The sequence below is a fragment of the Lactuca serriola genome, chromosome 7, assembly GCF_051521515.1.
Source record: "Lactuca serriola cultivar US96UC23 chromosome 7, Lser_US96UC23_V15, whole genome shotgun sequence".
Classification (NCBI taxonomy): Eukaryota; Viridiplantae; Streptophyta; class Magnoliopsida; order Asterales; family Asteraceae; genus Lactuca; species Lactuca serriola.
In genome coordinates, this window is record NC_136414.1 from 66,276,372 (window position 1) to 66,348,460 (window position 72,089).

The 72,089-nt window shown below is 36.0% G+C and overlaps 1 protein-coding gene and 1 long non-coding RNA gene across 3 annotated transcripts; both read right to left on the reverse strand.

The window, feature by feature from the left end:
- Nucleotides 1-29,021: 29,021 nt before the first annotated feature.
- Nucleotides 29,022-32,439, reverse strand: LOC145062464 (uncharacterized). 2 transcript variants are annotated; one of them, XR_013687572.1, is made up of 4 exons: nucleotides 32,109-32,439; nucleotides 30,932-31,389; nucleotides 29,544-30,853; nucleotides 29,022-29,311 (listed from the first exon to the last, which is right to left on the reverse strand). It is a non-coding gene; the product is annotated as an uncharacterized LOC145062464 (long non-coding RNA). The 2 variants fall into 2 exon arrangements; XR_013687571.1 differs by having other exon boundaries at nucleotides 29,544-31,389.
- A 5,879-nt stretch (nucleotides 32,440-38,318) lies between these two features.
- Nucleotides 38,319-39,249, reverse strand: LOC145062217 (uncharacterized). Its single transcript, XM_079009850.1, has one exon. It carries the CDS (start codon nucleotides 39,134-39,136, stop codon nucleotides 38,552-38,554), a length of 585 nt encoding a protein of 194 aa, XP_078865976.1. The 5' UTR covers nucleotides 39,137-39,249; the 3' UTR covers nucleotides 38,319-38,551.
- Nucleotides 39,250-72,089: the final 32,840 nt, after the last annotated feature.

Genomic DNA, 72,089 nt, shown 5'->3' on the forward strand with positions numbered 1-72,089 from the left:
GAACGCGATATCATACAATGAGTCAGTTCATTCATGAGTCAATACTTTCTAGAACATTACAGTACATTACTATACTTGCTAGATAGAGAGGGCATACATTACAGCTAGAACATTACAGTACATTACTATACTTGCTAGATAGAGAGAGCATACATTACAGCTAGAACATTACAGTACATTACTATACTATTACATAGATATGTTTACATTATCACACTTACATGAGTACGCTTACATATACATAGAACATACGTGACTAGGTGCTATAGCATGGAATCAGTTCAGGATCTAACTATACCGATGAATCACAACGCAATTGTGATAGTTATATCGAGTATACATGATCATAGTAATATGGATGCTGACGGCTTGCACACATGCAGGGGTCGTGGGTAGGTCCCAAAATCCCTTTGACAGGGGAGCGTATAGCCTGGGATCTAGCCATCACATTATACCTTATCCCTCAAATAAGGCAATTGAGTACCGATGTAGTTATTTATAACAAATGCTACAGTACTTAGAAGAATTACCCTAGACTTTAGGTAATTGGTACGGTTGTAGTTCTGCACTACACCATAGTACTATTTCATTTTCCCATTACATTCACTTCATGAACATTCACACGACGCACGGTAATGTAGAAACTATATTTTTGGTTAATGATAGTCAGACTTGGGAAAATACACACTCTTACAAGAGACACACACAGACACTAGATGCCTTGGTAGAAGGCTACATATAGATCAATTAAGTCTTGGTAGAAGACTCCCTGTTATAATAGTAGGAATCATAGGGATTTCTAGGGTTTTTTCAAACATTTATAGTTGTTTTATAAACATTTTCATACTTACAATTTATATACATTTTAATACTTACAATCCATACTCATACAAATTCTTACATACAAATTAAGACACTAAAATACTTATGATCTCACCAGCTTTAAAGCTAATACTCTCTTTCAAAATAACTTGTATCCTCAGGTCAAACATAGACAGGTACCGATGCAAGGTTTGGAGAAGATGGAGCTCGTTCAAGACTCATCTTTCATTTTGATTTATGCTTTAGTGTTTATCAAAATTTGACAGAACACACTTGTATAATAATTATATTATTAATGCAATGAATGATGTTGTTTCTTGTTTACTACTTTTGATTTTTGTGATGTTGTACATGACATCCTCCGCCCCAGAATGTTTCCGCCGTTCTTGGTTTTGGGGTGTGACAGATTGGTATCAGAGCATTGTTTATAGTGAATTAAGTATATCAACCCATAAAAGATATACAGACTATAAATACAATGGGATTAAAAATACTCTGACCAAGAGTTTATACTTTAAATAATAAAATATTTAATTAAGTATACGTGCTGCATTCATACTAAAATCAGTGTCACTAGGACAGTACAAAAGAATTACGATTGTTGGGCAACACAGGTGGACTTAGAGACATATAGTCAAAACTGGGAAGATATAGCTTGATCAACTATATTATCCGAGGGTTGACTAGCATGTGCCTAAGTGTAGTTGTGTGGTTACAACAAGTCTAAAATCTTACCAACCCTACCACAATGAGAACAGTAGAACATAACATTAAACTTAAAATACTATAGGAGTATTTGGTGTTACTATAAGTACTTTATACTTGAGAACTAAAACAGGATCTTCATTACGAAGTTGATAGTTGCTAAGTGGATACACTAAGGCTATATGTAATTAGGATGTTATAGACTTAGAATCTGTGAAAATTTTACTTCACCCCTATTCTGTGTGAATATGGAGTTAAGGTCACTTATTCGAAGGCCTATCTTGTTTCGATTACATATAACTGGTATGCACTTCACAAATAGCGATGTAACTAATGAAGATTTTCTAAATAATTATCTAGATAGTTCATCTAATAATTATTTTCCTACCCCAATTCTCGCATAGATAACATGGCTGGACGCCATCCCCACGGCAACCAGTATCTTCCGAACGAAGTCATTGCTGGTTGGTTTGGAGAAGAACCAGGGAATGATCATCCTATCCCTTTGAATGATCACCATGATGAAAACCTTTCGGACGATTCTAACTCCGAACCCGAGGTTGAAAACCTACCCCGAGCAGCTCCCTTTCCAATTCCTAACCCTCGTCCGGCTTTTCATGGCCCGACGCCTCCATGGGTAGAATGTTTGGAAACATGGAGCCAAGGACAAGATCAGCCCATGCCATTTAGTGGTGACTGAAGCTTTTATGACCTGAGAAATGGGGGCTCAGCAGATAGAATCTTGCTAATCTTGGTCCGCAGAGTGGCCCGAAATGAGATTCAAGGCAGGACAGCCCTACATCAGATCACCGAAGTTGTCGCCGATGCGAGAATGCATACCCTCCGAACCATTCGTCTAGAAGATGCTCGTGAGAGATCTGAGAGAAACCATGAAACCTTGCTTCAAGCACTGGCTGAATCACGAGCCGAATTCATAGAGCCCCGAGTACGCCAGAGGGTGTACAAAAGACACCTTCTTGATGTGGAACGCTAGTTGGCTGAAATGAGAGTTCACCAGAGGGATGACCGTCGCCAGTAGTAGATACTTTACTTCCTCTTCCTTGTTTGAAGGAATCATTTTTCTATCTATGCCCGATGTGACAATTTCTATGAAACTATCTTGTACTGTAAGTACTTTTGGTTAGGTCCTTATGCTGTCAAGAACTATCTTCTCTGGATATGATGTAAGACCTTTTGCAAGGTCATTTTCCTAAATTTTACGTCATGAATATCAAAGATATTGACAGTCGACTAACTTCTGCGTCATTCTTTATTCAAGTACTCCTATCATACTTTCATTGGAGTCTATCCGAAACATGCTTTAGTCAAGTCATTGGACTATAGTAATTTAACTCCGGAGACATTTCCAAGGCTCTTTTAGTGGTTGGATCCTGTTATTCACCAACCATCAACACCTCGGCTTGAACGACAAACATCTTGAGACCATTCTACGAACTCACTTCCATTCCTTACTAGGACTGCATCATAGGGATGTAGGTCAAACCTTCGCGATCATACCTCCAATCCGTACTAGGACTGCATCATAGAGATGTAGGTCAAGCTGTCAAAAGCATACTCTTACTCTTTACTTGAACAATCGAAGTACACCCAGGGTCAACCAGAATCGCTCACAAAATCCTTATCTTACGTGTTACAGAATCATGTCTTCATCCGGAAGCAATCAGTCAAACAACGAAACCTCCGCTTTCCCTATGGACACCACTACCTTCCAAACCGCAGTTACAACTGCCGTGATGGCTGACGTGACAGTTGTCCTTGCACACCGTAGCGCTATCAGCACAATCAATACTGATGATGGGATTAAAGATTCTGATCGTAGTATCAATCCAGGAAGTCATCAAACAGTAACAGTCGCAGGCTCACAAAGCCGAAAATCAGAGAACAAGAAACGAAAGCGCCAAGCCCGGAAAGAATGCAAGAAATCCCAAAAATTTGCCATGCAACAACAACAAGTGGAAACCCCTGCCATCCCCGTACCGAGCAGGCCATACGAGGGAAAACTCCCGAAGTGTGATAAGTGTAGTTTCCATCATCATGGGGCTTTCCATGAGATGGAATGTTGCAATTGCCTAAAAATAGGGCACCATGCTCGTAACTGTGGGGCACCGTCACGACCCATCACTCAAGTCCCTATCATCGGGACCAACCCTACACACAAAAGTAGTGATAAAGCCGAACGCTTTAGGAAGCAATTTCCAAGGTGGAGTAATGAGGAAGGCACTCGTGTCTACATAATACTGGCTAAACACCTCACTTCCACCACCAATGTTGGTGCTGTCCAGATATGTCACCAATGCGGTGAAATTGGACACCTCAAGAAGGATTGCCCGATAGCGAAGAACTCGGGTGCTGATGGGAAGGTTCTCAGGATCACAGCTGCAGGAGAAACTATGTCGTACCCTCGTTAATGTAATTTAGGTGTTTTGTTGTAACAGACTTATAACCCATCCAAAACTAGTGCAACTAGAGTCTTACCTTTTTCGAGATCCTATCTATATAGGGATGCTCGTGCTGCGTATACTTGTCTTTTGTAGTATACCTTATTCGCAGCAATAGTCTTGTAGTAAATCTAAAGTACTGTAACTCTGTTCATGGTTGCACGGTTGTGTTTTTTCTGTAAACGTCTTATGTTCAAATCTAATGTCTTTAAGTTTCCGTATGATTCCGACATTATCATACAGCTAGATTCAATTTGATCCACACCATACCAGCTTCATACGTACATCTCTTTCTTCGAAATCGCCCTTCCAGCAAAGTCATCATTTCAGAACACCGAAGTACTCAGGCATGGAGTACCTCATATTTCTTTCCTTTCCATAGGAATCCCCGAAGTACCACTCATGCAGTACGTCTAGTTTAATCCAAGGATTCATGCGGTTGATCTATCACTGAGGAATGTATACATAAGAGTGATATATAATCTAGGTTCTATAGGTTTAGAATTGATGATTCCACTTCAACTTCTTTTTCCTCGATGGGATGTGAGCTTAAAGAAGAATCAGTTATTCGACTACCTTTTCAATCTTAATTATATACGACTCGTATACACGAGATTGTAATTGTGAAACCATATATGAATTCTAACATGAACTTCAGGATGGAGAACTGCTCAAGGCTATGAGTGATCGCATCATCATGTGAACAAACTTAGAACCCAGTAAGACTTCTGTAAACAGATCTCCCTTCAGTCTAAACACCTACGGAGATACAAGAACAACCCGGACAACTTAGCAAACTACACAGAAATAGAATTGGAAGACTAGGCTTTTCACCCTGGAGAGCCCCGGTCTTATTCTTCCAGAGGTCGACGGAGTACATTGTATGTACCTTGGCTATCGAGGACCCCGTCTAGAAATTTTTTTCCATTAGAAATCGTTGCCTCTGTCTCGCATAGATGAATTGGTTGAGCAAACGCAAGGAAAGAATTACTTTCAAAAATGGTCCTGAGATCCGAATATCACCAGTTTGAGTGTGAGGGAAGGATGTCCGGAAGACTACCTTCCGAACTAGATGCGGACACTTCGAGTCCGTAATGATACCCCTCGGATAGGACCAATACGCCCGAAGCATTCATGAGTTAATGAATAGAGTCCGTCTTTCTTACTTGGATCAGTTCGTCATTCTCCATGTAACGAATTACTTATCTACCCTCGTAGTAAGAAGGAACCCATGGAAACATTACCTTCGGTGATACTTTTCGCGAAGTTCTCTAAACATGAGTTTTGGAATTGAAGAGTCAAAATTTCCTAAGACACACTATTAGTGATGTGGAAATTCTTGAGTACTCTGTCAATTTATCAAAACCGTTGAGAATTTGTCGACACCAGAGCCGCCGACAGAAATTCGCCAAATTCTAGGTCTTACAGACCTAGTGTCATAGTTTATCCATAACTCCTCACAAATCACAGAAACCCATACGACTTTGACCCAGCAGGGGGTGACCCTTGACAGGGAAGTTAAACAAGAAAAAGAAGCCTTAGAGATCCCAAGTGAGAGACCAAGTCCTTTAGGAAGTCTCACTCTGGGAATGGCTTAATACGCTTCGCTTCCCATGGAAAGCTAAATCCAAGTTAGTCAGGACCCCGAGATTCTTACCAGAATCGGTCCTGTATCTCACAGACTAAACCTACTCCGCGAACTCAGTAACGTACATTTTTACTCTTCGCGTCTCGACCTTGAAACCGTACCTTTCCATTAGGACTCTTCTAAGTCCACTCGTCGAGATCCTCGCCTTCGTATTAGAACCGTAGTGACCCTCGACCGAGAGGTCAAGCGGACGAAGCAACGCAGTCGCCCGTTAGTGAAGGTTCGTTGGGATGCCAACCGAGGACCCGATTTCACTTAGGAGCACGAGAACCAATCGATTAGAAAGTTTCCACCTCATGACTCTATCATTCATGCCTACTTCCTTACATAAATTCTAATTTCGAGACGAAATTCCCTTTAATAGGGGGATGATGTGACAACCCGAAATTTCCATTCAGTCAAACCCTAAAAGTCAACCACTTTGTATCATAAGTTAATGTCCTTATTTCTTTTTTCTTTTTAAGAAATTTAAAGTTCGTTTGATTATTTTAATATTATTTTTAAACGAACGGGTGAAAGCAAGTGCCGTCTCGGGCTTTGAGTTTTAAAAACCGCAAACACCTTGCGTCTTAGAAGTTCTCGGCCAAACTATTTTTTTGGGTCGAAAAATCATCCCAAAAATCCGTAAACTCATGCTTATACATGAGTTTACTCCCCAAGACTAGTCATTTGTGTTTACTCCCCATTTACTAAAAGAGTAAACTCCAAAAGAGTAAACTCCAAACTCTTTCAAGTATCATCCTAGATTTTGTTGGAATAGTGTCTAAGGCTGCAACTATATTAGGCAAGTATTTGACCCGGTTGTGCATGGTCCTTTTGGGTTGCCTTCCCCATAGCAACTTGATAGGATGATTTATTAAGAGAGAATAAATATTATTGATATATTATGAGAATAATATAAAGAATAATAATATTGTTATTTGATTAATATAAGTCACAGAATTAATTAGAATTAATTTGGTGATTTAAAGAGATTAATTAAATAAAAGGGTATAAACTGTCAATTGTTTGATAGTTAAACTTTAGACTGTAAATCCATATTGGATAGATGTTGGATGAATTCTAGAAGCTAAGGATAGCTTAAAATCGTCCAAGGCTATCTAAGGAATGGATTTGGATTGCTTTAAGAGAAGATTATCCAATTAGGGTTTAGGTTGTAACCCTTAAGGAGTCTACAAGTATAAATAGACCCTATGGCATAAGGAAATCGGCACTTCATCTAAAGTAAGAGAACCCTGGCCGATTTCCTCCCCTCTCCTCTCTCCCAAATCATCCTCCTTGCTATTTGGTGTTTGTAAGCCATTAGAGGAGTGACAATTGTGACTCTAGAAGCTCTAAGACAACAAGATCAACAAGGAATTCAAAGGTATGGTTCTATATCTGTTTCAATATTGTTATTACACCTAAATAGTCATTAGAAGTCTTGGATTTAAAGCATGTTTAATTAGAAAGCCTAGATCCAAGCATTAGGGTTTTGCATGCGCACATAGGAAAGTTCTTATGGCTAAAACCCATCAGCGGTATCAAAGCCTAGCTTGGTTTTCATTAAATTGATGCTTATTTGTCTGAAACTAAACTGAAAAATTCGATTTTTGTGTTTCTGAGTCATGGACTCGGCGAGTTCCATAGTGGACTCGGCGAGTTGGCCTGACTCGGCGAGTCCAAGCGTCAGGAATGGACAGATTCGGGATTTCTTCATGATTATCTTATGGAAACTTACCTTAATCATATTAGATCAACCCTAATCCGATTATTTTGATTATTTTGGTAATTATCTTGCAAGAAATCTTGAATAAATCGAATATAGATAATTAGGAAATTAATTGTTAATTGAAATTATTTGTTATTTGATCCTCCATGTTTTAAATGTTTAAAACTTGTCCTCAAGTTTTCAAATTTATATTTTGTAATTAAAAGTTTTAATTTAGACAATTTAAATTTCAAACCCTAGATTTTAAAATGTTTAAAATACAACCCTATACTAATATAATATTACAAGATTAATATATATATATATATATATATATATATATATATATATATATGTATAACTAAAATGCTAGTCTTACCGTTAGTAGGCCTCATTCACGAAGCCGATCTATAAGGTCGGTATAAGGTTGCGGCCTATAAAATGGCGCTTAATGGGTGTACACTCACACCCACCACTTGCTTGATTGGTGGAGGGTCGTTAGCCGAACGGGTAGGATAGGGCAACCTCATCCTCTCATTAAAAGTATAATAGGAAATACAAGTAACTACATTTTTTTAAAATTTCACAATCTTAGTTACTTTAGGAAAAGTGAATTGATGCAATCCCATGAAATTACACTTTGCACCCTTGCTAAGATGTTAGTGGAGCGTGTGTGGTTTACCGGCACACTAATCGGTTCTAAGAAAAGGTGGCAAAGGGTGATTCATTGTTTATCATAGTTCGATGGAGCGTGTGTGGTTTACCGGCACATCGAATAGGTGATCGTTACAATGAAGGCACCATGTGAATTTGCATGGTAATTCACACCCGCTTTGTGATCCTCGGTATCCCAGTCACAAACTAGAGGGGCATATCGAGATTTAAACATGCCATTGAATAGTTTCAATGAATCTCATCCGAACCTAGGAATTCTCAATACATTTAGAACTAATAGTTAGGTTTTATGGTGGAGAATTAGTGAATCGTCATTCACTTACCTTCAATTTATTTGCATGTTAGATTACGGCATCCCTTTTCTCATATGTAAATGTTATTGTTGGATCCTAGCCCTAATTTCTCTTATTGGGTGATAATTAGGGATTCATATTATAATCTATCTTTGTCCTTTCTATTTGTAGATGTCGAACGCAAACAACGCTGCTGCTAGTTCTTTCACGTTGATGAGCCTTTGCCAAAAGGTCACCTTCGATGGAATGAACTTTAGCGAATGGATAAGATACATTCGCAACATTGCTCGCTATGAGGATAAGGAGTATATCCTCGATGAGAAGCTCGAGAAGATCAACCCTGAAATCGCTACTCCGGATGAAATTACCGCTTTTGAAACTCATGAGCGAGATGCAACGAAGCTACATTGCATCATGATAGCCACCATGAACTCCGAATTCCAAAAGTCCTACGAGGACATGTACCCGTACGAGATGCATCAAGACTTATTGGAGAGATACCACCAAAACGCGAGACAAGAGCGTTATGAGATTTTCACTAACATGATTTCCGCTAAGATGGGTCATGGAGAATCTCTTACCGTGCACCTACAAAAGATGCAAAGGTATGTCGACCGCCTTCGCAAGTTAAATTTTGACTTTGGGGAAGACTTGGTGATCGACATGGTGCTTCACTCTTTGCCTCCGATGTACAATCAATTTAGGATGACCTACCACATGAACAAAGAGGAGGTCACCCTAAGCAAACTCCAAGGTCTCTTGAGGGTCGCTGAGAGCAACCTCAAAGACAAGTCTGTTGCACCAACTCCCAATCCACCCGCTGCTCCTGTCTTGGCTATTGGTCAAGGAAAGGGAAAGAAGAGGAAGGCTTCGTCTAAGAACTATCGCAAGGTTAAAGCCCAAGATGGTGCCTCTTTTAGTGGGACCAAAGTTGATCCCGCTAAGCCCTGCCCTAACCCGAAGGAGGCAGAGTGCCACCACTGCCACAAGATAGGACATTGGAAGAGAAGCTGCCCGGAATACCTGCAAGCCATCAAGGAAGGAAAGATCAAGCCATCTTTCGCAGGTATATATACAATTAAATCTAACGATTCGAATCATGCTATTTCTTGGGTCCTTGATACCGGTTATGCTTACCATATTTGTTCTAATGTGCAGGGACTAAGAAGAAGTAGGGATGTGGAGCAAGGAAGAATCAATCTAATCATGGGGAACAGAAGATCGTCGCTTGTGACCAATATTGGAGTGTATTCTTTAGTGCTTAGGAATAATTTATGTTTAGATTTGAACAATTGTTGCTATTCGCCAGAAATGGCTAGAAACATCATTTCATTTCATGGTTTATATAGACAAGGTTTTAGATTTTCTTTTAATAATGAGAATGGTTCTATTTTGGCTTATCTAAATGGTGTCTTTTACTTTGAAGTTATACCATGTAATGGAATTTATGAAACTGTTATGATTGTTGATAACTTAGGAAATGATGTTTTGAACATAGATTCTTCTGCTAGTATGGATAAAGCATCCTTGTGGCATTGTCGTCTTGGACATGTCAACAAGAAACGCATAGCCCAACTCCAAAAGGATGGAGTGTTGGAGTCATTCGACCTTAGGGAAGATGACACGTGCGAGTCTTGTTTACTTGGAAAGATGACTAAATCACCCTTCACAAGTACGTGTGAAAGGGGTGAGGGCCTATTGGACCTAATACATACCGATGTATGTGGACCGTTTAGATCAACCACGAAGGATGGGAACCGCTTCTACATGACTTTTACCGATGATTATAGTAGATATGGGTATATCTATTTAATCAAGCAAAAGTCAGAAACTTTTGAAAAGTTCAAAGAGTTCAAGAATGAAGTGGAGAATCAATTGGGCAGGAAAATCAAGATGCTTCGATCCGATCGAGGAGGAGAGTACCTAAGTCTTGAATTCCACGATTATCTCAAGGAGTGTGGAATAGTTTTGCAATTGACGCCTCCTAGGACACCGCAGTTGAATGGTGTGGCAGAAAGGCGTAATCGAACCTTATTGGATATGGTTCGCTCTATGATGAGTCGTGCTTCACTACCTATCTCTTTTTGGGGGTATGCCTTAGAGACTGCCGCCCATATCCTTAACCGAGTCCCTACTAAGAAGGTTGCCAAAACACCTCACGAGATGTGGACAGGGAAAACTCCCTCGTTGGCACATATCAAGGTTTGGGGTTGCGAGGCTTTCGTAAGACGAGATACTCACGACAAGCTCGAACCTCGAAGTGAGCGATGTACATCGGCTACCCGCAAACATCCTTTGGATATCTCTTCTATAGATCGAAGGACAATGTTGTCTTTGTTGCGAGGAGAGGAGTTTTCCGAGAGCGAGAACTCATAGGCCAAGGAGACAGTGGGAGGCAAATCGAGCTTGAAGAGATTCAAGAGTCGATAGATGAAGGAACCTCTACCGCTGGCACTCAACCTGAGGAGGAAACTCCGGTTGAACCGATTGACGAATCCTTACCTCTTAGACGTTCCGATAGAGTTAGAGATCTACCCCAGTTTTATGGTTTTCATATTACTACCGAAGGGGACACGTATATTAGTGATGGTACACTAATAAATCTTGATGAACCTAATAGCTATAAGGAAGCCATGGCAGGCCCGGAGTCTGCGAAATGGAAAGAGGCAATGGATAGCGAGATCCAATCCATGTATGATAACCAAGTTTGGAATTTGGTTGATTATGTGCCCGGATGTAAGACCATTGGGTGCAAATGGATCTTCAAGAAAAAGACCGACGTGGATGGAAACGTACACACATATAAAGCGCGATTGGTTGCGAAGGGCTTTACTCAAACTCCTGGAGTTGACTATGATGAGACCTTCTCACCAGTTGCAAAGATAAAATCTATTAGAGTGATGCTAGCGATTTCCGCATTTCATGATTATGAGATTTGGCAAATGGATGTCAATACCGCTTTCCTTAACGGAAAGTTGGCTGAGGATGTTTACATGGCTCAACCAGAGGGGTTTGTGGATCCGAAGCATCCAAATAGAGTGTGTAAGCTTGAGAAGTCCATTTATGGACTTAAGAAAACATCTCGCAGATGGAATCTTTGCTTCGATGAGAAAGTCAAAGAGTTTGGATTTGTACGAAGCGAAGACGAATCATGTGTATATGTCAAAGCCAGTGGGAGTATAGTTAGCTTCCTCGTTCTATATGTCGATGACATATTACTCATAGGAAACGAAATCCTGACTCTGCAGGAGGTTAAGTCCTGGCTCGGGAAGTGCTTCGCTATGAAGGACCTCGGAGAGGCTTCCTACATTTTGGGAATAAGGATAGTAAGAGAAAGAAGTAAAAGACTAATTGGACTTAGTCAGAATACTTACTTGGATAAAGTACTAAAACGATTTAGTATGGAAAACTCGAAGAAGGGAGAATTACCAATACAAAGTAATGCCAAGTTGAGTAAGACTCAAAGTCCGAGTACCGAAGCTGAGATAGCAGAAATGAGCCGAGTACCATACGCTTCTGCAGTTGGCTCAATCATGTACGCTATGACTTGTACTCGCCCTGATGTAGCCTTCGCTTTGAGCATGGTTAGCAGATATCAAGGGAATCCTGGCAGAGCACATTGGATTGCGGTGAAGAATATCCTTAAGTACCTTCGGAGGACGAAGGAATGGTTCTTAGTCCTCGGAGGGAGTGATGACTTGAAGGTGCGAGGGTATAGTGACGCCAGTTTTCAGACCGACAGGGACAACTACCTTTCGCAGTCGGGCTGGGTCTTTACCCTGAATGGAGGAGCAGTGACATGGAAGAGTTCCAAGCAGGAAACCGTAGCTGATTCAACGTGCGAATCAGAGTACATTGCAGCGAGCGAAGCGTCGAAGGAGGCAATATGGCTGAAGAACTTCATCGGTGATCTTGGAGTTGTACCTGCTATAAAGGAGCCCATGGAGATTTTCTGTGATAACGAAAGAGCGGTTGCCTTGACCAAGGAACCGAGGGATCATGGTAGATCACGACATATCGACAGAAAATATCACTTCATTAGACATCGTGTAGAAGAAGGACAACTCGTAGTGAAGAGGATATCATCAGAAGATAACCCAGCAGATCCGCTTACGAAGGGACTGAGTAGGGTTAAGCACTTGCAGCATGCTAGGAGTATTGGGCTGAAGGGTGATATTAGCATAGATTATATAGTATTAGAAACGTCTAATAGATAAATGTAATTAACATTTGATGATTAAATAAAGGAGTTTTATTTATGAGTAATGTTACTATCTTATGTTAATTGTTTAGCTATTGTTTCACTTTGCATGTTTTGACTTCCAGAATAATTGAGTTTATTAGGAGTAATCGAATTGTTCAAATTGTCCACAATCGTTCATATGTTAGAAGTAGATATGAATGAAGATTGTCATGAATCGGTGCGTAGATTGTCTAAATGGTATTATACATAGCAAAGGGTTGCTGCGACATTCATGAGTGCTTATGAACTGGTTTTGAGCATTGGAACAAACCCGCGCTTGCTGGAATCACCTAATGGAATATGATATAAAAGGGTGATCACAAGACGATAATATCATATAGTCTTAAAACCTAGATATATGGTTTGTTATTTGCTAATTGATTGTACATTGATAATGCGAAAACGCATTGGTAACTCAATGTTATAAAACGCATTGTTGTGTATAGTTGATCATTAAATAAGTAAATGCATATAAGTCGAAGTTTATCTGTAACTTTTATCTAAGAAGGTAAAAGCGATATCTCGGCCGCTCGATGATTTGATTTGACTTATGTGCCGGGCCCGGTCAAAACTGAATTGATGTGTTCGATTAAGTTCTATGTCGAATAAATCAGAGATCGAGAAACCTAAATGCTTGACTAACCATTCCATAGGATTGTCAGCATGATATCTAATAGAGGACTGTACGATCCCTTATCTAAAGGACAAGATTGATTAGATCAGAGTTTGACAGCGTCTATGAGAGCTACGATTGCAAATCGAATTGTACTTGTGCATATAGTTACTAGACTTATCCAAGTGGGAGACTGTTGGAATAGTGTCTAAGGCTGCAACTATATTAGGCAAGTATTTGACCCGGTTGTGCATGGTCCTTTTGGGTTGCCTTCACCATAGCAACTTGATAGGATGATTTATTAAGAGAGAATAAATATTATTGATATATTATGAGAATAATATAAAGAATAATAATATTGTTATTTGATTAATATAAGTCATAGAATTAATTAGAATTAATTTGGTGACATAAAGAGATTAATTAAATAAAAGGGTATAAACTGTCAATTGTTTGATAGTTAAACTTTAGACTGTAAATCCATATTGGATAGATGTTGGATGAATTCTAGAAGCTAAGGATAGCTTAAAATCATCCAAGGCTATCTAAGGAATGGATTTGGATTGCTTTAAGAGAAGATTATCCAATTAGGGTTTAGGTTGTAACCCTTAAGGAGTCTACAAGTATAAATAGACCCTATGGCATAAGGAAATCGGCACTTCATCTAAAGTAAGAGAACCCTGGCCGATTTCCTCCCCTCTCCTCTCTCCCAAATCATCCTCCTTGCTATTTGGTGTTTGTAAGCCATTAGAGGAGTGACAATTGTGACTCTAGAAGCTCTAAGACAACAAGATCAACAAGGAATTCAAAGGTATGGTTCTATATCTGTTTCAATATTGTTATTACACCTAAATAGTCATTAGAAGTCTTGGATTTAAAGCATGTTTAATTAGAAAGCCTAGATCCAAGCATTAGGGTTTTGCATGCGCACATAGGAAAGTTCTTATGGCTAAAACCCATCAGATTTTGTTCTAGATCTTCAAACTAGTAAGTGTTCTAACCCTTTCAAGTTAGTATATCACTTAATCTAGTGATTGTACATCCTTTAATCCATTCATTTATGTGTTTTGACTAGTTTTTCCAAAACACCAAGAACACACACTAGTGTTCTTGGACTTAAAGTTCATTTCAAGCTTCCACAATGTAAGTACTTCTATCCTAGACTCATTTAAAGCTAGCTATACATGTTTATACCTAGGAAAAGTCCCAAGAACACCAAGAACAAGGTGTTCACGGTTTTGGGAGGCTCCCAAAACCGTAAACACCAAATATAGTCCCTTAGGGTGCTTTAGGGTGTCTAGATGCTTCACAATTCCTTAGGGACTTGTCTAGATCCATCATTGATGAGTGTATCACACAAAAAGCACCAAAATCATATATTTTTATGTGTTTACGGTTTGGGGATCTCCCAAAACCGTAAACACCTCAAATGATGTGTAAAAGTCCCATAAATGTCCCATGGATGTTCCTTATGCCTAGAATCTAACCTAGACTAGTGCCATGTTTGAGCTAAGGACTTGAAAACCGACAAATACCAAAATTAGGAGTTTAAGGTAGTAAACTCATAAGTTTAAGGTAGTAAACTCATGGAGAAATGGTCCTTAGACCGTAAAATCCATTTAGGAGTGTTTTGATGCCACACAACACTTCCTAAGGCTAAATCATGAAGTAGGAATTCTTGGGAGTTTACGACCGTAAACTCAAGGGTTGTTGGTCCTTAGGGAGTAAACTCATTTTAAGAGTGTTCCTTGAACCCCAATCATACTAGCCTTTCCCTACAACACTTAGATGCACTCCTTAGCACTTATAACACTTATACAAAGCATTTGTCATGCCTTAGAGTGTCTTGACTTTGTTTATTAGTTGTTTAAAGACTAATTGTTTATATACATATATCCTTATATGTTATTAGGATCTTTGTGCGTGTCTAAGTCTTCACTTGACACCAAGCACTTATCCGACACTTCCTTCCGATCCACTTGCTACAGGTGAGTTCATACCCCTTAATCAATGTTTTAACTGTTTTTAAATGTTTTATGGGGGATACAAGTAGAATTATGCTAATTATTATATCAATCACATGTGATTAATAAGCAGCATTCAAATGATTGGCTACTCATTAGCCGTTTTACTAAACAGTTTCCTTCAAATGTTTTTCATAAACATTTTATGTGTTTAAAACTCCTTATTAAACTGTACATTTTACTCTGTATGTTTCCATTTAAAATCATTTACAATTGTGTTTCAAATAAATGTTTCCTTATACTTAAACTGTTTTATCAAACCCATGCCTTCAAACCGTTTTATAGATTGACATCATGTCGATCTTTTCTTAGATAATAATTATGTTCAAAGGTTTTACAAAACTTATTTTATGCTTTTATATTATAAATTGCATGCCTATATATGTATAGTTATATAAGAAATGTTGAAAGGACTTAGGAAGGCTATCCACCCTGTTTCCTTTTCCTCGCTTTGGATGTGGTCTGGTGGGATATCGGGTACCCGTCCGAAGGTCATTTAAATATTAGTTATATATCATGTGTACATATATAGTCATAAAGGTCCTTACAGTTCATCCAATGCCCTTGGGTAGCAAGGGTATACATACATGTCCATACGTACCAGTTAGATTACTAGTAAACTACCATATGGGTAGTTTAGAAAGATACTAGAACTATTACTAGAACGCGATATCATACAATGAGTCAGTTCATTCATGAGTCAATACTTTCTAGAACATTACAGTACATTACTATACTTGCTAGATAGAGAGAGCATACATTACAGCTAGAACATTACAGTACATTACTATACTTGCTAGATAGAGAGAGCATACATTACAGCTAGAACATTATAGTACATTACTATACTATTACATAGATATGTTTACATGATCACACTTACATGAGTACGCTTACATATACCGATGAATCACAACGCAATTGTGATAGTTATATCGAGTATACATGATCATAGTAATGTGGATGCTCACGGCTTGCACACATGCAGGGGTCGTGGGTAGGTCCCAAAATCCCTTTGACAGGGGAGCGTATAGCCTGGGATCTAGCCATCACATTATACCTTATCCCTCAAATAAGGCAATTGAGTACCGATGTAGTTATTTATAACAAATGCTACAGTACTTAGAAGAATTACCCTAGACTTTAGGTAATTGGTACGGTTGTAGTTCGGCACTACACCATAGTACTATTTCATTTTCCCATTACATTCACTTCATGAACATTCACACGACGCACGGTAATGTAGAAACTATATTTTTGGTTAATGATAGTCAGACTTGGGAAAATACACACTCTTACAAGAGACACACACAAACACTAGATGCCTTGGTAGAAGGCTACATATAGATCAGTTAAGTCTTGGTAGAAGACTCCCTCTCATAATAGTAGGAATCATAGGGATTTCTAGGGTTTTCAAACATTTACAGTTGTTTTACAAACATTTTCATACTTACAATTCATATACATTTTAATACTTACAATCCATACTCATACAAATTCTTACATACAAATTAAGACACTAAAATACTTATGATCTCACCAGCTTTAAAGTTGATACTCTCTTTCAAAATAACTTGTATCCTCAGGTCAAACATAGACAGGTACCGATGCAAGGTTTAGAGAAGATGGAGCTCGTTCAAGACTCATCTTTCAGTTTGATTTATGCTTTAGTGTTTATCAAAATTTGACAGAACACACTTGTATAATAATTATATTATTAATTCAATGGATGATGTTGTTGCTTGTTTACTACTTTTCATTGTTGTGATACTGTACATGACGTCCTCCGCCCCAGAACGTTTCCGCCGTTCTTGGTTTTGGGGTGTGACATACTCACTACGAGGAACTTCTCTATTCAAAAGGTTGCTTATGTAGAAAGCCTTAAACACAATCTCATCAGTGTTGGCCAACTATGTAAGGCAGGCCATCAAGTTGAATTTGATGATCAATTTTTTTATATAATGACAAGTGATAGGAGCACATGTTTAATCAAGTTTCGTTCTGAGGGTACTATGTATCCTCTGGATGTCTCTCTGATCATAGGAAAACCGCAATTATGTTTCCTTTCCAAAGTTGTATCTGAAGTCAGTTGGCTATGGCACTGCAAGCTAGCTCATCTCAACTTCAGATACATCAACACTTTGGTCACCGGAGAACTAGTCAGAGGACTCCATGTTCTTAAGTTCAGCAATGATAATCTCTGTCCTGCATGTAAATGTGGTAAGCAATCCAAAACAAGTCACCCCATGGTGATTGACTCTTCGATTTCTGAACCACTTGAGCTCCTGCACATTGATCTCTGCGGTCCATCAACCGTAGCCAGTCTCCATCACAAAAAGTACATACTGGTTATAGTAGATGACTTCACACGCCTCACATGGGTTTTCTTCCTCAGACTCAAGTCAGAAACACCGCAAATTCTCATTAACTTCATCAAGGAAATAGAACTTTAGATCAAGCTGCCAGTAAGACGTATCCGCAGTGATAATGGAACAGAATTTACTAATCATCCTCTCAACAATTTCTTGGTTTCCAAAGGCATCACTCACAACTTTTTAGCTCCTTATACACCACAACAAAATGGAGTAGTTGAGAGAAGGAATCGCACACTAGTAGAAGCAGCCAGATCCATGCTCAACTTCGCACACCTTCGTCTCTACTTCTGGGTTGAAGCAGTAGCAACCGCATGCTTTGTACAAAACCGAAGCATTGTGTGCAAACGTCTCAACAAAACACCATATGAGGGCCTTAACAACTGCAAACCAAATGTTCGCTTCTTTCATATATTTGGGTATAGATGTTTTGTGATCAACAACAGAGATCAGCTTAACAAGTTTTCACCAAAGTCTGATGAAGGCATCTTACTTGGCTATTCCACTAAAAAAGTTACTTACAGGGTCCTCATCAGACGTACAAGGCTAATCATTGAAAGCTTCGATGTGAAATTTGATGATTCTCACATCCGCAACGCCCCTCCATCCACTGAAACCACCGCAATCATGGAAAGCAATATTCCTGCCTCTTACGCTCCTTTAAATCTAGTTGAAGTCAATTATGACGATCTTTTCGACCCTGTTGAAACGGAGAGACTATCCGAAGTTCTTATGTTACCGGCCGCTTAACAACAATACGCTAATGTTTCTGGTCCATCTCTATCCGAAGTAGCATCTCTCAATACTTTCACCTCTCCGGTTGAGGGGGAAAGCTCTACTCCAGATCAAGCAACAACCATCGAGGTTCCAGTACTTGATGTTGCTCAAGTTCCTATCCGCAGAGAATCATTACCATCAAACGTATCTTCGGATTCGGATGATGAACTCATAGAGAACATTGACACAAGAACCGATTCAAGGATTATCACTCTCCCATCCGTAGTCTAGGGGGAACCTTCTCAGGTTCCAGAGGATCTCCCATCAGCAATCCAGGGGGAACCTCTCCAAACTGCTCAAGAAAATTTCATTCTCGTTCTAACAAACCAAGATGATTCCACAGGATGTTCTCAAATCCAGGTGGAACTGCCATCTCCAACCGAAGAAACTTATGATATTGAAGACATTCCCTCTACCGCAGCTGTTGATTATCCACAACCCCCGTCTACACATATGGACGAAGGACCACCCACCAGGTCAAATCATTGGCAACCCATCTGCAGGTATCCAGACTCGATCTTCCAAGGACTTATCTGATCATTGTCACTACGCAGCATTTATGTCCTCAGTTGAGCCCCGAACGATCAAAAAAGCATTATTAGAACCTGATTGGATATCCGCAATGCAAGAAGAAGTGGAAGAATTTAAAATGAACAAGGTATGACAACTCGTTCCAATATCGCAAGGCCACACCATTGTGGGTACAAGATGGGTGTTCAAGAATAAATTAGATGAATCTGGTGCGGTCATCAGAAATAAGTCAAGACTAGTTGCAAAGGGCTACAGTCAACTTGAAGGTGTTGACTATGATGAAACGTATGCTCCGGTGGCACGAATGGAAGCCATCCGAATATTCTTAGCATACGCAGCCCACAAAAACGTCAAGGTATACCAAATGGACATTAAGAGTGCATATCTCAATGGGGAATTAAAAGAAGAGGTTTATCTTCAGCAACCTCCAGGCTTTGAAAGTATTGAATTCCCTGACCATTGCTAAAAACTTGAAAAGGCAGTCTACGGTCTGAAGCAAGCCCCAAGAGCGTGGTACGAGACTCTCTCTGAATTTCTTGTCTCATCCGGATACAAAAGAGGATTAATTGATCCCACTTTATTTAGAAAAGCAAATGGTGACCACCTTATGCTTGTACAAATATATGTGGATGATATCATCTTCGGATCGACTGATCAAGGAATGGTGGATGAATTTGCTAAGCTCATGACCAACAAGTTCCAAATAAGCATGAATAGAGAGATTAATTTATTTCTAGGACTTCAAGTTAAACAAGTCCCTCAAGGGATATTCATTCATCAAGAGAAATACACCACTGAACTGTTGAAGAAATATTTTATGGACAACTGTTCTTCGGCTAAGGTCCCCATGGCCTTCAGATATAAGATCTATGTTGATCCCTCAGGAGAATATGTGGATCACAAGACTTATAGAGGTATCATAGGCTCTCTAATGTACCTCACCGCAAGCCGACCAGACATTGTCTTTGCAACTGGTGTATGTACAAGGTATCAGGCTGACCCAAAAGTGTCACATATGACTGCAGCCAAACAAATTCTTCGGTATCTGAAAGGAAGCAAATTTTTCGGTCTATGGTACCCCGCAGGCAATGACTTTAGCCTTCAAGCATTCACAGATGCGAATCATGTCGGATGTAAACTTGATCGTAAAAGCACCTCAGGTGGATGTCAATTTCTGGGTGGAAGACTCGTTAGTTGGTCATCAAGGAAACAAAGTTGTGTATCATTGTCTACCACAGAAGCTGAATATGTGGCCGCAGCCAGCTGTTGTTCACAAGTTCTATGGATGAAGACACAATATATGGACTACAGATACAGAATGTTGCGGATACCAATTTACTGTGACTCTGAAAGTGCTATAGCGATTTCTCACAATCCTATTCAACACTCCAAGACCAAGCATATTGAACTACGGTATCACCTCATCAAAGACCACATCCTGAAAGGTAACATTGAACTCATCTTTTTCCCTACTCATGAAGAGATTGCTGATGTCTTCACAAAGGCACTTGACTCTACAAAGCTCAACACTTTCTTACAAATGTTAGGAATGATGAATCTGGACCTCAATTCTTCTTGAATTGATAGGTACCGCATTGGTCTCTATTGCGGTCCTAACTGAAAGTTACTTATAATAAATGGTTTTGGTATATCCTGTGTACCGCAGTCTATGTACCGCAACCATATATTTTATTTATCCTTCACTGGTCCTTGTTTGTTATTACTAACTTATTGTACCTGTGTACCGCAGTCTATGTACCGCAACCATATGTATACCCATCCACAATGGCAAAGGATCCATCCGCAATGAAGTTCCCATCCGCAATCACATTGATAATTTCTCAACTGATTCATTAATTCTTGAATCATGGTGTGTTATTTAATGATCCTTCATTAAATAAAAACATTCCTTGAGAAACTGTCTCATTCGCCTTTTCTTATAAACCTTGTGTCAGACCTATTTTAGGTATGATGACAAAAAGAATGTTTTTCCATAAACACATCCTTAATCTGTCTTTTCCTCATACCCATCACGTCCCATCCGTTACAACTTCTTTTCCCCTCACCACACGATCACCTGACGTGATGATATACGTCTGGTTTTTCATTAAATGCAAATCCTTTTTTTTGGTAAATCTCAAAAACTTTTTAAACCGTTTCATATTATGTTGCTGAGATTTAATTTCCAATTCAAAAGATTCCCCCCAAACGACCTTTTACCTTATCCTTTCTTTTTACCTAGGGTAAAAAATAGTTACTTTTTCAGATTTGTCCCTATATAAACCTTTCTTCTTCCCCAAAACCACTTTACGCTCTCTGAACATTGAATCTTCCCTCTCAAATTCTGTCAAGCACTCTGTTTTCTACTCTTTCTCTCAAGCTCCTACAATGGGGAAATCCGGTATATCCAAGAAAAAATCCAAGACATCTGGATCAGTGAACCCTACTGGTTCAGACTCTCCCACGATTGGTTCAAGCAAATTCAGAGCAGTGTTTGAAGATCATTCATCCTACAATGCTCCGATCAAGCTGATGATCAAGTTCAGAAGAATCACCCCCTGTTTGGCCCCTTCGATGCTTTCACAAACGTTGTCCCAATCTCAACGCTTTTCAAATGTGCCTTCTCAACCTATCGCCCACTCGAAAACCCTCAAGAAGTTCATCTTAACCTGGTTAACGATTCTTTGGTCATTCTGTCCAAATAAAAGTTTCTTTCTGCCATTAACCTCCTTGTTCATCCCTCCATAATGATTTTTACCCCATCCATGGCGGACGTTACTTCTGCACTTTACCAAATAGGATATCAAAAGAAGATTAAAGGAATTGGGGAATTCAAGAAAAACCAAGTGTCTGCGGTCTGGCAATTCGTTTTCCATTTCGTCATCCGCAGTCTATCTAGCAGAACCGGAGGCACGGATAATATGGGACTCAAACTTCTAGAGCTGGTGTGGAGTATCTTCACAACTCATGATGTGAACTACGGGGAGATCCTATGGGACGACTTTCTTAAATACATTCCCAAGGAGAGCCCAAGGGGGAACCCAACCGAACTCACTTTTGCAAGGTTCTGGCCCCTCTGCATTTCAGATCTTCATGTGGATGTAGGGATCAACATGGGCAGTGACATCAACTTCTTTGTCACCAAGGATCTCAAAAGGTACAATCCCTCATCTGATCAATCTATTTTTGGACCCATTCGAAGACTTCCTACCCACATTCTTTCCACTCTTGGTCTTGAGACTGCTGATGTCTCAGATCACATTGAGGCTACGGAAGGTATTGACCCATACCCTCCTACCTCGCCTCTTCAAAATCCACCCACAATCATTAAACCTGAAGGCACCGCAGTCCCTTCTTCCACTACTCTCTCAAATCTTTCTCAAAGAAGAAAGAAATTGGCCTCCAAGAAGAAACAAGGAACTCCTAAAAAGGATGCTTCCAAGCCTTCCAAGCCCTCTAAGAAAAGAAAAACTCCACCAGTGATCACTATATTCGAACCAAGTAAACATATCTCCAGCAGTGACTCTGACGAGGATGATCAACCCATTGCAATCCTCAAGAAACGCAAAACCGATCCTACTAGCCATATGCGTGACCGGACTGATACCTCAGCCTCTCAAAAGGCTCCGGTGGTCCTTAGGGTGGCCGCAGACCCATTCAACACCACCATCGAACACTACCCAAGCTCAGAAAGTGAGTCTGATTCATCACATCGTGGAGACTCTCCCCAGTTCTATCCTAAGAGGATAATACTGGTTCTCGCCCTAAGGTCTCCAGGGCTTCCCGACTGCATTTCTTTTCACCTGAGGAGTTAAACTCCATCCTTTTGAACTTAACCCATACACTTCAAATACCTTCCCAACCGCAGGGCACTTCTTCCGCCCATGTTAGAACTGAGCCAAGGCCAAACTTGACTACGGGTCAAGGAGACCAAGGAAGCTCAGGAAATCCTACTCTGCTTACATCTGTAATAGGTGGTTTAGGCATAGTGAGCACAAATGTGAAAGGATTCGTGGACCCGAAGGACACTTCGGTGCGATACAAAGGATTTGACGGTGAAGACTCGAATGACTCTTGGTTGAACTACAATCCGGTATCTAAAGCCGACATTTAGAAATATGCCGCTTTCCATAGGGCATTCCAAGCACGCAAAGATCAACAAATCAAGCAACAGCAGCAGAAGGAACAAGAAATCCAAGCTATGGCTAAGTATTGGGCATATGCAATTAACAATGCCAATACCGTAGCCACCATATTGAAAGTTCAAGACTGGATGTCTGAGATGGACGCAACTCTCCACAAGGATTAGGAAGCAACTGCTGATCAAAATGCTTCCAAAGTTCCTCCCACTCCCACTCCCACTGTCCAACAATCACAAGACAAAGGAACCGCAATAAAAGTGAGCTCTGCTCCCACCTTCGGTCTTGATGATGCTGATCTACAAGAGGTAAACAAACCTTTTCCCGTTAATGATGATCTTATGATGTTTGATGAAGAAGAAGAATCCAGTGGCTCTCACCATTCAACTTCAAAACCCAAAGAGAAGAAGAAAAAGAAGAAGAATGTTGTCACTCGGAAAGAATTTTTGAGCCTACAAGCAAAGATTGATCAAATCCTTGCTGCGGTCAAGCCAACTCAAACGCAACCAGAAGACACCTCCGGACCGCAGTCATTGATCAAACGAATAGAGCGCTTGGAAACTCGTGAGAGATTGGCTACTGAGCGTATCTCCCTCAAAGTAGAAATGGGAATCCGGTCCCTTGACAACAATCGACAAACAGACCACAAGGACTTCATGGCTGCTGCGGATCGCCTCATCTCTGAGGTAACCGTACTCAAGAAAGACCTTCAAGAAGCCATTGCAGATCAAGCCTCCCAATCTCAAAAGCTTATCGATGAGACTCACACTGCCTATGAGTCCATTATCTCAGTCCTTCAAGCTACAATCAACCGCCTGCAGCGATCTTTGTCCACAAATTTCCAAGGCCCCGAAATCCTTCAACTCACCAAGGAAATTCACCAGTTGCTCTTCAACCCCACCATCCCCAACAATCAACAACTGGAAGATTCCCTCAAAGCTCAATTTCAAGAAGTTTTTTCCAAAGTTGATGGCCTTCGAAACTGGGTTCAGGAAGCTCCTGGGTTGCTTTCCTCAAGAGGGGGAAGTGAAGAAGAAGTCCATCACTCCAATCACTCCATCTCACAACATCAAAGTCCCCCCATCATTACAGGAAAAATTCCTACACTGCAACCTTCACCGCAACCATCTCATCATACTCCACCTCATAACACTCCACCACAAGAGGAGATCACTCTTGAGAAACCAGAGACTCCCCCTCATTTCAAAAATCTTGCGGAGCACATGTCCTCTCCAAGCTCAAATGACTCTCCTGCCACCACCCAAAGGAAAAAAGATTGGAAGGCAGCTAAACTTGCAGAGCTCATATGGAGAGAATGCGGTTTTGATACCATCATGGATGAATCCTTGATAAACTCTTGGATCAATCCTCACCGCAGACTGCTAGATGACGATTATAGACCTCACCTCACCTATGCTGAACCCCCTTCGGATGGCTACTGGGATGTCCCAGTCTCTCCAAATGCCAGATACTTCACAATATTTGAGCAATTCGACCGCAACCTTCCAGACCTCAAAAGACTGCCAATGGAATTTGAGAGACTTAGTCTTTTTATGCTAAGCATGCCTCTTCCATTGAGAATATATGGTCTAACGATAGACCATCCGCATTCAAGAACTACAAGATTCGGAAGTTCAAGAAGGCTGACTTCATCCAGTATACTCTCACTAGAAGGGAACACAACTATGTCCGCACCCAAGCTGACTTCCCCTGTATGAATCCGGAAAAAGTCTTTCTCATTGCAAAGGTGTTCCAGAACAAGTCGGAGAAGCACCCGAAGATGAAGATTGCGCTTGAAAGGGCTAATACTTTTTTGAAGGAAATTGTCTGTGATTTTGCTAAAATCGACGCAGACATCTACCGCACCATTGCCAAGAAATTTTATCTGCCACCACTCGACCCTGCATCAATGCCTTCCGAAGGCTATGAAGAAAGATCCTTAGGTGCAACCAACTTCCCTGAACTCGGAGTCATTTTAAAAAGGAAGATCGATAATGTCAAATACTTCATTCCTATGACTGCCATGCATTGCCTTACTAGGAAGAAACTTGATATCTGCCGAACCGCAGTTGAAAAATCAAAGCACACTACTGCAGAAGTCAAGTTCGAGATTTTAAGGAGAATCATATGGTTGGAAAACAACAGGAAATTTTGGTGGATCCTGATCAAGTTTCTTAAACTTGATAGTTGAACAAAAGTTAAAGAGGTCACTTAGGGGGAAATTGTTGAATCATAAAAAGTGACCCTCTGGTAAGCATACAAAACCGTGTACTTCGAATATAAGGCTTATATATCTAATGGACACAATCCTAGATAAATAGCTTATATGATTAGCTAGGACAAGGGTCATATATAAATAGAGAAAATATACAAAGCATCATGAACCCTATTAAATAAAATAAGGCTAGTCAGTAAGCATGGAACTTCCCTGATACAAAAGTAACCCATCTGAAGAACCACACCATGTATAAAATGAAAGAAAGCAATGCATAAGGTAAGCAAGATATACAATTCTCTCTCTCTCTCACACACACACACATTTACTCACTCACCTTCGCATAGTACTTCAACCTCTTGTACCTAACTTAGGCATCAGAGAGTATTATCGAGAATACTATATAATACGTCTGGTCATTTCATTGTGATACACATGAAGTACGACAATCTCCTCCAACAAGAACTTGACTTCAAAACCGATGTAGCTCATTGGCTTCATCTGTAGGATGATATGGGATTAACGTTGCCCAAAACATGACACACTATGATAGAGCACCTACTACATGAGAATTTCAAATCACTAAGGAAGAACCAGTGGAACAGTACAAAAGTCGATAATGTTGCCACTGAAATATTCATCTTTATAACAAAAACAAAAATAGAACAATACATACCTTAAACTCCACTATTGAATCCATCGCATTATCGGGTGAATTAGCCAACAACAAAGCAAACAATAAGCTATGTCCATAATAACAACACCTACAGACCAATTTTTCACTCAACAATGCAAGTGTATGAAAAATGCAAGCATTAGCAAGCCGTGTCGATCATTTCATACATGAAATGAGAAAATACAAAACTAATAGACAACTTTAGTTGATATTATTCATATAGACGTTGCAAGGCTCAATGTGATCAAGATACAAACAATTACTAGTAAATGTTATGATAGACTTTATGGAACTTATAGATATTGTTAAGGCTTCGATACAAAGTCAGGTCAGAAACATGCTCACCATCAGCAGAGAGTTTCAATTTAGTGTTAGCTGAAATGGCGCAGGGATTACAGGTATCCATATCATCATGTTTAAGAATCTCCTAAGCAAATTCAGTCTAGGAAAGAAATAGCCTAGATGAGCTACAAGAGGCAACATTACTAAGAAAGAAAGATAGAGGCCCTAAGTCAAACATGGAATTTAACCTAGAGAAGGGAAATAACTCGAGTGATGAGGGTAAGGGAAAAAGAAGTGAGAATGATGTCATCAACGTAAAGGAGAATGTATATTGTATGAGACCCGCAGTGATAAGTGAATAAAGAGTTATCGGATTTGTTGTGCTTATTTGAGGCCATATAAGGCCTTTCGCAGACGATACATACGATCAGGGAACTGAGGGTTAACAGACCCTGTAGGTTGGCACATGTAAGTAATTTCAGTAAGATCACCATGAAGGAAAACATTTTTGACATAAAAATGTTAAATAGGCTTGATGGGTTTTGGCTATAAGAACATCCTATGTGCTCATGCAAACCCTAATGCTTGGATCTAGGTTTCTCTATTGTACATGCATTCATCCAAGACTTTAAACCCTAGATCTAGCATGTGATAATCGATATTAACATAAGAATAGGATTTAGATCTTACCTTTGATTGTTATGTAGTAATAATAATCTATTCTTCCTTGTAATTGGCTTCTGAAAGCTTAGTGTCACAATTGTCACACCTCTAATGGCTCACAAACACCAAGAGCACGAGGATGAAGAAGGAGAAGAGGAGAGACACCCAAAAACATATAGAAACCCTAAGGAATCAGTTTGTTACGTTTTTGGTGCCCTAGGGGTGCTTAAATATGTGAGGCTATTAGGGTTATCTAACAAGGAAACCCTAATTTGACTGCTTAGGCCCTAAGCAGCCCATGGACTCCCTCCTTAGAGGCCTTGGACGATTTCTAATGGGTTTCCCCATAGAATTCATCCACTCCTTTAATATGGAGTCCATTAGCCCAATATTCAACTATCACACAATTGATAGTTCTAGCCCCTAAGTTTAATTAATCTCTTTTACCCACAAAATTAATTATTAATTAATTATTGACTAATATTAATTAAACAATATGATTTCCCCTTTAATATATTATTCTCATAATATATTAATAAATGATAATTAATCCTTTCTCTCCATAATTCATCCCATCAAGTTGCTTTGGTGAAGGCAACCCAAAAGGACCATGCACCATCAGGTCAAGTACATACCAAAATAGTTATGGACTTAGACACTAATCCAACAAGGCTAATGTCTAGATATGTAAATACTAAGAACCGTGCGGATGGTCGCATGCTTTATAATAAGGTTGAAGGTGTCATCAAAATTCAAACAATTTTGTTAAGAGATTCCTTGTGCAACTAGACGAACTTTGTACGGGTCAATATGAATTTCACTATCAAACTCATGGAGATAAATCCACCAAAAAATGACATTGTTAGCCGCGAGAGGCTTTGGAACAAGATCCCATATGTGATCAAATTGAAGGACCATACATGTCTTGCATAGTAAACCATGGGATGGGGAAAATTTATAGTGACAAAGAGATTAAGAAGTTGTCAAGGCTTAACAGAGTTGGTGTGAGATCTAGAAAGCATGGGATAACTTATGGAAGAAGGGGAATGAGGCGGGGAAGGAGTTGAAGGTTCCTTAGTAGTAAACGAATAAGTGTCATGGGAGTACTCGGTGGAACAATAGGACCAAAAAAGAAACAACATTGATGAGAGAGATTGAAGATTGCTTATTATCATGAATTAAAGTGTCATTGGTAGTATAAAGAGATGAACGATGAAAATCACAGTATGGAAATTATTTTCGTCAAAAATAACATGCCAATAGATGATGACCACTTGTATGATGATATCTACAAAAAGTTGTATTTGTAATGATCAGTAGAAGGACCGAGGTAGACACACGCTAAAGATGGAGGTTGAAACTTGTGAGCAATAGTGGAAGAAGTATTGGGGTAATAAAGGTACCCAAAACACGAAGGTGGTCATAGGAGGGAAAGAAACCAAAAATATTGTCAAATTGGGTTCGATATTTGAGAGCTTTAGTATGAAGAAGGTTGAAAGTGTGAGTGGCAAAAAGAGATGAAGGATGAAAATCACAGTATGGGAAATTAGTTTCGTTAAAAGTAACATGCCAATAGATGATGACCATTTGTGTGATGATATCTACGCAAAGTTGTATCCGTGATGATCAGTAGAAGGAACGAGTTTGACACACGCTAAAGATGCAGGTTGAAACTTGTGAGCAACAGTGTAAGCAATATTAGGGTAATAAAGGTACCCAAAAACACTAAGGTGATCGTAGGAGGGAAAGAAACCAAAAATATTTTCAAATTGGGTTCGATATTTCAGAGCTTTGGTATGAAGAAGGTTGAAAGTGTGAGTGGCAAAAAGAAGGGCCTATACCTAAAACTTAGATGGAAGGGAGCCCTGAATAAGAGAATTATGAATGATATTATTAATAGGTTGAATGGTGCGTTCAACTTACCCGTTTTTGTTGGGATGTGTAAGGTCTTGAAAAAATAGATATTTATGCCATTAGTGTGAAAAAGATCAAGGAGAGGTTGATTTTTGAATTCTCTTCCATTGTTACACTAAAACAATTGAGTATCCATTTTCAATTAATTAATAACATAAACACGAAACTTTTTTCAGACAGGAAAAACATCATATTTAGAACATAATGGAATAACCCATAAGAAGTGAGAAAAATAATCAAGAAGCTGAACATAATACTTGTATCCACTAAAACTAGTAACTAGAGAAGACCAAAGATCAGATTGAATAAGTTAAACAAAAAAGTAGTTTTAGTACATGGCAAAGACAAAGCTAAATGACAATGTTTTCCTATTTGAAATGTGTCACATAAAGAAGAACTATGACTAGAACAATAAATAAAGTTGCATGACTGAAGAAACTGAAATATAGACGAGCCAGGGTGGCCAAGTCTTCAATTTTAGATATCAAAGGAGAAAACAAAAGGAAGAACAAGATAAAGATCAGAGTAGTTGTTATTGTAGTGCTGCAACGGAGTACCTGTTTTAAGATCCTTCACAATGAAACCAAACAGATCAAAGTCAACAAACACAAGATTTTCAATGGAAAAATTACGAAAATAATTAAGGTTTTTGAAAATTTTGTTTTATACAAGGACATTATTCAATAAGAAATGATTGTGGAAAAGGGAAAATAAGTTAGACCAATAAACTTAATAAGAAGGACAACCACATTACCAATCATTATGAATTTTAAAGTATAATGGGTTAGAGAACACATTTTACCTTGACTAAAAGTCCTTTGAGAACTGACATTGAACTCCATGTAGTAGTTGTCATCTTAAGGGGGTTGAACAAACATGGCCTGGAAAATCGATGCAAGGTCCGTGTAATTTTGTTATCCAAAGTGGAGTAACATCCCCCCCCCCCCCCAAAAAAAAAGGTGTTGTTTGTTGTTGAGGGGGGTGTTGAGTTGAGCCCATGATCGGAGCATATTAGGGTTGTACCAAACTGAAAACGATGACCAAAAAGAGGTTTTTGTGTTGCTGGGAAAAGTTGCTGGTGCAGTTGCTGAGTGGCTTTCGGATAGTTTTCTGGAAGAAACGGAGAGCAGTTGAGGATGGTTGTTGTTGACCGACAACATGAGGCTGCCATAAGTTATTGAAGGTTGTTAAAAGTGCATGAGGAGGGACAAACATGTCGTATTGTTGTAGAGAAGGATTATCGCTTGCGTTTTGTGCTCCAAAAAAGTTTAAACTTATGGTAAAGCGCCTTAAATAATTGAAAAAGAATTGGAACTAGTGGAAACATTAGTTTTACCACCTAGAAGCAACCCTCCAATTGTTTTTACCTTTATCAAGCTTAGATTTCGATTTCCCATGTGAAAAAGTGGAGTATAAAGTCGTAGCTGAGGGAAGTGGAGCATCTCTGGTAGGGTCAATGATTTCTTCGCGAGACTCATGAATAAGACTCTTGTGTTTGGCATGCTTGTCTTGCATTGGTACAAGTAGCTAAGGAGTAAGGTTTGGTGAGTTTGGGGCGCACTTTTTGGGTAGTCGTGTTCATGATGTTTCTTTAGTAGACAATATCATCTTGGGCATGTTGTTTGAGTTTTCATATATTGTTGCTTTTTTCAAACTTTAACTTTAATGAGGGTCATTTTTTATAATAAAGTAACATTGGTGATGTTTTCAACATAACTGTTAAATAAGACTTCCACTAATGTATTCTGTCAAAATGTTCTTTTAAAAATAAAATAAAATGAGGTGAAAAATCACAGAGTTGCAATGAAAAATGTTTTAGCCTCAAGAAACGATATAAATGACTTTATATTGGTAGTGACATTGACAACTCTATGATAGGATGATGGAAATTAACGAAGAATTTGCATTACCAAGTCCACTTCATTATTTTTGGAGTCACAGTCTGCTAGTGCACTGACTAAGTTCTTCAAAGAGTAGAAAAAACAGTAATGGGGGAAGCACCTTTCTTGGTGTTGCGAATATTGAAGCATTCAGGACATCTTGTTATTGAGGAAAAATTCATCGAGCTTGTCACATAAGTCCCTAGGGATACAGTTTGTCGCTAGATATGATCTGTAAGAGATTAACATCATACGTAGAATAAAACTAGGATTTAATCTAAAGTCAATAGCTGTCAATCCTCATCATCACCTTGAGGTTGGTATTTTCCAGTAATATGGTCATGAACTTTATCACTTTTGCACATGTCAAGAAAAATATGTCGCCGTTATTTGGATTTCAAGTCATCAACCGACAGCTTAAAGCTAAACTGTGAATACACATTAGTGAGGGAAAAAACAAGTTGGTTTACAGTAGAAGTTAAGTCCATGTTAGTGCTATATGAGGATTCAAAAGTCATCGGCTCTTCCAGAGAAATCAAAAACAAGAATAACAAAATAGAAAACAAAAGACGGAGCGCTTAACCATGGGAAAAGGGAATAAAATGTACTGAAATTCCAATTCACGGTGAAGATTGTTGAAGAAGAGACCAGATGACCTCCACGAGAAGGGCGGGTAGTCGGTAGTAGAGGCAAGAGTGGTGGTTGGACAATGTTGTGCAATGGTAGGCAGTCGATTGTGATGATGACAGAGGAAGGAGTAGTCGACACCTAAGGAAAAAATAGGGTTCCAAGAATTTTAGTAAAAGTCGTAAATCATATGGCTCGATACCATGATAGATTGTTTGGAAACCCATAATTTAGGTTGTCCGGATAGAAATCAATATAGAGATACCGTTTAAAATGGGCCCCTATACTATATAAAGAGTATAAATGTAGTATAAAAGTGTATATAATAGTTGTCTAACAAAACGAAGCCAACAAACGAGGAATTAATGTCTATGACATGGTACTTTTAAGCTAACGGATTGTCACCAACAATGGGTGTTAGAGGTCTTGACCAATCAATTTGTTGACATTCTTACCCATGGCACGATCTAGCAAGCCATGACATAATTTTTAAGACGTGGTTCTTACTAAAAGATGATTATCTAATAATATCTACCCAACTCTTTGTCAAAACATGACATACAGTTACTTCACATAGATTACTCGAACTTCTGACTTGGATCTTTGTTGTTTAAACGATCTTAGTCATTTTGGGTCGATTCCAAATTCTATTTAACCAGCTATCAAGCGAAACAAAGGACTTAGACTTTGAGGAGGTTTCATTAATACATATCACATTTAGTCATAAAAAACACAGTAACATTGTAAGTTTGTAACCTTAGTAAATTTTCATACCCCATATAAAGTAAGAGATGTATATGTCACAAATTAAGCATAACATATCCGATATAGAGAAAAACAAAATGAACACGCTTACTTACACGAAGCTGAAGCTACCACACCCACTAACCCAAGTCGCCACCTGCCAGCCGCCGAATGTCTCAGAAACAGCCCAACCCACAAAACCATGACTATGAAACAGCTCACCAAGACCGTGACTTACATGGGGCCCACATTCTGGTTCAAAGTTTAAAGAAGTCCCTCTCGTTATCATGTGGTCTTTGCTAAACGGGCCCACTTCTTTCGTATGCTTTTTGTTTCTCGATTTCCTAATTACAATACTAATACTTAGTCTTTAAATACAAATTGAGGAGAAACGCAATACTACGCCATTTGGGTCGGATTCAAGAAATAAACTTTCTGTAAAGTGCACATTTTTCTTAATGATTTTGTAAGTTGATTTTGTTCCTTAATATCTAACTCTATAAAATATCTTGTCAACTAATTATAATTGTAATCAAGATTCCACATAGCATGTGGATCGTTTTTTGCTTTGCACTTTGATGTTGATACCCTACCAAATGTCATGCTAACTTAAACCCAAAACTAGAGGTCATGTAGATAAGAACAAGTTATTTGTATAGTTCTATCCAAATTACATGTATGCATAAAACCTAAATGTTGCAAATATCAAATGAAATAAATATGAGGAAAAATAAAAGATAAAAAGAAAAGCTAGTCTTAGATCAAAGACAAAATATGGCACCCCACACACCTTTCCCTTTCATGGCCTTATCCATAACATCAAGTGGCCTAACCTTTTGTGGTCCATAAAAAGGATAGAAAGATTCAAATCACATATGCAACCTAAATTGGATATCAAGTTTATCTAAAATAATATTCTTTTTTTTTTTAATTAAGTTTTTTAAATAGTTCAAACAACCAGACTTTTAAAAATTGATTTTTTTTTTATTATGTGTATGTGTGAATCTTATATTTTTTCAGCTAAATATAACTGTAAAACATATACAAGAATACAATAAAAAGAATTAGAAAAATCTGTTTTGTCAAAGATACAATAAGCTTATTTTTTGAATTTGTTAATAAAGAAAACTACACTAAAAGGTTTTTTGATTGAGGATGCTCCAACTAATGTTTTACGCTTTAACCTTTAATAGAACAAAACTAGTTCATAAACCTCGCTATAACTAGAGATTCTTAACATCGAAATGACTATTTTTTACATACAATAAAAATTACCACATGCTTCGCAAATAAAATTTCCTATTGACCACTTTGTGGGTTTCCGGAAATGAAGTGAAAATCCGTCATAAAAAATATCACCGCGAAATTCAAATTTTGAAGTATAAAATTGTTATATATGGCGGCCTTGGAATTTTCCTTGAAGGCGGGTTATTTGTGCAATTCATAATAATATCATGAGGCCTATTAAATGCTTTGGGTTAACATTTACGTTGTTAAGTTAAATGTATTTTAGGTTGTTCTGGGTGTGAAAGGAAGAGTGCGACGTGACTATACATTCACATCGATCATACATTGTAATTTTGAGACTTCTCAAGGTTTTATTTACTCTAATTTAACATTATGCTTTTGAAACAAAGAAATGTAATGTTATATATTTAAAACAATGAATTTTGGATGTTTAACCTTTTTTTTACTAATAAAAATTTCCGTTTGAAATTTGTAACGTTACATGTAATTTCTCAACTCTCTAAACGGTTCATACTCATTAGACTCATTGACAGAACCGGTATAAAGTGTTGTAATCCTTCCTTGAGTTTGAGAGTTCATGTTCCGTCGTGGAAATATGTGGATTTAAAAAGTGTTTAGAAGTAGATTAGATTTGTCGTTAAAAAAAAGCCGGACATAGTACCAAGTCAGTTTAGTTAGACCTTACTTTTAATTTAATCGTTGTCTCGCATAATGGTTCAGACTCATTTTTTAAATTAATGGTTCATACGCTTTTCAACGATTTAGAGGTTCAAATTAGATAAATCAAACTCTCTTATAATTGAACCATTAAGTAGCTACCTCTACAGAGAACAATTTAGAGGCATCAAACATGGCCTTATATTAATTCATCCCTATCCAGGGGTAGATCTAATATAGAGTCTAGATCTAATATAGAGTCTGGGTAGCCTGAGATCCCCCTTAATTTTTTTTTCTAGTAGTATAATTTTTTTGAAAAAATTTCACTTTTTGTAGTGTATATATATGCATCCATTCATTTATAAACACAAACAAATAGTTGGTTTGTTGGTTAAGGTGTTGGCTTATTGAAACACAGGTTTTAAGATTGATTCTTACTCCTCACATATCTTTTGTGTACCTTTGTTTTATTTCCTCAGTTGTTCTATCCCACATCGCCAAATACATATTAAATCAGTCATAGATATATCTACTTTGAGTCTCACACCGAAAAGATACTTCAAATTCATGTTAATATAACAAGAATTTATGTCAGCTAAGGATTCGATTAAGGTTTGGGTTTAAAACCAAAACCGAACCGTATAAACCCAAGGACAAACCGAAAATCAAAACACCGAACCGATAGGTTTAGATTGGGATACCCTTTTTATTTTCACCCTTGTTCTGTCACTTCGTCGTTGACCCTAACATGTTTAATCAAACAGATGGAGGCTCGTTCCACATTAATCCAAGTTGACAGTAAATAAAGTTTTATTATTATTATTATTATTATTATTATTATATATATATATATATATATATATATATATATATATATATATATATATATTTAATTTGAATATATTAAATAAAAAGGTTAAAAAATATGAACATACATGAGAAACGACAAAGGAAGTGTATGAGATGAAACAAATATGGTAGACAGAATAACTTTTAGTAGAAAAATTTCGAACCAAGGTTCTAGCTGTTTTACTAAATATAAGATAATTAAATATAATCTTCCTTTTTGCTTTGAAAATGGTATTCCAAAATTCCATTTTTTTTGAACGGCGAACGTTTTATTAAAAAAGATAGCAAAATGTTAGAAAAAATTGATAACAACATATTACAAGCTAAAACGAGGAATATGTAACCAAAAACTCCAATTTATTTTAATTTTGCCACATCATCAAAAAGTAAAGACTTACTAGGCATTACAAATCCAAAAGAAATGGAATTAGGAAAAGTCCATAAACAACAAAATGTGGTCATTACCACAACATCAAAAGTATTTTGTGACCGTTGCTTAATGTAATAGAATCTGATCAAGAAAGAAGAGAATCAATAGATAATTGGCGAGAGATTTAAATGTCCAACCAAATAGCAACATGACTTCATAACTCAATCAACCGAACCTGCAAAAAGATGATCAAATCCACCATAACACCTTATAAAATATTGTTTTCTTAAAATAACTTATGATTTTTCCAGGTTAAATCTGCATAACCTTTTGTGATGTTTTTTTTAAATTCACATGTTAACAACTATGAATTTGCATTTCTAACCTGCATATTATTATTATTATTATTATTATTATTATTATTATTATTATTATATATATATATATATATATATATATATATATATATATATATTAAAGTTATGAAAAATTGTAACATTACTTTGTTTTGATTGGTTGGAATTTTTTTTTTTCAATTAATGTTACAACATTCACTTTTTACCTTTATGCTTTTGTTTACAAACAACCTTTTCACTTTTCTTTGAATTTTCATAACCCTCGTTTTTTATTACATATTATTAGTATTTAGTCATATTAATATTTTTTTGGCAGAAATGGTCCGTCAACTATATTTAGGTCATTTTAAAGTCGCTTCATTTTTGCCTTTTTTCGTCCCTCTACTTCTTTTTTATTTCTTATTTATTTATTTATAGATCAGTTAAAGAGTGAAGGAATGGGCAACTCAAACTATAAACGTTTTCAAAGAACAAACAACGGAAAAAATTGTCGCATCCGAACCCCGCAACACGCAAGAATTCCCCATCTAGTTATTATTATTATTATTATTATTATTATTATTATTATTATTATTATTATGCATTTTTAGATATCACCTACGGAAAAAGAAAACTTCTTAATTCAAAACGACGACATTCTAGGATTTCAAAAGTCCCAAGGACTTTCTACATATCGAACCAATAAAATTAGTAATTACTTGTGATAAAACCTTTAAATGTGTATAAAATATTGGAAAAACATTAGCATTTTATATTTTTATTTTAATGATTAAGCATATAAACCCGGTAAGTTATATGTTGAAAATCTCAATTTAATCCAACAACTTTTAAGTTAATGACTTACAAAAATAATAAGTTTTATAAAAATTATATATTAAATTACTTATGTTTTTTTTTACATATTTTGTTTATTTATGTTTTTTACACTTTAAACTTGTTTTTTATACACACACTATGATAACTTTATTTTTTGTATTACATATAACCATTAATATCATATATGTACAAAAAAAACATAAACATCCAAATATTTTAGAAAAGAATATAATGGCCATATATCTAAAAAAAATCATTAACTAAATATATACACGCTATAAACAGCTTATTACCTTATAAATCATTAACCTTTAATTGAGTGGGTTAGATCAGTAGTTCTCTTTTTGCAACCCCCAATTATGGATATGATATTTTTATGGTTAATCCTTGTAATATCTTTTCTCCATCATTACTTCTCCACCAGGTTAAGCTTTAACCATTTTTTTTTTGTTTAAAAGGTCGTTAGATAATTAAACACTTAGATTTTTTTTCGTAAATATGAAACATTATAAAGTCCAATAGATTATCATATCATTATTATATTTTTATATAACTTTTTTATAATACACTAAAGTCAAGAAAAACTCAATGAATATATTTTCAAAAAAATATACTTATATTAAAAGAACATGTTAGAAAATTCAATGACCACTAAATTTCATGTCTCGCTATACTTGAATTTAATTGATTAAATATCTCATTGAACCATTCTAGTAAATTATGGATTGTACATCCTATTATAATAATGATAACATATGATTTATCGGATTTTAAAAATGATGTCAACTCCATGACTATCTAACCTTTTGCAACATGGAAGGGTTCATTTATCTTATCTGTAGGCCACACTACTACGTTGTAGATAAGGTATATGATCAGTGATCTCACATTCATGGCATCTTTGCTACTTTTCCCTCCATGTTTGTTGAAACATGAAGCTACCAAAACCATCTCCCTAAATAACCAAAACTACAACACAAGTCTAATCTTGATACATCTAATAATCGTTACTATTTCATAATACTGTTTACCATTTTCTTTTAAATTCTTTTTTTTTATTATTATTATTTTTAAAGTGGAAGAAGACGTCTCCAAGAAGAGGTCTTTATCCAACTAATGACTTCACTATCGAACTCTCCTACCTTATGGTTTAATATTTATATACACTTTATCACGAGTATCTTATAAAAATAATTATGTTTTCTTTTGTTTTTGTTTTCAATGGTCCACTCATATTTTTATAATGTTATGAATATTTATATTTTTGTTTAGTCTTTGTTTCGAATACTTATATGTGAAATTAATAGTTTCTTGGTTGTATTCTGCAAATCCAACGGCCGATGATCAAATCCTCCAAAATTTTGCACAGCCAAGATAGTCAATGGCGGTCACTTGAATTTACAGTCGATGATGAAAGTCATATCACGGCACGATTCTCCAAATTTATTGACTAAAAGTCAAGATCCATAAACACAGCAACTTTCGTTTTGGTAATTGTGTCCAATTTATCATCTGCAACATTATCTGATTTGAAGACAAATTCATGGATAAAATACATCTAAATATGTTTTCACTTTAATCTCGATTAGTCTTCAAGATGTACACGAAAATATGCTCCATATCATGAATGAGTGAACGTGATGATCTGAAATTGATAACCTGTTGAATAAAGAAGACAAAAAGATGATTAGATAGAAATTAATAATTCAATTTAAAAAAAAAAAAAAAAAAAAAAAAAGATAACGTTGAACATGACGACAACTGAACGAATACGCTGAACACGAAGTGGAAATGACGGAGCTTAGAAACGGAAAACGAACGCAGTTAACGGAAAACGTTAAACTTCAATGCTAACGAGAGATGGAATGGAAGTTAATGGAACGATGATGAATATGGATACGGATATCATCAACAGAGTCCGATCTCTGGATAGAAATGAATTGAAATTCGGTAACAGATGTGGTGGAATTAGTTACTTTTGTGAATTTTAAAGTGAATGGATTTTGTTTTAGAGACTTGAAGCTGCTTCGTTAGCCATTAATGGCAGCAACCGATGATATTCATATATTCTCATCTATAAGTATATACAGACACAAGAGGATCTATTATCCAGTTCAGGATTTCTTTCGGTAACCGGAATTTAAAAAAACCGTCCGTCCCGACTTCTTCAACCGCCACCGACTCGCCGGGATCTGATTCACCACCACCATGATTAGCTCCAGAGAGCTCAAACGAGATTCAAAAAATCACAAATCATCAAGCTTTAGACTTTAGTCATGGAAGATAAACGACTAAGCGTCGGTTGAAAACAAGTTCTCCGTCGCTGCTGATGAGACGACGGCCGAATCAAAGCCGCAAGAGCTCTCTTGACCAAATCACCGCCTTCAACAGTGCCAATCCGTACCAACGAGTTTGTCATTGCGGACCTCCTCGCGTTGAGTCGATTCGAAGGATACGACACCGGAGTGTGATTGCTGTTAGAGTTTTTATGCAAGCTGCACCTAAACGAACCTGGATGCGAAGTAGGCGAACACATACACATCCTCCTCGGTTTATCCAACTGCTTCTTCGACGCTTGATTACTATTATTACTCCTCGGAATTACAGAGATCGAACGACTCGGAGAAATTTGACGATTGTCGAGAGAAAATCGTATATTCGACGCCGATGGAGATGATCCGAATACGTTGACACGTGTAGGTGACGCAGATCGGTTCTGAAAGAACGACGACGGGCTCGACGAGAAGGCGGAGGTGGAGGAAGCAAACGAGTTTGACGACGGCGAGGTGTAGAATCTTCCGGAAGGAGAGTGAGCTCGGAGTACGGGTCTTCGGGTCGGATTCGCCATTGATTTACAGTTAAAGAAATTTGGGGTTTTTGAGAAGATAAGGAAGGGAGAAGATTAGAGAGAATTTTTAAAGACTGCTTTTCGCTTTCTAAATTGGCAAACCTAACTTCAATCGAGCTATCTATTTAAAGGAAAACGAAAAATGAATTTTGTTTTTTGGAATTATTTTCTTTTATTAGTTTCTTAGGGTCGACGTAAAACGACAAGGATAGGAGCCGTTTTGGAAACGGGGTATGAATGTATGATGTGAGGTGGGGTAGTGGTGGGGTGCCACGTACGTAGTAAATACTCTATGGTGCCACGGTATACGAGGTATTATACATTATTATAATACTTTTAACAAAAGTTTGTTTATAGTTATTTGGGGATTATTATTATAATAATATATAATTTTGAGAAATTGGGATCATTTAATATTTTTTAGATTTTGTTTTATGGTTTCTTAAAAATATCTTTTCTTTTTTGTTTTATATCTTGTCGTTTCATGTATAGAACAGGAGGAAGAATCCATCGACTTGAGGGATGGGGAGGCTCCTTTATTATTTGTATTTGGTCGGGAAAATCATAAAGGAAGAACGAATTTTAGAATTATTACGATTTTGGTTTGAATAATTGAATATCTAAAACAATGTATCCTTAAGCCTTAAGGTATATGGAGGAGGAGGTTCTAGGTCATAGGAATTATTGAATGGACTCGATGTTGAATAAAGTCTGAATTCGACACGTTTGATATAGTCTTTCAAAATCTATAGAGGAATTAGAATCCAAAACAGTTAAAAAACTTCATCTTTTCCAAACCATCCCTCTGCCCTTGAAAGCCATTAACTAATCTTAAGAGCAAGAGTAAATTAGATGAGTCGTCTTTCGTATAGATGTCTAAAAACATGTAAAGTGCTTATTTTTAAAAATTAATTTAGACCGTCCCTTATTTGGTTAAAATTTGCACATGTTATCACTTGTTAGTTTAAATTTACACGTTTAATCCCTTGCGAGACACGAATAATTATTCCGTCCTTTATATTTTATTTTTGATTTATTTTATTTTTCTTACAATTAATTGCAATATAAAATATAAAATTAAAACCCACCCAACCCACCTTATCTAACTCGTCCCTTCTAAAGTCTTTTTCCTCCTAAAGCAAAATCATCACCACGTCGGACCATTGCCCACCACCAACTTTTTTCGCCAGAAACACTGTTAACACCCCCTTCTTTCCTCGTTCTTCTTCCCATGAATCCCTAAGCCACCATCGTCGACCAACATCTCATGTACAAACACCAACCGGAGTAGAGAATTAGAAAACCTACACTTTTTTAGGGGTGCTGATGAGTACAAAGAGAGAGGGCAAGAGAGACGGAGATGGAATTGCCATCGCCACCTGTGCATCGAACCGTCATCGTCGTCTGCAATTGTTCGTAGATCTACACTCCGGGTGACGGTTGCCGGAGATGGCTTTGTCTTCTCCACCTGAACTCGTATTTGCTGATGTACACCCCAATAGATCCGGTGGTAGTCAACGGTGTACAACCCCAACAAATCTGATGGTCATTTATGAGATAGAGTAGTTTCCAGTGTCGATGAACGGTTATGTCAACAGATCTGCTACCCTCTCGCTGGAAAAAGGAGAGGTGACTAGGGTTTAGGGTAACGACTGTGGTGCGCATAAATCATCATTGTTTACAAAATAGGGACTAAATATGTGTACCATCCATAAAATTCATGAAAAATTTAAACTTTTAAAACCAACCCATAAATCATCATTGTTTACAAAATAGTTTTCGAAACATGTTCAATATCAATGTTTTCTCCAAAATCATAAAACAACACACGAGGAGGTACACGATCACGCATTTGCCTTCTCGCGATCCTCTGAGGTACATGAAACATAACCCAAAACTGTAAGCCCAAAGATTTAGTGAGTTCCCCCAAACTACCAACACATCACAATATCATAATAATAACAACAAACAACATGCATACAAAGCCTTCAATCTGACTGGAACGCCTAGTCAAAACAGAAATTATTAAGAAGAGGGGGGGGGGGGGTTGAATTAAACTAAATATTGCAGTGATATTAAATTAAACGAAAATCAATATATAAAACGATTTTCAGTTCTGCTGCGACTTTCCTAATCATGTAACTGATCCAGATCGAATTATTCGAGATGTGTTTTATCTAAGTTGGTACTGAGAAAAACTAACAAGCTCTAGTATAATCTCTTTTACCTAAATTAGTTAATAAAAACAAACTCTTTGAATTAACCCTAACTTTTTACTGTCTAATCAAACAAGCTCTTAATTAAGATCATCAAAGTTGCATTAAGTTCTTTGTAAAATTCTCAGCAATATCCAATACTTCTCACAAGCTCGGAAGCGTAAATATATGATTTTGCATTTTATAAAAAGTCAAATCCCAAATACGGAACCAATTTATTACTTGTTACTTATTACTAGTTGACAAAAACAATTATATATTCTATAACTAATTAACTGGAATGATAAAACCCTAGCTAGGTGATCAGACTAACAAGAATCAAAATCAAACATTAATTAAGAACAAAACTGAAGAACCTAGATAGAAACACAAAATGAAAATCAGATCTAATGATCAATCACATGAAAAGTATTTGTCTTTGCAGAACTGAAAACTAAGGTTTTAGCCAGACATGGCTAAAATCTGATAAAAACAAATGAAAAGAGAGATCAAACAACTAATCTTACTAATCTACTTGAAAGAGATGATCCATCGTCTTCAGATCTTCAGAAATCGTTGAAATCGGAGAAGAAACACCTCCAAAATCGTATTTTCATTGTCTAGTACCTCTGGAATCGCCAACTTAGGTTATTGGAAGGTTATGAATGTCTATTTATATGTCCAGCAGCAAAAACGACGCACTTGCGATCGCATGTTTCAAAGTTGCAATCGCATGTTTTGATAAAACGCGTCACGGTCCTTTTTAATGAAGTAGGATGCTATTTTAGCACATTTTGGGATGCCTGCGATCGCATAGAGGGAAGTTGAAATTGCATGTTCATACGTTGCAATCGCATGTTTTGAGTTTTCACTTCAAGATGAATTTTTAGCACTAAAAAACCTCGAATCCAAGTTGCGACCAAAATTGAGATTGTACAAAGGCTCCATGCGATCGCATCTTTTTCCTAAGACGTTTGAAATTTCGTCTACATTTCAGATCATTTTGAATTGCGTCAATCGGAGTTACGGTTGATGAGATATGGTCAAAATACTGACAGGGGGTCAAAAGTTGTCGACAACATCCTTTAACTTTGAATTGCAGATTCTGTCTTCGTGTGATCAATTCGATCGAATCTTTCTTGACCAAAACATCTTCTTAGCATTCCTCAACATACTCCATAAGTTCCAATCTCCATTTTAAGCTCCAAACGTGCATCCAACTGCTCCCACAGCTCTGCTCCACTCGAACTATCTGAAATTAACATAAAAACATGAGCAGTACGGAAATTCTAACGAAAGACATGAGTTGAACATTATTTAAATAAATTATATGCAAATGTACAAAATATGATGCTAAAATGATAATAAAAACTACTCTATAAGATGCAAAAAATGGTATCTAACAAACGTTCTCCAGGCCTTCGGCCTAATTGGTACGCCCCACTGGCCTTCAGGTTATCTGGGACGCCCTGGGTCTATTGGCCTTTAGCACAAAGCAAGATCGCCCTCAACCCAACCACACATACATTGTGTCGACACACACACACACAAACATGCACCTATATATATATATATATATATATATATATATATATATATATATATATATATAACAGACAAGCATGCAAATAACCAGCCAGTAAACAATAGACAGATCTTATAGATCACTACACATAGCATCATCCTATCTACCAGGATTTAGATCTAACAGATCACTACATCACACCATCATATGATAAACCAGGATAACAATCCAAAGGTCCGGCCTTAGTGCCTTCGACCTGTAAGTACAGTGAGGAAAACCCACCTCGCAGACTGAACAAAACTGATGAGGTCTGACTCCAAAATCTCATTTCTCTAACCGATACTTGTTCCCACCAAGTAACCAATTCCATCAAGATCCCAAAATACCCGCAAGGTCCAACTTGGTCAAAATCAACAGTCACCGTCAACAGTCCATGTTGACCCAACATGTCGTGTTTCCCTTGGCCATGCCGTGTTCCGCGAGCATCCAAATAGTCTGGAAAACCTCAGGCAACATGCCATGTTGACTTGCAAACATGTCGTGTTCGCCTGAGTTTGAACCATTTAATACATTTAGTTGCCTTTTCGACTTCAAGAGCTCCAAAGCTCAGATCTAGACCAAAATGTGATTAGGAAGGGTAAAGTTTCCAACTTTATCCATTGGGACTACCAAAAAGGTCTAAAAACCTAAATCACAAGCTTGATAATGCATGGGCTTAACAAAAATACTCTTAGTCCTTAAGATCTGAAGTCCATCCTTTCAAGAAGTGTTTCTAACACCAAAACCATCCCAAAGGTTGGTGCTTTATAGACATGCATGTCCAATGCATGTATTGAACCCATATTAGGTCAAAATGAGGATTTATGACCTAATCTCTATGCACAGCATCAAAACTTGGTTATAGACTAGATCCATCAAAACTTGGTTATAGACTAGATCCAAGACACTACTAGGTCTCCTTGACCTGGAGATTCATAAAGTTGCAAACTTTATGAGATCCATCCCTTAAAACATTCAAGAATAAGGAGAAAAAGGGACAAAACTCAAGGTCTAACAACTTTGAATGACAAAAATCAGGTCTTGGACACTTACAAAGGTCCAAGAGAGTGCTAAACTGAAGAATGAGGCTTGCTTGATGTCACACCCCGAAAACCGAAGGCGGAAACATTTCCGGGGCAGACTCCACGTTGAGTATCAAATCCAATGCACATAGTAAGCAAAGTAAACAACCATTACATTACATATAAAAGTTTACATTTGTTCCAAAAGTAAAGTTGTACAAGTGTGATACATAGTATATATGAACAAAAGTAAGACGTGACTTCAACGCACTCCGTCTTCGACAAAAAGAGATCATCGGGTACCTGTCTAATGCGGACCTGAGAATACAAGCAGTTTAAAAATCAGCATAAAGCTGGTGATTTCATAAGCGATTTGTTTTCTGAAAACGTATGAGTTCCTTTCTATTTCTGAAAAAGTTACACCCAAGAAAATCCCATATTTTCTTAAAAGTAATGTTTATCGAATCCAAAATGTAATGTAAAATATGTATACTGAAAAACATGTTTACCCTTGTGAATTGTAATGTTTAGTTATCTGAATTGTTACACGTTTCTGGTTATGTACAAATGTTATCCCAGGAAAATCTCATATTTTCCTAAATGTGTGTGAATTGTTACCGAATCTGAAAGTAATGTACAAGTATCTACTATACTTAAAGTGTGTGTGTGTGGAGTCTCCTGAAAGTCTGATTACCCTTAAATGTACATTAGTTTTAACACATATATAAAACTAATAATTAAGTGTAAAGTGTTCATAATCTTGATTGTGAGTTCCATAACCATACTACAGACTAGATATGACTCGGGCCAGGGCCAGTATCTTTTTATGACTTTCGTCACCCTTGAACCTTTCGGTTCAGTTGTAGCTAGCAGCCAGGTGCGGGATAGTCAGTCTCGTATAGATCTATACACTCAAGTCACGCTCTCCCTTTTTCCAGAGATTCTGGTTATAGGGCTAGTCCTCCACTCTCGTACCTAGGGGAAGTGTTACAAAGGACGTTTCTCCAATCTTAAGATTAGTGAATTTAAAACTGAAATTATTAATATGAAAACCCTGTTTTTATTAGTCCTTTACTCTCATATCTAGGAGGAGTAGTATTAAGGACCTGATTAAACTTCTAATGATACCTGTCCTTCACACTTGAATCTAGGGGGTGTTTTATTAAAGACAATACTAAAGATCTATTATTTCAATTGTAAAAGTGTGAACAATCAATTGTGAAGTATAAAGAGTAACACTATATAATAAGAATTGAAATCGGTTTGAACAACAACTCTGCAAGTCAAACCAGTTTGTTAATATGTTTTCAATTCTTAAAAATGTACGAATTATGAAATCAATCAAATGAAATAATGAATTTAAGTACAAGATATTCTTGTACTTTTGCTTGTATTCCCCCCCCCCCTGAAAACATTGAAAAACCATTGAAAAAGGGTAGGGGTATGAACTCACCAGACGAGAAAACGTGTTGGTTCGGATGCTGTCACACCCCAAAACCACGAACGGTGGAAACGTTCAGGGGTGGACGACGTCATGTACAGTATCACAAACAATGTAAAGTAGTAAACAGGCAACAACATCATCCATTGCATTAAAAGTAAAATTTTAATACATGTGTGTTCTTTCAATGTAATAAGACACCAAAAATATACAATCAAAATAAAAGACGAGAATTGTCTGCTCCGTCTTCTCAAAACCTGGCCACTGTACCTGTCTACTGATGACTTGAGAATACAAGTTATTTTGAAAGAGAGTATCAGCTTAAAGCTGGTGAATTCATAAGTATTCAAGTGTCATTGTCTTGCTTTGAAAAGTTGTTTTGAATGTCATGTAAACCTTTAAATGAAAATGTTGGTATAAGTATGAAAAGCCCAAGAAAATCCCTTATTTCCTATTATTATGAAATGTAGTCTTCAACCAAGACCCAAACGTTTTGTAAGTAAAATGATAGTTTTCCTTTCTATTGACTAAAGTACTTAGTCTAACTCATCGTTTATGTGAAAGTATCACAAAATAAAGTAAACAGGTAAAAGTACTAATGTAAGTGTTATCACTGGGTACTAGGCCAAACACAACATCGCAATAAGCAAAATGAATAACCTAATGAACATCCGAAGATTGTCCAATTGTCCTCTGTAGCAGCAGCAGGTTGGGGGAAGGGTTAGTCCCGTAACTGACTCCTAACACAAGTAGTAACCTAATGAACATCCGAAGATTTTCATCTCATCCTCTGTTGCAACAGCAGGATGGAGGAAGGGTTAGTTCCGATATCGATCTACCTAGTATAAGTAATAACCTTAGACATCCGTAGATGTTCATCACCTAGTGGTGCTAACAGCTGGGTTCCATAATGGTTAGTCTCGTCTAGACATCCCGTCGAACAGGGATAGGCAGAAAAATTTACACAGAAGGTACAAATAAATCTTCCTCGTAACTCTAGGTACAAATATCCAGGTAAGTGAATACAGGATAATGTATCTATGTAACAGTACTCATGTATGGTATTCATGTAAGCGTATTCAGATAATTGTATCTATGTAAACGTACTCATGTATCATGTAAGGCTAGGTAAATGTGCTCATGTATCATGTAAGCATATGTAAGTGTACTGATGTATCATGTAATGTACTGGTATAGACTCATGAATGAACTGACTCTTGTGTGATTCCTTGTAATAGGAATCATGTTTTGTATCTTCTAACTATCCCTATGATAATTAACTGAAAGGTAATTGGTTGTTCAGGAAGGTAAACGTAATGGTTTTGCAAGATATCTAAGAGTTTTGAACAATAATTAATAGTGACTTGATGTCATTTTTATAAACATTTCAAAACTAATACTTTTTTATATCAAAGTATTTTAAGATAGAAAACCATTTCATGCATCACATTCTGAAGTATGTGAAATTTGCTGGATGAAAACACAGTTATAAAATACATATGAGTGATTTAATAACATATTGTTTTCTACTTGTATTCCCCCCCCCCCCATTAAAGCATTTAAAAACATTTAAAATATTCATTTAGGGGTATGAACTCACCTGTATATGGTGGTTTGGATGAACTGAACGGTGTAGGATTGTTAGGCGTCAAGTGAGGACTTGTACACACACTACGATCCTAATGAACATATAATCACACATATATGCACTCAATTAGTCTTAATTTACTAATTGATAATGTTAAGACATCCTAGAACATAACAAACACTTTATATAAGTGTTATAAGCCCTAAGGATTGCATCTAAGTTGTTGTGGGACAAGGCACTTGGGTTTAGGGTTCGTAAGGACCCCATACTTGAGTTTACTCTCCATATAACCCCACACAAGGAGTTTACTCTCCATATAACCCCACACAAGGAGTTTATAGTCGTAAACTCTTGAGTTTCCGGCCGTGAACTCCAATGCTTAATGTCCTTTGTTGTTTTGAGGTGCTAAATGATTCCTAGAAGCATTCCAACTTGGTGGGTTAATTCATGGAAGGGTTTAGGGCATAATTACACTCCTTTGAGGAGTTTATGGCCCCAAGGCCAATTCCTTTGGATTTTACTGCCGTAAACTCTCATGGAATGGTGTTTTTGATGCTTTCAAGTCTCATGCACATGTAGGATAGGTCTTAGACTTTTACCCAAAGCATATGAAGGCCTTAGGCACACTTTGGTGCCTTAGTTTGATGTTCACGGCCCAAGAACCTTATTGGGGCCGTGAACTCACTTTGGGAAGTGTTCTTGATGTGTTTTATTGATGGGTTTTGGTCATAAGACATCCTATGTGCTCATACAAACCCTAATGCTTGGATCTAGGTTTCTCTATTGTACATGCTTTGAATCCAAGACTATAAACCCTAATTCTAGCATATGGAAATCGATATTGACATATAATTAGGTTTAAGATGTTACCTTGATTATTATGTAGCAATAACAATCCCAATTCCTCCTTGAATTGACTTTGGAAGGCTTAGAGTCACAAGTGTCACTCCTCTAATGGCTTACAAACACCAAGAGCAAATGGAGAAGGTATAAAGAGAGAGGAGAGAGGTAGGAATTCGTCCTTAGGACTTTTTGGGAAGGGTTAGATGAATTCATGAGCCTTAGGGGGTTTATATAGGTGTAAAGATTAGGGTTTTAGTCCTTATCCTTATCTAGTTGCCTGCCCACCAAGCAACCATAAGATAAGTCTTAGAAACCCTTATCCTAGTCGAATTCTAAGGCATTATCACCTTAAATTCGTTCACCCTATATTTAAGATAATCCTTACCTTATCTTGTAACTATCACATAATTACAATTCAGCCCCTTTAATTAATTACACTTGATCACAAAATTATTTCTTAATTAATTATTGACCAATATTAATTAAACAAATATGATTTCTCCTTTAATATATTATTCTTATAACATATTAATAAATCATAATAACCTCTCTCTCTATTTATTTCTCCAATCAAGTTGCTTTGGTGAAGGCAACCCAAAAGGACCATGCACCATCGGGTCAAGTACATACCAAAATAGTTATGGACTTAGACACTAATCCAACATTTATGTCCTTGATTTAAGTGGAAACAATTCTATGTAAATGTCCAAGGCTTTAGGTGCACTAAAAGCACCCTTTGGTCCAAGTTTTTGGAGTTCACGGTCCAAGATCTTCTTGGGCCATGAACACCCAAAATTTTGTGTTTCTTTGATGTTTTCTTGTCCCTAATACACTTATATACGAGCCTATGGTGGTAGCATATCACGGGGGAAAGGCTAGACATTGTTTTCGGGAGTTTACCGCCCAAGAACACCTTGGGGAGTAAACTCCTAAATCTAGTTATTTAGCTATGAAATCTATGTTATCAACACATTAAGAGCTATATAACACTAATAGAGAGAGGTAATCATGTCTTGGTATAAAAACCCGAAGATCCGTGAGAGAGAAAATGGCTTTTCTCTAGTTGAAAATGCGAATAATGAATGAAATTGGTTCAGAATTCTATTTATAGTCCTGAGATTTTTGGTAGAAAATATTGTATTCCTGAAAAGATGTCTAATATTATAGAGTGTTGGAATAAAAGAGTTGCACAAAACCCTAGTTCACCTACTCTCCTGATATATCCTGAAGTGTAAACCCTGAATTACTCAAACTTACACGAAAAGGTCTGAAAGTCTGCTGTGATTGATATAACTTCTATTGAAATGATATTGTTGTACAGAATGGAAATTTCGGGTTGTCACATCATCCCCCCGTTAGAAGGAATTTCGTCCCGAAATTAGAATTTAAGCATATAAGAAATTACACATAACTAAGAGAAAAGATGAGGGTATTTCAGTTTCATCTGATCCTCTCGTTCCCAAGTGAATTCAGGTCCACGCTTTGCGTTCCAGCGAACCTTCACTACCGGGATACGGCTCTATTTATTTTGTTTGACCTCTCGGTCCAAGATCTCTACTGGTTCCTCCACGAAGTTGAGGCTCTCGTTGATCTCGATCTTGTCGAGTGGAATAACAAGAGTCTCGTCAGGCAGACACTTTTTCAAGTTCGAGACGTGGAAGGTAGGATGTACGTTACTGAGTTCGTGCGGTAGATTGAGTTTGTAAGCTACAGGGCCGATTCTCGCGAGAATCTTGAAAGGCCCTATGTATCTTGGATTGAGCTTCCCACGCTTTCCGAAGCGTATCAAGCCCTTCCAGGGTGAGACCTTCAGTAGGACTCGGTCGCCCACCTGGAATTCCAATGGTTTCGTTCGCTTGTCAGCGTAGCTTTTCTGTCGGTCTCTAGAAGCTTTTAATCATTCACGAATTTGAACGATCTTCTCTGTCGTTTCCCGAATGATCTCCGGACCCGTGAGAGTGCTCTCGGGAACTCGTCCCTTAGCTAACTGGGTATCACCCACCTCAGCCCAACACAGAGGGGATCTGCACTTTCGGCCATAGAGGGCCTCGAATGGAGCTGCCTTTATGCTCGTGTGATAACTGTTGTTGTAGGAAAATTCGACGAGGGGTAAATGGGTATCCCAAGCTTTTCCAAAGTCAATCACACAGGCACGCAACATATCTTCTAAGGTCTGGATAGTTCTCTCACTTTGCCCGTCGGTCTGTGGATGGTAGGCCGTACTCATGTCTAGCCTAGTTCCTAGGGAACTTTGTAATGACTGCCAGAACCTCGAAGTGAATCTACTATCTCTATCTGAGATAATGGATATAGGAACACCGTGCAGTCTTACAATCTCCCTAATGTATGTTCGTGTGAGTTTCTCCATCTTGTCTGTTTCTTTGATTGACAAGAAGTGTGCAGACTTGGTCAGTCTATCGACGATGACCCATATGGAATCAAGTCCACCCGTTGTCTTGGGCAACTTGGTTATGAAGTCCATAGTGATCCGCTCCCACTTCCATTCTGGTATCTCCAGTTGTTGTAGAAGACCGGAGGGTTTCTGGTATTCGACCTTCACCTTCGCGCAAGTAAGGCACTTGCTTACGAAGGTAGCAATATCTGCTTTCATGTTAGGCAACCAGTATAACCTTTTAAGATCCAGATACATCTTATCTGAACTCGGGTGGACGGAATAACAAGTGTTGTAAGCTTCGGTCATGACCAAGTCTCTGAAGCCACCGTGTTTCGGTGTCCAGATCCGATCCATGAAGTATAAGGCTCCTCTACCCTTGACTTCCAAGTTCTTATCCATCCCTCTAAGGGATTCACCAGCCACGTTTTCAAGTTTCAAAGCATCGAGCTGAGCCTCCTTAATTTGCGTGGACAAGTGTGAATGGATAGTTAGAGTCAAAGATTTGACTCTACGACCAGTATATTCTTTCCGACTCAGGGCGTCGGCTACTACATTGGCTTTACCCGGATGATAACGAATTTCACACTCGTAATAACTGAGTAGCTCTACCCACCATCGTTGTCTCATGTTGAGCTCTTTCTGGTCGAAGATGTGTTGTAGACTCTTGTGGTCTGTAAAGATCGTGCTTTTTGTACCATACAGGTAGTGTCTCCAGATCTTCAGAGCAAATACGACTGCTCCTAGTTCAAGATCATGGGTGGTGTAGTTAACCTCATGTGTCTTCAGCTGTCTTGAGGCATAGGCTATGACTTTACCTCGCTGCATCAGAACACATCCGAGTCCTTGATTGGATGCATCGCAATAGACAATGAAGTCTTCTATCCCTTCGGGGAGGGATAGTATCGGTGCGGTGCACAAGGCTCGTTTGAGCGTTTGGAACGCTCTTTCCTGTTTCTCTTCCCAGTCAAAGGCCACGCCTTTCTGGGTCAGGATTGTAAGAGGTTTCGCTATGCTGGAGAAGTTCTGAATGAACCTGCGATAGTAGCCAGCAAGACCTAGAAATTGACGAATTTCTGTAGGTGTCTTCGGTGCTGACCAGTTCTCAATGGCCTTGATTTTGGAAGGGTCCACGTGTATTCCTTCTTCACTAACAACATGGCCCAAAAATTCGACTCGTCGAATCCATAATTCGCACTTGGAGAGCTTCGCATAGAGCTTCTCCGCTCGCAATGTTTCTAAGACTCTACGGAGGTGTTGACTATGTTCCTCCTTGCTTCGAGAGTAGATGAGTATGTCATCGATGAAGACGATGATGAATTGATCCAAGTAAGGACGACACACCCTATTCATCAGGTCCATGAATACCGCGGGCGCGTTGGTTAATCCGAACGGCATCACCACAAACTTGTAGTGTCCATAACGAGTTCGTAAGGCTGTCTTGGGAACATCCTGCTCTAACACTCGTAGTTGGTGATATCCGGATCATAGATCTGTCTTCGAGAAGTAGTTGGCTCCTTGAAGTTGATCAAATAAATCATCAATGCGGGGCAAAGGATAACGATTTTTAATGGTAAGTTTGTTGAGTTCTCTATAGTCGATGCACATGCGAAACGATCCATCTTTCTTCTTGACGAACAAGACCGGTGCTCCGCATGGCGAGAAGCTTGGTCGAATGAATCCCTTCTTGAGAAGTTTGTTAAGTTGACTGGAAAGTTCCTGCATGTCGGCCGGTGCCAGACGATAAGGAGATTTTGCTACGGGGGTAGCTCCTGGCACTAAGTCGATTCTGAAACCGACTTGGCGTTGTGGTGGTAAGCCGGGAAGTTCTTCTGGGAAGATGTCGGGAAAGTTGCGCACTTCGGGGATGTTCTGAATGTCTTTCATTTCTTGACTTGTATCGACGACGTGTGCGAGAAATGCATGATATTCCTTTCGCAAGCACTTCCGGGCTTGAATACACGAAATGATGCGAAGGCTCATACTAGGTTTGTCGCCATAGATAACTAAGGTTTCATTGTTAGGAAGGTTAAGACGAATTGCTTTTTCAAAGCACAGGATGTCGGCGCGAAGAAGACTCAACCAATCCATGCCGATGATAACGTCGAAACATTTAATTGGGACTGGCATGAGATCTATCTTGAAAGCATGGCCATCTAAAGTTAAGGTACAACCTACGTATATGCAGTTAGTACTCTCTGTTTTCCCGTTAGCCATTTCTATCGTGAATGAACTATCTAATGCACATGGTTTTTGTTTAAGCAGGTGTGTAAATTTGTGACTTACGAAACTTTTCTTTGCTCCACTATCGAAAAGTATGCAAGCATATGAGTTATCGAGGAGAAACGTACCAGTAACTATTATAGGATCAGCTACCGCTTCCTCGTGGCCTAGGGCCATAACTCTTCCTACTCCTCCAGTCATCCCCGCCTTAGGGCAGTTCCTCTTGTAGTGGCCCACTGCGCCACAACCGTAGCAAGTTTGGCCCATACCGGCGTTAGGAATCTGGGCTGCCTGAGCTTTTGGAGTTTTGCAGAAACGGACTGTGTGCCCCTTCCTGTTGCAGTTAGAGCACTGCATCTCCTTGCAAGGTCCGTGGTGGTGGAAATTACACTTGGTGCACTTCGGGAGCGTTCCAGCATATGTTTTTTCTGGTAAGGGGTTCGCAGGGACAACGGGAGTCACTGTGGCAGCATTGATCGCCACAAGTTGTTGTTTCTTGGAGGATTCTTGCGAATCCCCTCTTTTCCTCTTATTCCACCCCTTCCTGTTATGGTCGGGGTTGGACTTTTGTGGTACGGGTGCAGGGATTGTTGGGTTTTGAGGTTTCATGTGATCTATGAGAGAGTGCCAGTTCCTTGGCGCTATCGAAAGTAATAGGCCTGGAAGCTAACACACTTGCCTGGATCTGGGGCGACAGTCCCCAGATATATCTCTATATCTTCTTGCTCCCTTGAGCAACCATATCAGGGCATAGGTTTGCCAGATCACAGAACCTATTTGTGTAGGTTGTGTTGTCGGATCCAACCATTTGTAGATCCCAGAATTCCTGTTCGAGTTTTTGTACTTCACCTCGAGGATAGTAATCTTTCATCAGCATGTCCTTTAACTTTTCACAGCTGATGGAATACGCCACCACCAAAGGAACAAATTCAATTTTTTACACTTTGAAAATCAATATAACATCAAGTATAATAGAAAACAATCCTAGGCTATGATACCACTGAAGGGTTTGAGCATCCTAACAACCTTAAGGTACACATACAACCCTAAATGCTTTGGATCTATGTTTTCTCTAATTATACATGTAAAATGATTTTCTAAAGCATTTCCCTAACTAGCATACAAACATGGGTACTTGTATAAAAAAAATCTAGTTAGAACATATACATTTTCTTGTAGCTTGATTCCTTAGACCTTTAAGAGCCTAGCACCCCAAATGTGATGCCTCAAATGCTTCACACAACACCACCAACAATGGAGGACTTGAAAGAGAATACTTGTACTCAAAAATCGGCTATGGCTCTTCTAAGAACACTAGGGAGCTGATTTTAGGAGCTCATGTGTTTCTTATATAGTGTGGCAAAACTAGGGTTACACCATGTAAACCCTAGTGTGCATGACCTTCCATATTCCTTATGCACAATGGATTTAAACCTCCATGGATCATCCATGGGTTGTCACATGGGTTTAGCCCAACATAAGGAATCATGGGTTATTGGCCCACACCATAAGAATGAATAATTTACCAAATCAACCCCTTATATTTAATTAGTCTCTTTTGATCACAAAATTAATTCCAAATTAATTCTTGATCAATACGAATTATATAATATGATTTCATATTAATATATTAGAACTTATAATATTTTAATAAATCATAAATATCCTATTCTAATAAGTCCATCCTTAAAATTATTCTGGTGCCATGTAACCCAAATGGACCATGCTACTCTCGGGTAAAGTACATACCAATTATAGTTATGGGCTTAGACACTAAATCCAACACTTTCTTACCACAATTTGTGAAGATCCAACAAGCTCTTGAATGATTATAACCACATTGGTTACACATCATACTACTTCCTATAGTAGTCCATGCTGGGGTTGTAACCGCAAACTCCTGAACTGCTTCATGTTTCCTCTCTAATGGTTACCTAGCCCTTCCGTTGGATTCATTTCCAAGTTTTCTCTTCTTATTCTCCGAACTTGGGAGATTATCATTTTGGAACATTATTCCATGACAAATCTCTTGGTTCACCAACCTAAAAGCTAGTCTCTTGGCTCTTTCATAGGTGGTTGGCTTTGTAGTAGTGACCAGTATTTTCTTATATTCCGTAGTGACCATTCCGGGACATAAGGTAGCACGGTTATTGAAATGGTTTGTATATGCAACGACATCAACTTCCTTCATCTTCATATTCCATAGCTCCTGGTCCAGCTTCTGCATCTATTCAAGGGGGTAATATTGATCGATCATAAGAAGCTTCAGCTTGCTCATGGACATTTCATTCGCTACAGTCATGCACATCATTTTCTACCCATCGATTCAATCCAACTACTCCTTTGTCTCCATGGAAAGATCTTGGCTTACAGTTCATAAAGTCTTTACATGAACAAGCCTTAGTTGGACCTCGATTATCTCCGTGCGAACTCTCTCTTCCATTTCCTCCTGAACCCGCATTCCTATAGGCTTATAGGTTAGCTAAGCCATCAGCTATGTGTTGAGTTACTAAAGCTACGATGTCCGCTGAACTCATAGGCTTAGGTTTAGATCTAGGTCATCCTCTTGTGACAGGAATGGTTCTAAATTTAAGGTGTAAGTTAGCTGTTATGACTTGTTTGTTTTTGAGAATTTATTTAATAGAGTTAACTAGGTTAAACAAACAAATCAAAAATAATATATATATATATATATATATATATATATATATATATTAATTTTGAATAATATTTACATCGGTTTTTCTAGCAAAAGAAAATATACACTGATGTGGTTTGAATACGAAAAGTGTCTATTTTACACAAAAGACGGGGCAATACCTTATATTATGCTAACCTACTTTTCGTCCTCTAAACCTAAAAATATAGTCCTAATCTTTCCTAGCTCAACCATTTACCATAGACCAAAATAAACAACCACTAACCCCACAAGTTGTGCCATCTGATGGTGTAGGTACCTAACCATCACCTTTCTGGTAACAATGTTGACCTCTGACATCATGGCTCTATAATCTATCTCATCCAAACACCAACCCGTCTATCGCTATCTGCTATGGATCCACCTGAGAATGGGTCTCCTCTAGATGCTCACAAACGTGAAGGATCCTCATCTCATCGAACTCCCGAACCCGATCTATCTCCTACACTCTATCCTTCAACAACCTAATCTCCTCTCTCATCAAGTCATGAGCCACTTTTGCATGGTATATCCTATCACTTTGTCGTGCCACTTGTGGAACCAGTACAGAAATCACCCTGTTAGTAAGGTCCTATGGAATAGGATCTCTTAATGGTGCTTTCGAGGAATCTTTAACCATGTACAATCTAATGCTATCCTCCTTGATCGACTCATCTACCTGAGGGGTCCATTTGTGTGTAGGGCACTGCTTCTTAGAGACTCTTGGTGAAGGTGGGTATGATGCCTCTCGCTTCTGTGATGGTATGGGAATGGATTTCCGTGGGGTGTAAATCACTCAAGGTTTTGATGTACGCGTCTCAGAAGGCTAGTATAAAGGTGAGGCTAGAATATCTATTGAAGGATCTGAATTATAAGTGTCCTCCTCCTGAGCCTCAGGATAATCGCTCACATCATCATGGGATGATGAGTCTGGGTATGGCAAGCTATCGGCTGGATCTCTGCCTGTCTCTGCATTGTGCTTCTCCCCCCACTCCATCTAGCTCATCATCCTCAAATGGCTCCTCATCCTCAAATGGGTCCTCATCCTCAAATGTCTCTTCTACATATGCAGGTGTAGGTGGTCTAGGTATCTAGGGATCCTACTTTGCCTCTTCCATCAAAGGAGAGTTTGGCACCACCTGATCACTCTCTTGAGAAGGATGAGATACCCACTCCCAAATATCCTCCATCAATGAGCTCCTGATGATCACGCTGCTTGTACCGTCGTGCATAAAACACAAAACACGTTAGATGTTTATGAGAGATAGAAAAAAAATTGATAATACGAATAATCTTCAATTATAAGTATATATATTGTAGATAGTATTGGATGTACTTTGGTTTTCTCTAAGGTGGTACGTGATAGCGCCTCTAGACCACTATCCTTAAGCTATGGGTAGAATCCTCATGTAGTGAGCTTGTCCCTAATTCTATCTAAGGATCCTAGCTAGTCGAACTATGAAGCCAGTCCATAAATCCTCAAGTTCTTAGCTTGCCAACTACCGTATCTAGGTACAAGCGTTCATCGGTCGGACCATAATAAAACTTAGTGCGCATTCTAGGTCTAGTTTTGGTACGACCGCGATACTATATTAACCATAGGTTGGTTTTTTGTTCTAAAACATTGAGTTTACAATTTAATGCATATTGTTTTTGGGTAACTATCTTGATTTTTATGAGTTCGTATATAAATCTATATTATGTTATGTCTGGTTTAGTGTATTTTATTAATCATATGTTTTATACTTCAAGACTATCAAGTAAAGGTCAATCAGATGAGAAGTGTCGGGGGTAGGACCATTTTGGCGTAAAGCTGTTTTGAAATCCAACAACCCAAGCGACAATTCAAACTAGACACCTTTCCCTTCAGTAGTCTATCTGTATGTTAATTAGTAATTTAACTCTTTATGAGGTTTAACTAGTTTAGAGTATACGTCCTAGTTATAGTCATAGTTCCTAAGTAATTACTAGTTCGCTATAACTTAAGGCTTTGATATCAATTTGTCACACCCTACCCAGCCGGTGGTGGAAATGCCAGACAATGCGACGTAGCATTAATTGGATCTCGGCAATCAGATGTATTGAACATTACACACAAGTATATTACAAACGATACTTTTATTTATTTTAAAGTGGGGATACATTGTTTTAGTAGGCCAAACATATATCTTAAACAAAATTAAACATAGAAAAAAACATAAACAACTTCCGACATTCTTCCGCGATGACTCACTCTTCAGACGGTCCGTTCTCTACACTCATCTCCCTAAGAATACATGTATTTTGAATACGTCAACAAATTGTTAGTGAGTTCATAGTTTTTTTTTTATTATTTTTCAGCTTTATATGATCTTTTGGATTTAAAAATCCTTTTCTTTTTGGAAAATCTATTTTAAAACAATTTATTTTATTATTTGAGAATCATGACCTCCTAAGTATTTTAGGGTGTGTTTATGTATCATAGATCTATCTTATCTTGGGATATCTTAACATTTTAACTACTTGAAGGCGTCCTTCTTGGTAGTCACTAACCTTAAGGTTGTTAATTGCATTACCATGAGGCCCTATATTTGACACTGTAGACTTATAATAACCCCGCACGACGCTCCATCGAATGTTGTAATACTAACTGATTAAAGAAAGGTATCATGCCAAGATTGTAGCTAGCAATCGTAGGTCGGGATGTCAAATCCCATATAGATCTATACATATCTTTCCAGTTCTCTTTAAGGTTAACGATTATAGGTTGCGGTAGCCGAATTTAATCAAGGCTAAATGATGAATAATTTAAGCTCACTAATACTTTAACCTTGGGCATTTTATCTTATCTTTAAATCTTTTATTTTATAAAGACTATTCATAATTATCACTATATAGCTTTATTATATATGATAATTATTATTTATTTATCTCATAATTATCTTTGTATAAATATAATCTTTTAACATATATATACCTTATAATTATGTTTATTTTGAAAACAGGATATTCGACCTAGTAACAACTAAGTACAGTGCGTATCCTAATAGTTGATCAACATAGCCTCTAGGTAATAAGTTATCCTAGGAATTTGGCCAACGTAACATCTAGTTATAAAATGATTTCCTAGACTATTAGCCATCATAACTCTTAGGCATAATATCATCTAGCTATGGTATCTATATATTATCCTAAAGTTATATGCATTTATAAAAACTACTATTATACTTTTGATTTTTATTTTTAAGCTAAACGGGGGCAAGATTAAATGATTTTACAAAACTCATCTCTCTCATGCAGATTTATCTTAAAGTTTTTATATCAAGGAGTACTACAACTCTCCTTTTTACGACACTAGCAAAACCTTAACAAATCTCTTGATGACATTTTGACGTAATTAACTTCTACTATGCGGTTGATTATTACTTTTAACTAAATCCATAACTCCTCCAATCGAAGTCGGATTTTTACGAATTTTATATCCTTGAGATCATGTCGACGGGTAACATCTAAATATTTAAACCATTTTAAATGGCAGTAAAACTTTTTGGACACTAACTTTTTAGTCTATCAGTCGATTTAATTCTAAATGTCACATTATATTTGATTATATTATGGTATAAATCAAACAATACATGCCTAAGCTATTACATTTAATCTTTTCCTAATATTTCCTAATGGTGATCAGTGATGGAATTTTTCCTAGTTGTCATTGATATGAATTTTTTGAAAATCTGAAAAAATTTGTACGTGTGTGGCAATGGGCGCGATGCACAAACACTTCTAGAAGGTGGGGGCGTGGTCCATCAGTTGTTCGACACATGTCACAAAACAAGAGGAACGACGTGGATGGAGGGCGTTACGTACAACTCTAAAGGCACGATGCGCCTGGATGAAATTCAGGCTATAAAAATCCCTTCATCCCCTCATTCTTCTCCTCACACTTTCTGGATTTTCTCTCAACATATTATCCCCTATTTTAAGATCTTTATTTGATGTTTCAGAGTTTCTTTGCATAGAGAAGCTCTGAGTATCTACACCCGACAATTAGAAGCTCTCGAATCGGACTTCTGCCAGTATAATTTCTGACTTTTCATTTGAAAATCTCCATAAGTTAAGATGCACTTATGTTAATTCAAGTGTAACTTTTATATTCATAGTCGTTATTATGAATCTATAAATACAATTTATTAGTGATTACGTGTCATAATACTAATTGATTTACTTACAGGGTAATGTCTAGGCTAGATTTAGTGAGGTGTTTAAAATGGGATTTCCAAAAAGTAGACTTTGTATACCAAATAGACCATACCTTCGATATGATCTTACCTGGTTGCTCCTTATCAACTATATATCAGTAGACATTGAGATTATTGAGGAATCTAAACTATCATTAGTAACAAGAATATATGTCTAAGACTTAGTGATGTTAGTACCTAGGTCATATCAGGGGAAAAGCTAAAGTGTTAGGTGAAGCGCTGCCTAAATTTTGAGTCATCTACTTTAACATGTGAGTGCATATTTAGTTTCATCTAATACATAGATATAAAGTATTTAACTACTTAGATGCTATGTGTGTCTATTGTCTGTATTTGTAATATTTGTGCTCACTATGGCTTACTTGGTTATATTGTATTTAGATAAAGTATTGAACTATTTATCTTATTATACCTAAAGTATATTAGGTAGTGAAGGGTTATAGATAGTAAAATATGATGAAAGATGGTAGCCAACATGGTATTACTATACTAATAAGGATTAGTCATGTAGTAGGTTTTAGAGGATGACCCTAAACTATTCTAGACAAGTCTGGTGAAACATGTACAAACTTACAACCTATAGGTGTTTATAAGTCATACGTGGGCTGGTTTACAACCTATAAGTGCTAATCAATCATACATGGGAAGGTTTACAACCTATAGATGTTAATAAATTGCATGCGGACATGTCTACGAACTATATGCATTAATGAATTGTATGCAAACAGGTCTACGACTTATAGGTGTTACAGAACTGTACATGGGCAGGTCTTCGACATGTAGATGTTAAAAAACCACATACAGATAAAACTACGACCTCTAGGTTTGAATGAACTATTTATGTAGGTACTCTGTCGGCCCATGGTTGTCTTATTAGTACGTATTGCTAAGGAATCCCAAGGCATCATTGTTCACTTAGAGATCCTTTATGATAAATCCCTTGACATCATCAGTTTAGAATCAGGGAGTGAGAATAACGAGAATGGTAATCAGATTATTTGTTAGACGTGAAATATATAATTAAAACAAGTTAATTATATTATTGTGCGTTGAAAACCCTATATGTTCATCAGGATCCCAAATCTGACCCACTCAGTTTCTTTGTATCATAGATAACAGTAGAAAAGCACATGGATAGTTAGGTCTAGACCTGATGAGAGATTCAATGAAATGTAGGCCAATAGTATAATAAGATATTGTAAGGCTTGTAATGACTATATTTATGCTTATGTTTCTTATATCAGTTATAACATCCTAAGTTTTTAATAATCAATGAAAAACATGTATTCAAAAATACTTTTTATGTAACAAATTACGCAATATAAAGAATACTTTGTTTTAAAATAAACATAAAGAAAATGTCTTTTTGGGCCGTAAAAATGGGGATGTCACACAAATTCAACCTTGTTCTAATGCAGTTTAGAGAATTTTTGTTATTATTGTCATGGATGGATTGTCAAAATACAAAGTCGAAATCCTTTATGGAAAGAAGATGGTTAAGGTAAATGCACTAGAAGGGGGAAAATCCTCATTTATTGAGATTGAAAGTGATTACCAAATGCAGTAATTAATCTGAAGAAAGGTCGGAAGTGTTTGAAGAAGGATTTCAAGCATACTTGGCATATGTTGTAACACCCGACAAGTTAACATAAAGTACACACTATTTTTTCACTTTTATATCACAAAAAATTAGGTATACTTTAATATTAAACCACATGATACAAGTAGTTATCAAAATATGTAATACAATAAATCTACGGATCGTGCCAGGTAGATATCAAATGTTCTATTAGGGAGGAGGGAGTCGTTCCCTTCCAACCCACCGAACCCACTGCTACATCAATTTTTGTCTCTTCTTTTTCTTCATCTTTCCCAACCCACAACACACGGAATTCTATCTTTTTGAACCCATTCAACCCACTCAATTAAAAAAATACAAAACAACTAAGGTATAAGTTTTAAAACACATGGTACAAGAGAAAATAAAAAAGAGAAAGTAGAGAGAGATGATGAAGTGGGTTAGTGAAACCAATCAACCCATTCGTTGAATTGGGAGTGGTACCGTCGATAACTCTATTGCTAATTAAGATTTTACCTTTGATTGTTTTGTATTTTCTTTTAATTGAGTGGGTTGAGTGGGTTCAAAAGATAGGGTTTCTGTGTGTGTTGTGTGTTGGGAAAGATGGAGAAAAAATAAAAGAGAAAAATGATGTGTCAATGGGTTCAGTGGGTTGGGAGAGAATGACTCCCTCCTCCCTTACGCAGTTGCACCCTTATCCATATTAGTGTTACTTGGTCTTGTAAGACATTTCAAACAAAAAAAAGGTAAGTTTTGCAGGTTTAGTGAGTAAACATTTCAATACAAAGTAATGGTACAACTAATAATGGTAAACATCAATAATACATAACAAGTAGTCATATCCCATTTAGCTTTCTAGTTTGAACATGAGGTTTTTAGCTTTATCTGTTTTATTTGGATATATCTATTAGACTATGTACGATCTCAACTTTCAATTAGTTTACTACGATAGTTATATTCAACAATAACCTTTGGTGTACAATAATAATAGTTATATTTTGTTATAACCATTTGACTATATAAAATCTCATATTTCAGCTTATACAATATGCTATTTATATTCAGCTATAACCATTTGTGTATAGTAATAATAGGTATATTCAACTATAACTATTAACTAGACTCCATTACTACTCATACATTTCATATAATTTAGTTATATCACATAACATGCTAGTATAACATACCCTTTACGGAGGATATAAAAGATTACTCACCTTGAAATGACTTGATTACATGAGGCTCTAACAATTTTAGTCATGTATTTGATCTTGACCATTGAGATCAATATATTTAATCTTGCATGATTCGAACTTAAATACTGATAGTAGAGTTAATTAATATCATGACCATTGAGTTAATGTCCTTATCATCATTAGAGTAAGAATCGAACCAAAAGACTTAACCATACTAGGGATCGGTAGATAATAAGTAATATCCATTTCACTTTATAGAAATCAACAATAACTAAAGGGGGTAATTGAATCTATGTGAAAGCACATTTAATATTCTTTTTTTCAACTTTATTTAATTTTAGATTATTTCTTGTTCTTTAGAGTAAAATAGATTTTTCCAAATTTAATTATTATTTTAGGTTAATTGGTAATCGAACTTTCTGCACTAAATCATACGCGTTCCACATGAATTCAATATCAAATGCTATATTATAATACATTTGTAGACTTTCCTAATTGTGTAATAATCCATAACATTGGTAATTTCCCCATATAAATTTTACTAGTTTAAAAAATCAAAATTATTAATCAATTATTTTAAATAAATTATTATTTAAGAGATATTTTTTTAGTTATCTAAAATTATAATCGTTGATTTAAATAAATACATGAAGTTATATCAACTTATAATTTGCACTAATTTTATTTTATTTTTTAATCTAATGTTATTAATTTAATAAAATTAGAGTGAAAAAATTTAAAATTTGAAATTTAAAATGGAGAATCAATTATTAATTTAATGTAATTAGAGTTACAAATTTAAAATTTGAAATTTGAAATTGATAATTAATAGGTTGACAAGTGGCATAATAGGTGACATATAATATTAATGAGGAGTTCTAATAAAATGACACTTGTCAATAGGAGAATAAACTTATTTATTTATTAGAATAGAGAGATACTAGATTTTACACATACATCACTAAAACAAACTAAATACATCTTATAAAGTTCTAAATTTGGATCTGAAACCAAATTTAAACTCTAGATCCAATTATAAATTAGTGAATGAAGAGTTTATATAATTTTTTTTGCAGGTAAATGGCATAAAAAAACACTCTTTTTTACACAGAAATTCGATTTTGACACCGTGTTTTTTTGTGTCAATTTTGACACTGTATTTTTCAATTTGTTACAATTCTGACCACTTGACCGGTTAACCAGGTTACATGCTGACGTGGCATGATGACGTGTCAGTTTTGATGACGTGGCATGCTGACATGATATGCTGACGTATCAAAATTGATTTTTTTTCCACAAAAAACACTAAGTTTTCATTTTTTTTCGATTTTGACACTAAGTTTAATTTTTTATTTCAATTTTGATACTATGTTTTTTTTGTTCCAATCGAACATCATCTATCAAATCTTGTTCAATTTTGTCTATTTTCTATTTGAAACCGTATAAATATATTTTTTTTATTACATTTTAAACCGTATAAACATATTTTTTTCGTTTAAAAACCACATTTTTATTTAAATACAATGTGTTTTTTTTCTTACATTCAAATCATTAGTTATATCATGAGAATCAAACTAACCATAAGCTTCTTATAAGATGTAAAAATTTGATGGGTTACAAACTTGATATCCGAGTTTTGATCGTCTACACGCCTCCAAACCTCCAAACACATTTTAAAGTTGCATATTTAATATAAAATACAATTTTTATATAACTAATACATATTTATATATAAAAATATGGTTTGAGTGTAAAAAAAAATTGTATTTGTATAAAACTATGGTTTTTAAATGAAAAAAAAAACATATTTATATGGTTTAAATGTATTAAAAAATATTTATACTGTTTCAAATAGAAAATTGTCAATAAAAATTGGAAACAATGATGTTCGATTTGGAATAAAAAAAACATAGTGTGAAAGTTGAAAGAAAAATTAAATTTAGTGTCAAAATCGAAAAAAAAAGAAAACTTAGTGTTTTTGTGAGAAAAAAAAAATCAATTTTGACACGTCATCATGTCATGTCAGCATGCCACGTCATCAAAACTGACACGTCATCATATAACCTGATTAACCGGTCAAGTGGTCAGAATTGTAACAAATTGGAAAACACAGTGTCAAAATTGACACAAAAAAGAACACGATGTCAGAATTGAATTTCTATGTAAAAAGAATGTTTTTTGTGCCATTTACTATTTTTTTGCTAGATGTTGAGTTCCTAGCTTCAAATCCTAGTTTTTATTCCACAAATTCACTATAGATTTTTATAGAAGTAAAAAAATCGCCCATGAGAGCTCTTTCCCTCTTCGAATTCGTGTTGCTCTTTCAACCGGGGAGAACCCCCGGTAGATACACTCGTATTTTCAATCCATAGCAAAAATAGCCCCTTATTTCTCTTAGTTATAATATTTGACATTATTTCCATTAAATTCTTTGACATTTCTATATTTCTCATATAAACCTCATAATCATCTTGCACTCACAAAATGATCATTTACTATGTCAACACTTAACTTACAAGTTTGTCTACTTGTCATCTCCGGTCGTTCTTCTATAATTTTTTTACTTAAAGTTCATCTTGTTTATTCTCGTATGATTATTTATTAACAAATATTGTAAAAATTCTTAGAAATTATTATGTAATTTATCTTAATTGATATAAATATTTATTTAACTAGAATCTTATTTGGCCCATAAAAAAGAATGTTACAATAATCAAGTACGATGTCTTTCTTAGCATTCACTCTCGAGTATTAAGTTTTAACTTGTTGCTTTCTCAAATTTATTTTGTTGTTCCAAAAATTAAAATTTGAGGACTGAAAAAGATTGAGCGTTCCAAAAATTAAAATTTGAGGACTGAAAAAAGATTGAGCAACTCCATTTTCAAATTGAAAATTTAATATCAACCTATATGGTTACTGTCTCTTTTAAAGCATTTGAGGATTGCTTTAATTGCTTATTAGAACTATGAAATATAATATTTTATCTAATCTAATTTGAACTATGGTCATGGAGTTTGGGTTGATTTGTGTGATAAATTTATTATTTTAATATTAATTACAGAATATGAAATATTGTCGTATTAATTTTCACAAGTTTATATGATTTGTATTGTTCAAAATAATAATAATAAGTATATAATATGAAACGAAAAGGAAAACAATTAAATCTTCGATAATTTATGCTAAAGAAATAAAAGGAAAATAATATGATACTAGTTGTGAAACCCGTATATTATACGGGTTGAATAAAACAAAATGTTAAATAGAAACGATTAAATGAGAAATTTATTTGAATTTGAAATTTGAAATAAATAAAAATTATGAGAAAAAAAACATGCAAAAAATAAATAAATTAAAATTATTGTTTAGTTATCAGACCCGTATACTAAACATGTTAATTATAACAAAATGTTAAACATAAAGGTTTAAATTGTAAATTTATTTGAAATTCAATTTGAAATTTAAAATTTAAAATTTGAAATTAATATCATTATGGTAGGTTTAATTTATGGAAACTAATTAATAATATATTAGAAATGGAAAATGAAATAAATGACAAGTGGAAAATAAATATATCTCTAAATTATGACAAAATGACATGTGGCAAATTGAATGAGAGAATGACATGTGGCAAAATCATTCTTATTTATTAGGGTAGATGCGATAATTTATGGGATGTCCAACTTTGATATTAAGCAACTTTTTATCTACCCTAATAAATGAAAATGTTATTGCCACTTGTTATTCTCTCATTTAATTGGCCAAATGTCATTTTGTCAAAATTTTGAAATATATTTATTTTCCACTTGTCAATTACTTCATTATTCATATTCATTTTCATTATATCATTAATTTAGTTTCCATAAATTAAACATACTATAATAACTATTAATTTCAAATTTGAAATTTGAAATTTCATTTTCAATTTCAAATAAATTTACACTTTAAACCTTTTTATTTAACATTTTATTATAAAAACTCGTTTAGTACATGGGTCTAACAATTAAGCATATAATTTTAATTAATTTATTTTTTGCATGTTTTTTTTTCATAATTTTCACTTATTTCATATTTCAAATTCAAATTCTTTTTTCATTTAATCGCTCCTATTTAACATTATGTTTTAATTAACCCGTATAATATACGGGTTTTACAACTAGTAAATAATATTTTGAATTTTGATTATGTTTGTACCCTCTTTTTATTCATGATTCTGCCACTCTATTCAATATTAAATAATTAAGAGATTACCAAACAACTTCTTTTTGGTTAAACCCATCATCTTAAAAGTGTTTTGCTAGTGATTAAATACTTTAAAAATTTTTGAAAACATAATATAACAAAAATGTTCGTTATTGGTTAATAGTTAAAATTCTGAATGTGATCTTAAAGAGTTTTTTATACGAAAAAGAATATTGCTTATACTATTGTTGAACCACGTTTAGTTAAGAAATTAAAATATAACAATAATCATTTATTGTGATTATTGTTAATGATTTTTTTATTTTATATTTTATAAAGTATTGCATATAAAATAATTGGAATAAACAATAGTGAACCCAAATACCCCTCCCCCATTTATCATTGCATTTTGGCCACATTATTAATAAATCAGCATGTTCCCAACACGTAAAACATCTTCTATTTTAAGAAAATCATATTGTCCATTAAAATAATGTTACTTATTATTATTTTTAGATTCTTTCATTAAATATAATCGTCACAATCTTTTCCGCCTTAAATGTATATCTTTGGTCGGCAAATACATATGTGATATTTGTGTTTCTAAATTCTTTAATTCTTTTTACATATTGAAAATCACGATTTAACGAGATTTTCAAGTTATAATATGAGAAAACTATTTGTGGTTTGTATTTTTTTTATTGAAATCTAAAAAATTTAGTGATTTTGACTTAGTTTGGTTGTTTGTGAATTTGATCACCCGTAAATTTGAATGGATTATTATGCTATTTTAATTTATTTTTTATATTTTGAATATTTAATTTAACATTATATTAATTATAAAATGAAAAAAAACCCAATCAAATCCACCCCACCCCAACCTCTCTATTTACCCTTTGTTCCCGAATTCAATTTAACGAAGGAATAAAAAAAATAGATGAAAATGAGAAGAAAGTAAAAGTAAATTATGTTCTCGAGTTTCATTAAATGATGAAAGTGGAAAGAAATGCAAGGATTACTTTCTCTCTTAATTTTCCTTTCAATTTCAAAGGATTTGGTAATAAAGAAATAATATATATATATATATATATATATATATATATATATATATATATATATATATATATATATATAGGGTTAAGTTATTTTGTTTTCACTATCTATTGTGTGCATGTATGACTGATTCTGGACCAATCATTTTAGTTATTTTAAGAAAGTAATTAATGCATATTACATCTTGAAGATATAATATGTATTAATTACATCTTCAGCATTTAATAAGCATTAATTATTTTCTTAAAATAACGAAATGATTGGTGCAGAATCAATCATACAGACACACAATAGATAGTTAAAACATTTGAACCTAAATCTCTCTCTCTCTCTACATATATATATATATATATATATATATATATATATATATATATATATATATATATATCATTTCTCTCCGACTTAGGAACTCACAATATAAATTTCTTTTTTTCCTTACTTTCATTTCATTTCATTTTTTTTTGCTAAAACTTAAGATGTCTTTGTCTCTCTTCTCCTTATTTTAGGGTTCTTTGAGCTGTCACCGATATGATCTATTAACCTCCACCGATTCGGCTGTTACCACCCCTGCCTCCGAGCCCACACAAAAACACAAATCGTAGTTCATTATCTATTTTAATTTCAATATTTTTGGAAATAGATTAGATTTTCATCTAGGTTATCTAGATTTTAGATACTACGATTTTTGTACCAAATTTAATGATACTGAGATCTCAAGTTTTTTTTTTTTTTTTTTTTTTTTTTTTTTTGCATTGATTTTCGAGTGTAGAAAGATCCGAAGAAACTATGATGATTTTGTAAGAAATTAAGTGATCGATAAAGAAATCTAGAAAGTAAGGATGTGTTTGCTTTTGCATGTTACTAGTTTGATGTTTGTAATTGTATTTTAAGCATGAATAAATCTCAAAATCTAAGTGTTTAATTTAATTAATGTATTTAAATTTTAAATTGTTGTAGACCAGTTAAATGATCTATTGTTTGTTTCCTTGGTGGGATTGGTTTTATTTACCGGCAATAGACACAAATAAGATGAGATGTGTGGGTGTTCATGAAGAAGGACCAGGATGTGGAAGAATGAAAGTGTAAATGAGAGTTAGTGGATGGGGATTGGAGGGGGAGTCACTGGTTAGAGGTGGGAGGCAAAGGAGATTCTGGAAAAAAAAAAATAATGGTCAGGATGGCATGACCATTGGCGGAGCTTTATAAGGGCAGGGGGGCTGTGGCCCCCCTTGATTTTTTGATTATAAATAGTCCTTATAGTTTCATGTTATACATTTTAGGCCAAAAAATATACATTTTTGCTGTGGCCTCCCTGCTTACCAATTTTCATACATATTATATTTTCGGCCCCCCAAATCAAACGTTGAAGCTCCGCCCCTGGGCATAATGTCGTGATGTAATTATCATCTGGTTGTTTTGGTGTAGGAGGAGACAAGGAAAACAAAGTGAGGGGTAATCTTAACTAATAAAGGAAAATGGTAGAAGGGGCGTGGGAGGCGAAGGAGATTCTGGAAAAAAATGGTGGTCAGGATAGCACAATGTCGTGATGTGATCGTCGTCAATAATGTTTGTTTGGTGTAGGAGGAGACAGAGAAAACAAAATGAAGAATAATCCTAACTAATAAAGCAAAATGGTATTGGGGGTGGGAGATAAGATGTTAGGTTGGACTCTTTTATTTTCAAATAACATAAGTATAAAAAATATTAAAATATTTAGAAGATATAATAATAATTTAAATTTTGATAGAGAACAAAAAGATAATAAGAGATGGGAGACTAAAGTGTAGTAGACGGGTAGTCACTAATAAAAGGTAGGAGGTAAATGAGATACATGTAATTTGAAGTTTTATAAGGATATAGACTTAAATATAAAAGTTTACAAAGATATAAATGAAATTCTCCTATAAAACTTTGTAAAATGATTTTTTAAATTGAAACCATTTTAGAATTAAGTACAATGCCAACCATATTATTATTTTTGCCATTTTCTTTGTATCTTTTAATTAATTAATTAATTAATTTACTTATTTTTTTTGAATGACAAACTAATCTAATCCTAAGCTACTTTTAATTCCGTATATGTTTCCGACGAATTATACTTTAAAAAGTTGGCCGTTACCGATACCAATCATCAATACATCAACGTGATTCACTGATTTGTAGTCACAAACTCATATACATTTCTAGCCAATCGCACATCATAAATGTATTATTCTACTATAAAATAGAAAAAAAATTGTTAGATAAATTGTTTTGTTTGTATTTATCTATTTGTATATAGCACATGGACCAATAGATAAAGAGATTATCAAAAAAATATCTTTCGTTGATGTCGACTACTAACCGTTTCTAGGTCATCGTCATTCATCAAACTAATGTGATCTGGTTGATTTATTAGTGGGTTTTTATTCGAATCTCAAGTTTTTTTCTCTCGGATATTCATGTAAGATCTTTCTTATTTGATCATGAAGTCTAGTTATGGACTATACATGTTCTTGATCTAGGTTACAGGATTAAGGATTGATTTCAATTATTTGCATTTGATTGTAGGGGCACACTTAATTAGTTATTTTCTAAATTTTGAATATGATTAATCAATGTAGATGGAAGGTTGTTGATAATCGTATGGGATGATATCATGGAGGGGTGGTTTATTCAAAACGTTAGGCCTTCTTCCCATTTGTATTGAATAACATGACTACTCATGAATTTTTAAAACGTGTTAACTATTGGAAATATATCCATAGTCACAACAAGTTAGTAATATTTATAAAATTAAGAAGGTCCTTTAGGGTCACACATTGGGCCAACCCAATGGATGGCGCAAGATGGGCGACGACTATGGCCCCTTAACAAATGGGAGCCCCAAGATCGAGTATATTAAAGTTTATGTAGGTTGTATATATAAATTGTTGCTAAAAGAGAAGAGAATTCGTCTTCACCCTTAATTGGTAAAGCGTCTGCAATTGACTATAAGAAATATGTATTCAAATCCTTTCTTAAAATTTTTTTTTTCCGTTGATATAGCCTGTTTTCTTTATTTATAAGTTTAGTTTTGAAGTTAAAAGAAGAGCTACTATAATATGATTGGTTAACTTCTTTTTCTTTTCCAAAAATGGTTTATAACAATTGCTTTTTGAAAATTAACTAATCGGAAGTGGTTTAAGTTCGGTTCTAATGTCAAAAGGTATGGAGAGAGAAATGAGTGAGGGAAAATTTCTTGCACCCTGGAATACCATAACACGGCTGTGAGAGAAAGGTTGCAGGAAAAGGGTGAGGAGAGGTTATCCATCAGTCTCTCTACTCGTGTGATTGGTCAACTTATTTTATTTATTTTTTTTTCAAAATTTTTAATATTTATTAAATTATATATATATATATATATATATATATATATATATATATATATATATATATCATTTCTAATAAATGAAAGTTTTTTTTGCCACTTGTCAAATTCTTAAGAGTTTTGCCACATGTAATTTTTTGGGAGTTTTAGAATTATTATTTTCCACTTGTTATTTTTTAAGAATTTTCATTTTTTAAAATAAAATTTCATATAAAGAAAGAGAATCATTCTATTAGTTTGATAATAAAGTCTCATAAATGCTCTAAAGAAGATTTGATTTTTTTTTATAAATGTTTCAAAAGGTTACATTATGATATGTAAAATTATTATTTTATAAAATATTTAATTGTTAAATATTGATATTAAATTTTTATTTTTAATAAACCCGTGTAATACACGGGTCTCACAACTAGTGTATATATATATATATATATATATATATATATATATATATATATATATATATATATATAGGGAAAAGTGAATATACCCTTAAGGATTTATAAGTTTAGGTACCCGATATATAAAACTACGTAGTTTTGATATTTGTTGACATTTTGGGAAAAAAAATATAATATCCATAAATGTTTGCTAAGGTTCCTAATTACACTCGACTAAGAGGGTGTTTGGCTTAGCTTTTGTGGGGCAAAAGTCATTTTTGTAAAAGGACTAGCTTTTTACAAAAATTGTTTTTTAAAATGTGTTTGGATTAATTTTTAAAAGGAAAAAGTCAAAAGTTAAAGTGTTTGGGTTAACTTTTAGGAGAGAATAGAGAATCATATGCTGTGAATGAAGAATTGATTAGGATAGATGAGAGTATATTGGTAATTTAATATTTTTACTGTTGAAAATTTGGGAAAAGTCACATAATCGTGACTTTTCAAAAGGCTCAATTTACTCTATTGGAAAAGTCATTTCCAAAAGTCATTTTCAGTTAAACAAACATCTTTTTAACTTTTTCTAAAAGATAAAAGTAGAAGTCATTTTAAAATTTAAAACAAACACCACTGATAACATCGAATTCTCGTCCTCCTTGATCGCCTGCTAACATGATCAGCTGCGTATCATACGAATTTATGTCACAAAAAGATTTCAAAGAAATCGAATTCAAAGAGTAAAGATAACGATTTAAAAAAATGGCAAGTCAAAGGAAAAACGATTTCAGAGAAATAGAATTTAAAAAAAAGAAAGAAAAAAACTATCGTAGCATCCTTATGCTGATCTCATCGACAAGTTGATTCGATTCATTCCATCATCATCATTAAGAAATTGGAATTAACAAGAACCGATTTCAAAGGAATTCAATTCAGGGAGTTCTCAGAAATCGCAACTCACAAGAAATTGGGTTTGATCGGTCCTTTAAAGGAAAAAAAATCACAGAAACCTTGATTCCCCGAAAAAATGATAA

Excerpts from the sequence above, each read along its gene's own strand:
- LOC145062217 (XM_079009850.1), bottom strand. The coding sequence starts at position 39,136 with ATGGCGAATCCGACCCGAAGACCCGTACTCCGAGCTCACTCTCCTTCC.